At 29.9% G+C, this 71,428-nt stretch overlaps 7 protein-coding genes and 1 non-coding gene across 11 annotated transcripts; 4 read left to right on the top strand and 4 right to left on the bottom strand.

Moving 5' to 3' along the window:
- Positions 1–12,728: 12,728 nt before the first annotated feature.
- LOC118029244 (F-box protein 7) lies at positions 12,729–16,273 on the top strand. The gene is made up of 11 exons (XM_035033077.2): positions 12,729–13,063; positions 13,348–13,434; positions 13,506–13,618; positions 13,947–14,063; positions 14,150–14,246; positions 14,556–14,629; positions 14,851–14,904; positions 15,020–15,118; positions 15,259–15,317; positions 15,693–15,885; positions 16,034–16,273. Exons 1-11 carry the CDS (start codon positions 13,054–13,056, stop codon positions 16,091–16,093), a joined length of 963 nt encoding a protein of 320 aa, XP_034888968.1. The 5' UTR covers positions 12,729–13,053; the 3' UTR covers positions 16,094–16,273.
- Positions 16,274–17,363: 1,090 nt separating this feature from the next.
- LOC118029245 (acetyltransferase At1g77540) lies at positions 17,364–18,468 on the bottom strand. Its single transcript, XM_035033079.2, has 2 exons — positions 18,042–18,468; positions 17,364–17,572 (listed from the first exon to the last, which is right to left on the bottom strand). Exons 1-2 carry the CDS (start codon positions 18,312–18,314, stop codon positions 17,504–17,506), a joined length of 342 nt encoding a protein of 113 aa, XP_034888970.1. The 5' UTR covers positions 18,315–18,468; the 3' UTR covers positions 17,364–17,503.
- A 12,445-nt stretch (positions 18,469–30,913) lies between these two features.
- On the top strand, positions 30,914–33,936 carry LOC118029243 (BTB/POZ domain-containing protein At1g21780). Its single transcript, XM_035033076.2, has 4 exons — positions 30,914–31,183; positions 31,265–31,413; positions 32,690–32,805; positions 33,151–33,936. Exons 1-4 carry the CDS (start codon positions 31,071–31,073, stop codon positions 33,754–33,756), a joined length of 984 nt encoding a protein of 327 aa, XP_034888967.1. The 5' UTR covers positions 30,914–31,070; the 3' UTR covers positions 33,757–33,936.
- A 3,928-nt stretch (positions 33,937–37,864) lies between these two features.
- LOC118029242 (chlorophyllide a oxygenase, chloroplastic) lies at positions 37,865–42,026 on the bottom strand. Its single transcript, XM_035033075.2, has 9 exons — positions 41,869–42,026; positions 41,051–41,287; positions 40,857–40,961; positions 40,346–40,621; positions 39,980–40,127; positions 39,689–39,873; positions 39,454–39,566; positions 38,660–38,954; positions 37,865–38,507 (listed from the first exon to the last, which is right to left on the bottom strand). Exons 1-9 carry the CDS (start codon positions 41,944–41,946, stop codon positions 38,337–38,339), a joined length of 1,608 nt encoding a protein of 535 aa, XP_034888966.1. The 5' UTR covers positions 41,947–42,026; the 3' UTR covers positions 37,865–38,336.
- A 7,854-nt stretch (positions 42,027–49,880) lies between these two features.
- Positions 49,881–51,986, top strand: LOC118029240 (uncharacterized). Its single transcript, XM_035033074.2, has 3 exons — positions 49,881–50,387; positions 51,034–51,311; positions 51,441–51,986. Exons 1-3 carry the CDS (start codon positions 50,132–50,134, stop codon positions 51,750–51,752), a joined length of 846 nt encoding a protein of 281 aa, XP_034888965.1. The 5' UTR covers positions 49,881–50,131; the 3' UTR covers positions 51,753–51,986.
- A 53-nt stretch (positions 51,987–52,039) lies between these two features.
- Positions 52,040–52,111, bottom strand: TRNAQ-UUG (transfer RNA glutamine (anticodon UUG)). The gene has a single exon. It is a non-coding gene; the product is annotated as a tRNA-Gln (tRNA).
- Positions 52,112–52,598: 487 nt separating this feature from the next.
- LOC118029239 (filament-like plant protein) lies at positions 52,599–56,678 on the bottom strand. Of its 4 annotated transcripts, none has more exons than XM_073409206.1 (5): positions 56,388–56,678; positions 55,560–55,699; positions 54,806–55,001; positions 53,186–54,567; positions 52,599–53,057 (listed from the first exon to the last, which is right to left on the bottom strand). In XM_073409206.1, the coding sequence occupies exons 2-5, from the start codon at positions 55,668–55,670 to the stop codon at positions 52,836–52,838; spliced, it is 1,911 nt and encodes a 636-aa protein (XP_073265307.1). In that variant the 5' UTR covers positions 55,671–55,699; positions 56,388–56,678; the 3' UTR covers positions 52,599–52,835. The 4 variants fall into 4 exon arrangements, with proteins under 4 accessions (XP_073265307.1, XP_034888964.1, XP_073265308.1 ...); XM_035033073.2 differs by having other exon boundaries at positions 54,806–54,998; positions 56,388–56,676; XM_073409207.1 differs by having other exon boundaries at positions 55,560–56,678.
- Positions 56,679–68,161: 11,483 nt separating this feature from the next.
- LOC118029289 (uncharacterized protein At4g08330, chloroplastic) lies at positions 68,162–69,967 on the top strand. The gene is made up of 2 exons (XM_035033145.2): positions 68,162–68,556; positions 69,446–69,967. Exons 1-2 carry the CDS (start codon positions 68,459–68,461, stop codon positions 69,837–69,839), a joined length of 492 nt encoding a protein of 163 aa, XP_034889036.1. The 5' UTR covers positions 68,162–68,458; the 3' UTR covers positions 69,840–69,967.
- Positions 69,968–71,428: the final 1,461 nt, after the last annotated feature.

Raw genomic sequence — 71,428 nt, 5'->3', positions numbered from 1 at the left:
AATATTTTTTAACTTGAAAAAAATTAATATTTTATTATTATTATTATTTTCAATATAAAAAATTATATATATATATATATATATATATTATTTTAATAAATTTTCAAGTAAAAAATTATTTTGAAAAGGTTTTTCACTACAATATCGAACACACACTATAAGATCCTTGATATCAACAAAGATATGTGTTGAACAATATATTATATTAAATCTTTATTGATTTTTCATGAGATATTAAATGTTTTTGATTGATTGTTTTTTATAATCTTGTTGCTCTTTGGATGAATTCTCTAATAGTTTATTTGAAACAAAATTACATGTTGAATTGAATTCAATTCATAAGCAAATTTGAATTCAATTAATAATCTATTATAATTTTTATATTTGGAACAAAATACTGAATGACATTGAATTCAATTATATTTTTTGAAATACATGTGAAAATTAATTAAATTAGTAATCTTAACTATTTTTTCTTTAATTTAAAAATCATTTTTGTTATAGAAATCACTAGAAAGCCGACACCGTGTTACATGCCAAACCAAACTTTTTTTTAATGTGTAAGTAAAATGTTTAGGCAATAGTATCCTCTTTAAATAAGTAAGAAAAACTCGAGAGTCGGGTTAAACCTCAATTAATTTTATAATATAATTACTAAAAAGGAAACAACAACAACAACAACAACAACAACAACAACAATAAAAAATTAGATTGGGTCAAACAGGGTTTACACGGGAAACCCGTGATTGTATGTGAGATCGGAATAATCTCATAGAAGAATAGAATCATAAAAAATCAATTGTAAGAGAAGACCTGAAGAAAAAGATCTAAGCTAACTCCGTTCAATCTTTCAAACCTGTGACTCGAAAGATTAACAAAATCCCAATAAATAAAATGTTGAGGAACGAAATCAAAAAATAAAGTTCCAATAAAAAAGGATTAAAAAAAAATAGCAATCAAAAGAATAAATACTAAATTAGAAATAAAAATAATATGAACAAAGATATTGAGATATGGAATTGAAAAGGTAATTCAATTAAGATAATAATATAAAATATCGGGGGATATAATTGAAAAGAAAATTTAATTAAAAGAATAATTTTTTTAAAAGCTTAACAATTAAAAGAATAAGAATTAAATCTGAAAGGTAAAAAAATCATAAAATGGTTAAAATGAAAGAAAATTTCAATTCTATGGATCATTTAAAATAAAAGAAAAGGCAATAAAGAAAATAGAAAACAAATCTGAAAGAAAGAAAAATCAAATGGCTGCTTTGAAACTATCCAAATGAAGGCTCTGAAATTGAGGATGAGAGAGGAAGCAAAAAATAAAATGACCGCTGACGCTAAATCTAAAATCTTTTTTGCCACATGCGCTGACAAAGAATAGAGAAAATGCCATTGTGAAAACTCGAGTTTGGTTGTTGAACGATTCATGGCATATCGTCAAAATAGTGCAACAGCATTGACACATACTTACATGAATTTTGCACATAATCGACTTTATATATATGTGTGTGCGCGCACGCGCATAAATACTAAAGTGCTTATGATCAGACTTGGTAATTACAAAATAAAAAAAAAAGATTAAAAAAAAAAAAAAAACCTTGACCAAGAGCAAAGAAAGTTTCAATACAAGCATTCTAGTTAGTTTAGTGTGAACTTAAAATGAAAAAAAGCAGGAGTGTCCCTTCCAATCAATCCATTATTTTTTAATTAAAAAACATATAAGTTATTTTACTGTGCAATTAAAAAAAAACCAGTATACCCTTGTTTCCAAGGTTATTCATGTTTTGTTAATAAGGAAAAATTATGATTTCATAGTTTCAGTCCACAGTGATTATGAGCCTAAAGCAATATTAAAAATTACTACAATAAATCTATTATATCTTTTAGTTTCTTTTAATTTTCTTTACAAGAACCCTTATATTTATTTAAAATGACATAAATATAGAATTTTTAAAGAAGATATAAATAAGCCTATCATGTATTATTAATTATTTATTAGATATTTTTTGAGAAAAAAATAAAATATATATATTAAAAAAACTTTTTGATGAAAATCTTTTCATTGAATGTTAAAAAACAATTCTTGAATTTTTCTTAAATTAAATTTAAATTTAAATAAATATCATTATCAAATAGACAAGTGTCAAAACTATCATAATCTTGACAATGTTAATAATTTAAAAAAAAATATCATAATTTGTAATTCTAATTATTCAATAAATCAATTAGTTTTAAGTAAAAATAAATCAATTTTTTACAAAAACGTTTTTCCAACCACAAAAAAGGATTGAATAGTGTGTTTGGCGATGAAGCTAGGTGTGTTTTTGCTAAAATTATTATTTTTACTTTAAATTAATATTTTTTAGTATTTTAAATTGTTTTGATGTAATAATATCAAAAATAAATTTTAAAAAATTATATTTAATATATTTTTAAATAAAATACATTTTAAAAAATAAATCAATATCTCGGTATCATATCCAACGATAAAACAGTACCAAAATATATAACAAACGTGTTATTCTTCCAGGTAATGGGAATATAGTGCTGGAGCTCTTGAAAGAAGAAACCAGAATATTTCTCTCGATATGCTAACATTTAAATATTATACATGTTCTTCTGCAAATCCAACGATTCCCCTCTAATTTGATAAAATTTTCTTCCGCAACTATAACTCATGTTTCTTTAAACGTTACTGTAACACTACCCTTTACTTTGTATTTACTGCTGGTTTTTGAAGACAAAGAGAAAAGAAAAAGGTGACTATTTTTAAGATATTATTTTCATAATTAAATTTTTAAAAACATTACTGTAATAAATCTGATGTTCTCTCGTCTAATTTGTTTTTGCATGTTTTTTTTTATATAAATTTAATTTCATTTTATATTCAAATTAATACCAAAAAAATTCAAACATAGAAAATAATTGAACATTGTAAATAAAATAGATTTAACAATGTATCAATTCAAATTCAATTAAGAGAGTTTCAAAAAGTCTATAAAAACTACAATCAAATAATTATGTCTAGTTTCTAAAAGAGAATTACAATGTATGTTTCCAATAAATTATCCTCTAAATTGTTAGAATTAATTCTTATGGTTTGGACTTGTGAGAAAACATTAATTATTTCATATGATTTAGCATATATCTATTAACATAGAACAAATGAAATTTTTTTCAAGTAAAAAGCAAATTAACATATATCTATTTCAAAAAATGCACAAAATTATTATAAAGTATAGAACTCGAAGTTGTATTGAAAATATGTGATGAGACTTGTCAAAAGATTATGAATACCTTTTTCTTTGTTAGTTCACTGTCTTAAATTGCATATCCCATTCGAATACACATGTTAAATTGGCCTAGAAAATCGAATTCTAACCATAGTTGAACAATTAATCTAATCTTAATTTTAAAGGAAAAACTAAGTACTAATAACCTCCGCTAAGTAGGAGCATAATGCTCAATTAGTCAGTTATTATAGAAGCTTATAAATCAAGATAGTGTTTGGAAACATTGTTAAAACCGTATTTTTTTATAAAAATTTTTTAAATTATATTTTTAATATTTTCAAATCATTTTAATATGCTAATATCAAAAATAATTTTTTTAAAATAAAAATATATATTATTTTGATATATTTTCAAATAAAATATATTTTAAACAATAACTATTATTACACTCTTAAACACCCCATGGCAACCAAATGCCACCACACTCAATTGAATGATGGAGGATATTTGTCTATCCAATCGTTTGTTCAAAATTAATTTAAGAACTAGTTAATAATTCTTTTTTATATATTTTATTAATATTTATTTTTCATAAACAAATAATAAGATAAATGATGTTAATAATTATATAAAATTATTTAATTAAAAATAACAATTAAAATAATATATACATAATTAGTAATTCCTAAATTATATAAAAGAAAAATATTGAAATATAATGAAATATTGACATACAACAAAAATATTAAACACTCTATTTTACTAATTATATACATTAAAATATTGACATATTACATAAATGAATATTTAATTTTGCTAATTGGATATATATTATAGTAATTAATTTGTATTATAAAAGAGTTCTTTCCCCGTTAAAAGATTTGTTTAACTATAATACTTATATAACTCATTTGATTTTCACTTAATAATTCAAATATAAAGAAAAAAAAAGAGTGGTTTAACAGGTATCAACTCAGAGGAACCAAGTTTTTCTCTTAAACATTTTCAACTTTTAAGATAAGATATTTCATGTCTCGAGACTATCGCTTGGTTATAGTCTTGAATTTTTTTTTTTTTTTTTTTTAAGTGATGATAAAGACAAAAAAAAACAAAACATAAAAGATAGTGACTTATCTTTGTATCTTATTTAGTTATAATAGACAAGACATAAAAAAATTTGAAAAAAAAAATCTATTTTACTTTTACTATGTTTTATTGTCAAACTTCATATTTAAAAATATAATTAAACATTATTATTATTTTTAGTTTAGTTTATATTGAATTTTGAAATTAATAATACTATAATAACTTTAATTATAAAACTAAGACTGACTTAATGGATTGATGCTTTTGACTCATGACTTGAATCTTGTCTTAGATCGACTTTCTAATTAAGTTTTAAAACTATAATAATAGTTATTTTTATTTATATATTGACTCGAGTCAACCTGTGTTGATCCTCCCAACCTGTGACATTGAACTTTCCCCGATTAACCTCCCGAGTTGGGAAACTATGATAAAACCTTGGCCTTATCTTGGGTTGAGCTCAAGTCGGGTTTTAAAACTATAATAATAGTCATTTTTATCATTACATTGATCTGAGTTAACATTTAACCCCACTAGTGACTCAAGCCTTTCCCGGGTTGACCCTCAAATTGAGTTTTAAGACTACGACAATAATTATTTTTATTTTTATACTAACTCGAGTCATAATGACTTGTGACTTGGGCTTTGTCTCAAATCGACCCCCGAATTTGATTTTAAAATTATGTTAATAATCATTTTTACTCTTACATGTCTTAATTGAATAATTTTGAAATTAAAATTTTTTTTTTACAAGAATATTTTAAAAATAAAAAATATTAAATATTATCTCTGAAAATTTATCCTTGCTATATCTCATGTTTTCAAAATACATAAATCAGATTAGATATATTTTTTTATCTCTATTGTCTTCGTTCCAAGACAATAATAGATCACTATGCAATTTCATTTTTTTTTTCGTTTACAATCTTTTGAAATCATCTCTTTCCATGTGCATTACTATTATCGTTTGCATGATTAGATATCTATGCTTATTCAAGTTGATGATTTAGACCTTTGATCCGATCCACTTATTGAATTACAATGTCTAATCTTCTTTAAAGTTGAAGAAACCCAATTCAAGAATCAAGAAATTGCCTCCATGTTAAAGAATCATGGAATGAAAGTAGGCCACTGTTGTTTGTGATTTTACCTCGACGACTTTTTCTCCAATTCTTGAATTACAATGTCTAATCTTCTTTAAAGTTGAAGAAACGCAATTCAAGAATCAAGAAATTGCCTCCACGTTAAAGAATCATGGAATGAAAGTAGGCCATTATTGCTTTGTGATCTTACCTCGACGACTTTCCCCCCCAAAATATCTCTATAATTGCCTGCCACTCTACACTCTACACTCTACACTCAACGAGTAGAGGGATGTCCATTTCATAAACGTTAATGATTTCTTCTTCTTCTTCACCACGTCAATAATTTCGGACTCTCTGACATCCAACTGGCGGAAGGAGTGTTCGCCGAAGGACCAGGCAAAGAAATTAGAGCTATCCAACCGTGGAAAATGCACCGGCGTATTTTCTCCACCGCATCTTCCAGTTTTTCTCTTTTCTTGCCCTTTTTGTTTTTTTTTTTTTTTTGCCTCAATTGATCCTCCAAGATGCTGTGTTCAAGGCTAAGGTATCGGTGCTTTTCAAATGAAGAAAAATCAGTGAAAAGAACTGTTGATGCAACAAGAGGATTTGAAGGTAGGATTGTCTTCTTTCAATTTATATCGTTGACAAAATGTTACCACGGGATCTCGACTTGGACTTTTTCTCTCTCTTTTATAATGGATGCTATTATCGCCGTAGTACATGAATTATATGTATATCTTAAATTGTGGCAACTACCCGTCAATAAACCTTGATCCTTCTCGAGATTAAAACAAAAAATCAAATTATTGGGAACCTTAATATCAGCTTAAAAGGAAAAAAAGAAAAAAAAAAAGACGTGACTTTAAAAGGCCCACAGGATATTGGGCTTCGGTGGGAACAGTGTTTCTCCTCTTTTTCATTCTGCTTTGCTCGATGACTTGAAACTTGAAGGAGGCCGTAGGATCTTAGGCTCGATATTTCCAAATTGAAGATCCACGCGGTGTTCGAGGAATATTGAGAATAATCATGTGAGGTTTTTTGAATGAATTTTGTGTGGTTCATCTTTGAGGTTGGTGTTCGAAAAAAGAAAAAGAAGGGGTCCGAGGCTGAAAAGGTATAAACTAGGCAATAAATCCACACAACCTTATGGATAAGATTTTAAATTATTACTTAATAGAAAAAAAATGTCTATATTATGAATGTGTTTGTTGATATTATTAAAAAAAATGATAAATGTAACAAGATGAATTAAGAAATAGATTGTTAATGAGGAAATTCTTGTGAATATGATGACTAATAATTGATGTAAATCATGATTATTATATGGTCATGGAACTCACAATGAAGATCATAATTTCCTTCAAGAAAATTCAAATAATTCAGGTTTGGATTGAATCTTGACCTATAATTAACATATAACTAAGAGCTATATGCATTGGATGATTGCAAATGACACTACAAGATCAATTATATCTTGATAAAGTCAAATTTACTCTTTATCTTAACAAAGAATAAAAACTTTTCTCATGCAAAAATGAATTTTATTAATGTCTAAAGGTTGTCTAAAATTATAGAAAAAGAAAACATAATATAATTCTAAGATAATAACCCTAGAAATTTATTTTGGGCTACAAACTAATAAACCTTAACTAAAACTCAACTAAGCCCAAGCTTAATGCCTAAAACAAGCCTTAAACATTGATTTTGGGCCAAAAATAATTCAATATAAATAAAAAACCTTATAACTAAATTATAATTATCCCAAATAATAATTAAAATAATAAATAAACCTTAAGAAATATTTAGATTAATACATGTTATCAAAACAACTCCAAAATTATATCTCCTTGCATTAGATCCTTTGAAGCCAAATCTAAAACTTGTAGATAAAAGAATGTTCTTTTGTGTCATCCATTAATCCTCTTTTCTTGCTTAAAATATGTTATCTTGAATGCTAAAGTTTCTTTCATTATTTAGCCAAAAGTATGCTCTCCAAAATAGAAAGGAAAGTGACATAAATATCTCCTTCACGTAGCTTTCCATAATCTTCCGTTTGAATAAGAAAATCCTACAATATAAAGAAAAAATAACAAAAGAATCTTAAACCTCCTTGCCACCACATATATTCCATAATGGATATGAAATTCTTGCAAACTATGAATAATATTTGTTGCTATAAATGTTTCATTGTTTGACATGAAATTCTTGTGGAATAGGTAAGCCAATAGTTGCCACACATGCTTCCGAAGTCATTAAGGAATCCTTGTATTAAGTAGAATCCATAATATACCAGAAAACAATGTTTTTTCAATTTTCATACATTCTTAGCAGATTTCAGTCCTGACTTCAAATATATTGTTGTTCCTTGTCTGTGTGAATTAACAGGCCTACTATATATCTCTAAAAAGATATGAATGTCTACTTTCCAAGCCAATTGAAATATTAGCATAATTCATTTTGTAGTTTTGGATATAGTCCGAACAATAGATGAAGGCCAGATAGACAAATTTTAAGATTCATCTAATAACTTGGATGTCCTGATATAATCCATTTCCAATCTCAGATTAACTTGAGATTTGAATCCAATATAGAATAGCATGTATAAAAACTTCTGTAAAAATATCAGCAGATCCAACAGTCGAGTTGAAAGTTATATTTGATAGTGTAAAACTAAATAATAGAAAATTTTCCTCTAAAATTTGAATATGACCTTACTTGAATTATATCAATAATTCAATACATATAAGGAAAAAAAAAAAAAGAGTTCATCATTTGTTGAAGAGACTATATTAAATTGAAATTTTGATATAGATTAGATGTGTTTATAGGTGTTGTATTTGTTCGTATAGTTTGTTAAATATTAATAACCATGATGATACATAAATTTGTTATAATTTTTGTGATCCTATGTGTTTTTAGATATCTTTCCTCAAACATCTCAATACTTCAAAAAATATTATGGAGCTATCTAGGTAATGTCCGATGAATGTTTTATAATCAAATTATAGTATGTAATTAAGATTGAATTCTATAGGATTTACAAGATGTATATTAGACATGTTGTGTATCTAGTTCTTAGATATTTGAAACATGAAAATGACCTTACAGATAACACACACACACACACACGTGATATTTAAAAAGGTAAAAATTGCTTTAAAAGTTCATGACGTTATAGGCAGCCTCCTCTACTCTAATAAAGCGTTATAGTCAGCCACCTCTACTTCCAATCCACTCAAAACTTTTGTTTCAGCTTCTTCTTTTTTTGGCTCAAATGCATGCTCTTATTTGTCACCTTGGAACCAAGCCCTCCGTGTTTTATCAATTTATCTTTCTTGACATGTTCTAACATATAATTCATTTCCCTGTAGGATAAGTGGCTATCCACCCTTCACAGATTTGGACACCAATATGCAAGGATATGGCATCTATTGACAGAGCTTGCAATTTAGAATCTCTACACCAAGTTCCTTGTCCTTTCGGCTTTCTTTTTGACAATCGATGAATGTTTCGAGGTTGATGCATGATTAATGACACTTGTCAAACACCTCTAATAATATTTTGTATGTCTCCACCCTTTTTTTATTATTATTTTTAGTTATTGTAAGTATCCCAGTCAAATTGTGTATCTTTCAATTAATTTCATGAATTTTAAAATTAATAATCATGTAATCTTTCAATAATTTTAAAATTTATAAAACTTAAATTGATAATCTCTAACGAGTAAAATCCAAAATCTGACCAACTTTACTTTACATTTTAAGAGATTTTATTGTTTTTTTTTTATTATATTTTAGTGTTATTTTTTGTGCTGCAACGATTATACAATGATGATTCACCCAAAAAAAATCTTTCCTTTTTCCTCCATTAAATAGCCCCTACTATCGAAGTCGTTTTGCATCTGTTGAGATTGTTGGTGGGCTACTTAACTAGTATAAAAATAAAACATCAATAAAGCTTTAAGGAGAGAGAATAAAAAAAATGAACCGAAAACTTTTGATCAAGATTTTTTTCAATATATTTAGGTTTTATCATTTTTATTTAAATTAATTAAAAATTCATATTATAAGCTTCAAATTAAGAGGTGCAGTGAACATTTTTTTTTTTTAATCCCTTTGAATTATTGTATCCATGCTAGATCAATCCTTTTCAAAGCCCTTCCAATTATTTGAAATTTTATGATAATACAATAGTTGAATTATATATCATTTTTATCCTTATTATTTTTTTTTAAATTCATTTCAACCAATATTAAGTTTCAATAATAATATTTTAATTTAATAAATTTAATATAAAATATATTTTGATCTAATAAAAAAAAATCGTAAGCGAGCATCATCCACAAATATATGATTTGGTATTGTTTTTGTTTAAAAACAACAAGAACAACGTGAATAAAAATAATCATATCAATTATCATAATGTCTCAATAAAATCGCTGTATAAAATAGTAATATGATAAATTATTATTTATATACAAATAATCAGATTATTAGAATTGTACTAACCTTAGATATTATGATCATTCCTAAATAATATATTTGAAAGGAATTCAACTTTGTATTTGCAACGACTAATGACTTTGACTTCGATGATAAATAAATCTATTATAAAATAAATCAAAGATGATGTGTTGATATAACTTAAAAATATAATATTAATAAGTTAATTATAAATTCAAAAAAAAAAATAATGATAATCAAACCCTGGGCAAGCTTTTTTAATAGTTATTTTTTATACTTATACATTAACTTTTTTTTTTTTTACAATACATTTACGTACGTATTATTTTTTTATTTCATCATACATCAATATAAAATCAAAATTATAAACTCAGTCACAATGTATACATATCTATAACATATATTACTCTTTTTTTATATTTTTTCCCAAATTAAGAGAATTAGCTGTTCCTTTTTGGGGATTCAAGTTAGATATTTTTAATTAAGAAAATAGAAAATACAGAACTTAAATGACATCTAAAATAAATCTTTTATGTAACTTTTCACCTAAAAAGCCTCCATTAATTAACTATAAACTAAAAAAAAAAAGGGAGGTTTTATTGTAGCTCTCCTCACAAAATACTATTTATTAAAATAACATTTTGCTTTGCTTTGCTTTTTTTTTTTAATCAATTTTTTTTTTTATCTAATTTCATTCATTAATATTAGATTTTTTTCTATTTATTTATTATACTTTTATGACACGGATCTCATGTTTGATGCATTAATCTGATTTGACAGTTTACCATGTTAGCTCAGATATTTTTTCTTAATTTTTTTTAATTGCGTCATTTAATATTGATTTATTTGAGGATTAAACTTCATAATTTATTTTATACAACTCCTTACAAAGCACAAGTCAATGGAATGCTGCTTTGCTTTGCTTTGCTTCTTTTTTTTTCTTCTTCTTCTTTTTTTTCAATCAATGTTTTTTTATTTAATTTCATCATTTAATATCAAATTTTTTTCTATTTAGTTATCACACCCTCATGACACGGATCTCGGGTTTTACAGATTAACCTGGTTTGGCGAGTTAACTCGGTTGACTCAAATTTGTTTTCTTTAACTTAATTATTTTTTCCAATTTCATCCTTTAATATTAATTTGATTGAGAATTAAATTTCATGATTTTATTTTGTTTGCTTTTCATTAGGTAATCCTGGTCTCATGACTCGAGAATGATGCTTAACGGGTTAACCTGAGTTTACTCATGTTATTTTTTATGTCTTTTATTTAATTGATTTTTTTTTATGTTTATCATTCAACATTGAGTCGATTGGGAATTAAGTTTCATAATCTATTTGTTTTTTGTTTTTTTATGAGAATATCTTGATCTCACGATTAAGGTCACATGTTTTAGCATTTTAACTCTGATTAAATTAGTCTCGTGATCCGAGTCATAAGTCCTTCAACATTTGACTTATATTTTATTGGGTTTTCCCCGTATTATGACCTGGATCATATGTTTGGTGGATTAACCCAATTAACTCATTTTTTTCTTTTTTAATTGATTTTTTTTTCAATTTCATCAATTAATATTGTGTTTAATTAGAAATTAAGTTTCATGATTTGTTTCAGTTTGTTTTTTAGTAGGTTATCCTAGTCTCATAACCTGATAATTGTGCTTAATGGTTAGCTCGGGTTGACTTGATTTATTTTTTGTCATTTTTTAATTAAGATTTTTACAAATTTTATCGTTTAATATTAGGTCCATCAAGAATGATTGAGAATTGAGTTTTATAATTTGTTTTGACTTTCTCTTTATGAGGTTATTTCAATCTCAAGACCAAAATTGTGAATTTGACAAGTTAATCTGGATTAAATCATGTCTTTTTTTATTTTATTATAAGATTATCCCGGTTTAATGACTCAGGTCATGAGTTTAGTGAATTAACTCAAGCTTCTTTTTTTTTTTTAATTGTTTTTTTAATCTCATCCTTCAATATTGGACTGTTAGGGATTAGACTTTTATAATTTGTTTTGATTTGCTTTTCATGGGGCTATCTCGGTTTTATGACTCGGATTGCAAGTTTGACATGTTAACTCAGGTCATCTTTTTAGGTTATTTTTTTATTGAATTTTTTTCATCCTTCAACATTGGGTTAATTGAGAATTAAGTTTCATAATTTAGTTTATTTTACTTTCTATAGAGCTATTCATAGTTTCATAATCCCGGTCATGAATTCAACACGTTAACCAATATCAATCTAATATTTTGTTATTTTAATATTAAGAAAAGATATCATTTTAAAATTTTGTTTAGTCATATATTGTTCTTACTAGTTGTATGTGTTGTTTTTTTAACTTGTAAAGTCAATCGGGTTACATCGGATAAACCTTTATTCAATTTAATTTTTTTTTTCTAGGAAAAAATTATTAGCAATATTTGAATAACTTTTTATGTTTAAGAAAAATTTTACTTGACTCATAACATAGCACGAGTCAACCTTCTAGTTTGTTATTAAAAATTTTATATTTAGATATATATTATAATTTTGAATCTTTAATAATTGTACGGATATTTAAGAAAAAAATTTCCGCAATCTTTTTTCTTTTTTACGATTGACTTTCCATTTTACAATTGACTTTCCATTTTACCAAGCATCGCATTCCATTGAATTGACCGCGTTTGGTAACTCGTTTTGTGGCCATTATCGCATCTCACGCTTTTTTGTGGTCATTGTTCAAAACGGCAAATCTTAGTATCGTCTTACTTCCCTCTAGGAAACGGTGCTGGGGTGTTGCTGTATATAGGGTAGGTAGTTAGTGTTTAAATAGTTGTTTTTTAAAGCATTTGTTTTAATTAAAAATATATTAAAAAAAAATTTAATTATATAAAAATTAATTTCAAAAATATATATTTCAAAAAAGCTTTTTAAACATGAAAATAAACACCCTCGTATGAAAATTACCAAACGCTGACTGTTGAAATTGATGACGGATTGGCCTCGTCTTTCTTTATGATTCGGTAGAGGCTTTATACAGCAAAACCCCAGCACCATTTCCTAGAGTTTTTTTTATAAAAAAAAATTATTTGTCGTTCTTCATTTTCCCGATAAAACCCAGAAGAAAAGAGAAAGAAGCTTCTATCTATATCTATATTCATCGTCAGAAAAGAAGAAGAGTCATCTCAACACACATGACTTCAGGTAATCTAATTCTGCTCTTAATTTTTAATTTTCCCTGTCCAATTTCATTATTTGACCGTCCATCATTTGTTCTATAGTAATGGAAATTATAAAATTTTGAACTATGGGTGGATTTTGGCTGTTTAAGGTCCCAGATTATGGGAAATTTATAATTCAAGCTTTTCTTAATTAATTAATTGACTAAATTTTTATGATCAGCTAAATAGAGCAAAAGAAGAAATTCTACTAACATTCGATTGCATATTTTTGATAATTTGAATAAAATGTGCTTTGGGATTTGGCAGATTTTGTACTACAAGTTCCTGATGAGCTGGAGACAGCTCTGCAGTTGAAGACGGTGCAGTACTTGGTTGCACAGAGACCATGGCTTGGTAATGCCCAGTTCCCTTCTCTAATGTTTTTAACTGCTTTGTGTGAATTCTTTTGAAGGTTTGTGTTGCAGATCTTTATGGAGTTAATGTTCGACCTGTTGCACCATATGGAAGTGCTAGTAGAATGGTAAGTGTTGATCCAGCGTTGATACACCGTTGCTTGCCTGACGAGCTGCTCTTTGAGGTATTGCACACCAAGATCAAACAAATTATTATGTTTGACAAGTTTTCTTTTGGTTTATTTGCTTGATTGACATGTGTGTGTGTTCAGTGATTTTCATGAATAGTATTGGATAGGGTACTTGGTAGAATTTGATAATCTGCTATGGCTCACAACATTTAGAATTGATGATTAACTTCTTATTGAAAATGAAACATGACGCAGGAAATATTACTTGGTAGAATACCATTTCTTTCACTGCCCTGGCTAATGCCAATATCAAGAACTTGTGTTTGCATGCATTGTAAAAAAGGGGATTCTGTAACTGAGCCAATTTTTTATTCTTGTGCAGGTATTTTCACGTATGGCTCCATATGATTTGGGAAGGGCAGCTTCTGTTTGTCGAAAATGGAGATACACTCTTCGTAACCCCATATTTTGGCGCAATGCTTGCTTAAAGGCATGGCAGGTAGTTAGATATTCATAATATTTCCTGTGATCTCTTGTGTTATTGTGTCCAAGTTTAATGTGTGCTTCTCCTTCATCCTGATTTAGCTGTCTGGAATGGTTGAGAATTATAAAATTTTGCAATCAAAGTATGAGAGCTCGTGGAGGAAAATGTGGCTTTTGAGGCCAAGGATTCGTACTGATGGTAAGAGGAGTTTATTGTTAACTTTCTTGTTCTAAGTTTTAGATTAATATGCATCTTATTTTAGTTTCTGGAAAATTAGGAAGTTCATTAGTGATATAATCTACTATATACTATAGTCAGTGATCTTATTTGGAAAAGGAGAAAGAAGGATGGATTTGGAGTATGATAAGAAGTTTTGAGTAAATTGTTTTGCTGTTTTAGGAAACTTATCCAAACTTCTGCTTTTTTTCTCGACTGTTGTTAACTATTTTTCTTTACCCTGGGAGCTTGCAAAATAACCCCCAAATGTATTTTTCTTTTACATGTCAGGTCTCTATGTCAGTAGGAACACCTATATTCGTGCTGGTGTGCGAGAGTGGACCGTCACCAATCCAGTTCACTTGGTATGCTGGTGCTTGTTTGGATAATACACTTCTAGTCTATTTGTGATCAGTAAATGAATACAGTTCCAACGCATGAAACTCAGTTGCATGTATAAACATGAAAATATTTAAGCAGTGGTGCTGAGAGGAATATTTCAGAAAGGGAAATAAAAGATGCTTCTGTACATATTTTTTTCTTCTCTTAATCACTGTTGTGTTAATTTTTTCCTTTCCTATTGTAGGTTTGCTATTACCGGTACATGAGATTTTTTCCTTCTGGCAGGTTCCTTTACAAAGTAACAATCTTGCAATTAATTCAAGTGCATTTATTTCAATGCATATATCAAATGGGATTATTGCTTTTCTATCTTTGATGATAACCATTTTGTCTTGTTGTTTTTCATTGTCTAGACTTCTGGTCAAACAGTAAAAGATGTTGTGAAATGCATGAATTTTCGTGCTTCTAAAACTGATGTTTTTATTGGCCGTCACACGCTTACAGATGACAAGGTATGGTCCTCTATGAGATTGCAAACAATTTTGTTTGTCTTATTCTTTTACTTTATTTAGTTTTTCATTAATCTCTGATTTTAGACAGATATACTATTTGCAATGCTATCCCGTCTCATAAAGAAACTGGTTTATTGCAGGTTGAAGCTGCTTTCATGTACCCTGGCTTGCGTCCCACCATGTGGAGAGCCTGCTTGAGGTATTGGACATTCTAGCCTTAATATGTTGCACATTCGAAGTTTGTTCTGATTTAATGAATGGAAAAGATAAGTAGATGTATTTGTGTGTTGATCTGGCTTATATGTGACAATTTTATTTTATTTTTATTATTATTATATATCTTTTTTTTATTTGATTCTTTTAACTTTAGACTTTAAGGATGCATACAAACGGAGCGGTAATGTGTTGGTAAAGTCACTGACAAATAACTTAAACTTCATGTTCATGCTATTATGAAAAATGGAAATTTATAAATAGATCTGGCAAGACCACAACAAACCATTTTTTTTTTTTTTTTTTTTTTTGGGGGGGGGGGATTCAATTGTGAGCCATTCTGTTAATTACTTCGTTGCAGGTTGAGAGGAACAACATTAGGTGCTAACAATAGGATGGATATACTCTCACTTTCTACAAGTAAAGTCAACAGTGATGGTGTAATTGAGCCTGAGGAGGACATTCTTGGACGAGTTGAGTGGCAGGAGGATGATATTTCACGGGTATCTCACAGTAGGGGTCTTGCTCCTTTCACATTTGTTTCATTTGAAGAGGTATGCATTGTGTTCAATATGTTGCTGTTTGCCTAATGTATGGAGCATTAAAAGCTCAAGTAGCCAACTTCTGTCCTAGTTTTTATGTTGGACTGCTTCTTCTTTTTTCTTTTTCTTTTTTTCACATTTGACCTTGTGTGCTGTATAGGTGGAAACATCAGTCTTGAACCTGCCTGTGGAAAAGATGGATTATTATGTACCTGGGTAGCATCTGGATCTATATCATTTGTAAATATGTAAAGATGCCGAAAAGATATGTTTGTACCATATGGTGTTTCTTGCCCTCTGTGTCCATTTGATGCACTAGAATTGTATTTATCAGCTGAAATGCTGTGCTGTGTACCAAATGTTGTACTTTGTTTTGATAATGGATTCCTGATTAGAAGCAGCGCACAGACGTTTGACAGTTATTTTTTTTCAGTTTCTTAGAAATGGTGAAAATTGTTAGAAAATGGGACGTGAACGTGTCAAGAAAAACAAGTGGGTTGCAGTCAAATCTTTTTCAGGAAAGTTTTCTAAGATGCATGAACTAGTAATTATTACTGAGCCAGGAGCCCAAATGGCATGCAGGATATTTTATCTTTGATCATCGCTGGACCTTTTTAATTTTTGAAGTAGATGACCCTTGTTATGAAGTAGCTGCTCATTACATTCTTGGCATGCATTTCCCACGCCATTGGTTAGATCAATGCGTGCACAAACTATATCGTAAAAAATAGATTCAGTGTGTTCCAGTACTTTTGCCGTTCATTTATGTGATTTGGTTGGTTATGTCGCTCGATGAAAATTCTATAGCATTTTCAGCATGCGGTGCGAGTCGCATGCTGAATGTGGGAGTCGTTCTTTGAGTTGAATTTGCGGATTTTATTGGAGGTCACTCTGCTGCCAAAGCATGCACATTCTTTTTTTTTAATTATTTGTAACCCGGGGTGTCCGGGCCAGTTTGCATACACCACAATTAATCCCCAGAGCCTACTGAACATCCTGCAAGCCTAGCAAACTTGTAAGGTACCATGAGGTGACAGGTGTGTACAATAATATTCGAACTCATGTGCGATGGAAGAGAACAAGTCTATTCCACTGCTGGACCAAAACCTCAGGTGCAAAGCATGCCCATTCTTGATCATGCTGTCTGCTGGGATTGGACCAAAGGGCTAAATGATGCTGTACTCAGGTGCAAAGCATGCCCATTCTTGATCATGCTGTCTGCTGGGATTGGACCAAAGGGCTAAATGATGCTGTAATGTCGAGAGTATTTTGAACAGACGTGCATTTTGGCATTCTTGAATGTCATGAGAATTTGGGAAACAATGGAGTTTCAGATTTCCCGATCGTTTCTTTACACTATTTGGCAGTTGCCTTGAACGAGCACCAACGATGATCACAAGTAGCAAATCAGGGACGAGTTTACTTTCGATAGTGGAAATTAGAGTAGAGAACACGAGGAATGCTGTGAGAATAATTAAATGCCCAGAAGAAAAAACGAAGAAGTGATTCTTATTATGCTGATGGGAGATTCCTGAACATAACACAGAACACCTTATGAAAACAGTTTACTTAGGATATCGCTAGCTGGGGTACATAAACAGTTCGAGAAACGCAGGCAAACGGCTGCAAGCTACATGCTGGATTTGAGTTCTTCAGACACAAGTGGATTCCATGACGGGTTCCGTGGAAGAAAAGTGTCCTGCCAAGGCAAGGGGCAAGAAACAAAGCCTCGTAAGTCGGATGCCTCCACAAAACAGTAACGGGGCTTTGCTTGTGGTTCTAATAAAAATTGTAGCTAATCAGACCAGTAGGATGCGAATCAGTAGTCAAGAACTAGGTTTACAGTTGAATCGTAGTCAAAATGGATTGAATTGCAGAAATTCTCATGCCTTAAATTCAGAGGATACAAAGCAGTTAATGTCAATTTAATTACTCGTATCTTCCTGCATTTGTCAATGAAAACACAAAGGCGACCGGAGGCATATAGAAAAATATTACAAAAAAGATAAATCCATACCCTAAAGATTAATAAACCCACCAAACATACAGATCATACCACAATAACAAGACCCGAAAGGCAAAAGGGCCAAAAAAGTATCAAAGACTGCAGGAAAAAAAAAGGAGGAAGAAAACCCAGAAAGAGAAACTAATAGGATAATTGAACTTACAGAGACATAAGAACAAGTGGGGATGATAGACATGGAGTGGGACTTGGCGTGATCGAAAACTGCAACACAGAGGTGAGAAGCTATGCTCAATCCCCTTTTGGAACGTGGCACAAAGGTGTGCAATATGTCCATCACTTTCCCATCATTTACGAGGACATATTCTATGTATGCCTCCTTGTCTTCGGTTTCAAACCTGCGCTGCTTCTCGTTCCACACAATTATGGGTCCTTCAGTCGCCGACGCTGCCGTCGCCGATGCCGATGCCGATGCCATCTCTTCTCTGGTGTCTGATTTCGTGTGTTATGTCGTTTTTATGTGCCTGTGTTTTTGGCGGTCCTGGTCAAGTCGTCTGCGCGGTTCATTGACTCTGGATGGCAAGACTCGGTTGTGAAGATAATTTATTGGCCAGTCAATTGGAGCCGTCCATCATCATCTGGTAAATTATAAGGCTTTAATAAACAGATCAATCCTCACAAGTAGCCAAATTGCAAGCATATAATTCGCATTTTAAAATGATGGAACTCTCCATCTGGTCAAAGTCTAAACCCCCCACGATATGGAGTTCATCCCGAAACAAGCTAGCTGTTTATGATTTTGAAGGGGTAAAAAAAAAAAAAGAGTTTTCCCTACGTTTTTTTTGTTGTAACTAATTTAAACTGATCTTTTAAAAGTTCGGGCTGGTAGTATTAAAAATAAAATAAAAATCATCGTAAAACATCATACATAAAATAAATTATTTCATATTTGTTTTTAATGATAAAAAATATCTTTTGTGCTTAATATAAAAGTTTTGTATAAACTAATACATGTATATTTGTTTTTAAGGATTAAAAACTATAATGATCCAAGACATTGATTTAGAATCAGACCGGTTATAAAACTTGATCAATATTTTTAAAATATAAGGACCGAAGCCAAAAAATAATGGATGATAAATTAAATTATGATCCATTTATATTTTAAAATGACTCAAAAACCATTACACATATTCAAAAGCCTTTGTGAGTTCACGAGAGTGTAACCTAAACCTAGACATAACAATAAAGAAAAGCACATTGGAAGAAGACTAATCACTTGTACTTTCAAAAGTAGACTTTTGATTTTCATATGAAAACCATAAAATTTTTAACTTATTTTAGGAAAAGATGCTTATAAAAAATGTGATATTCACGAGTTGATTATTTAATAAAAATAAAATTTTTTATTAGCATTAAAAAAAAACAGTAAGGTTTTGACTTCTCAAAAACAACATCCTTATAAGAAATGTGTCATTATCCAGTTGATTCTTTTTAAAAAAAAAATATTATTTATTTTTAAAAAAAACAACAAGATCTTGATTTCTCAATGATGGAATCCATATGAGGAATGTACCATTCTCGGATCATTTATTTAAAACAAAACAACTTTTTTATAAAACAACAAAGTTTCAACTTCTCATGGATGAGATCCTTGAATGTACCATCCTTGGATCTTTTCTTTGATAAAAAAAATATTTTTTTATTTATATTTTTTTAAGACAATAAAGTTTTGACTTCTTCAAGGACATGTTTCTTGTGAAGATTGTATCATTCTCAGATCGATTATTTGATAAAAAACAAAACAATGCATAATGAAAAAAAATATCAAAAAGTATTATTCGACATGAATTTCACAACATTCTTGCATAGAAAATCAACCATATACAAGAAAACATAAACAAACAAAAAAAAACAAATATATCATCCACACATGAAAACACAATACATGTCAAATATACATCCACACATCAAGACTATAATGCAAAGTAAATATACATCACCCACAATTATACATTACAGATTACCTAAAATAAACAGATCAACACATTGGAGTTTTGAGATTGACCTGAAGAAGAAGCAATGGCAAAAAAATGGAAATGGGTAGTGGTTGTGCATTCTCGGTTTTTTTTAAAAAAAAATTCAGTTTAGTTACTTTTTTTGATAAAAACCGAACCGAATTTGCTCACCCCTAGGACAGATGCTGGGTAGTGGAGGGCATATGTGTCTCATGTGTGGTGTTTGAACCTATAAAATCAATAACAAACTACTAGTTCTTGGGTATAAAATTAATGTGAATATTGCTAGATTGTTTTAAGTGTGGATTTGGGCATATTTAAAGGCAATATTTATAATGGTTGTAGGTAATTTTAGGGTCTAATTAAAGATTGTTTGAAGAGAAAAGGTTATGATGAGTTTATTTGAGATAGAGGTGAGTATAAGAGTTATGACGTTGTTCTATTTAGTGGTGGTGATAAATGACTTATAATAAGGATGCGTAAGTCTATATGATAGTGGTTATATAAGGAACTGGTGAGCTATGTTGTTGTGATTTTCAGGTTTATGGAGTTGTTGTGGAGATAGGTTCATGATGGTGCTATCTTGAAAGACATGAGGGTGCTGTTAAAAATGGTCTTGTAGGTGCAATTAAAAGAGAAGGGATAAGATAAAGGGGTGGTTATTTTGGGTTTAAGAAGGAGTCTGTTAGTTATTGATATTTTGGAGGCTAGGACTTTGTCTTTTTGTTAGGTTGTTAGGTTTCTTTTTATCTTGATATGTTTTTTGATATTTTGTTTTCTATTTTATTACATGGTCAGATTTCTCTCCATGTTTGCCTGTGTGTATCTCTCCTGCTTTATTTTTTGATGAGCTAACATATCTTTATTTATATTGTTAAATCTTATTAGGAAAATAACATATCAATTAATATGAGGATTTTTTTTTTCTCTAATGAAAATCTTAAAATTATGGTAATTTTCATTATTTTTTTAAATGTACATGATTGATTCTTTCCAAATAACTTCCATTTTTTTTCTTTATGACAATCTTGGTTTTTTGCTAGAAAAAACAATCAAAATATTCATTTATTAGAACAAGCTAAATTTCTTCATTTCCACTTCAATCATAATCTAATATTCTTAATGAACTCGAAATCTCTTCATTTTATTCTTAATCACAATCAATTATTCTCATTAAGCTCAACTACCATTTTTATTTTTCCTCCTTTATTATATTATTGGAATCCCTATAATTTTGGTATTTTTTTTCTTATCTATCATTTTCAGTCCCCAACCCTTTTATCATTTTTATTTTTATTTATTTTTTGACAAAACATTGGAAAATCAGCGAGTCAAAATTGAGGTAGGACAATTGCTTCCTCTTTATAATATTGAGGGTATACAAATATTTAAAGATTTACTATCCCTGGACTTTGTATAGTAAGTTTCTAAAGAAAGAAAAATAACGCTGGAAATAAGGTTTTTTTTGGAAAAAAAACAAATAACATAAATAAACAATCTCATTGAGTGAGTCTCATCGAGTGACGAGTATTTTAAAAACAAAATGAATAAAATAAAACAATTCTCATTAAAAGTTGACTACCCTCAACATAAATCAAACACACAAATAGTATTATCGACAGGTGACTAAATAAATAAATAAATAAAGTCTCATCGAGAGGTGACTACCCTTATAATAAATTAAATAAAAAAAATAGTTTCATCAAGAGGTGATTATCCTCAAAAAAAATGAATAAAACAAAGCAATTATCATTAAGAGATGATTACTCTAAAAATAAATAAAATAGATAAATAGTTTATTCGAGAGGCAACTACCCTCAACATAGAATTTAAATGGATTAAAATTGTAAGATGGTCATCCTCAACATGAAATTTAAAATGGGTCAAAATTATTAGATTACCAATCTCAATATAAAATTTAAAATAATTCACTCCAGATATATGAACTTTGTTTCGTTATCTTAGGCTTTGACCTTAATTCATTCATCTAATTCTCATGATATTAGATTCATTTATTTGCTCATTCTTGGCTTCTAAGTAGGGCATCTAGTTCTAAACCATTTTATTTTAAATATATTTTTGTCTCTTATTCCCAATTCTAATATCCATTAGCAAATTTCTATTGTAAGACCTTATATGCCCTTGAATTGCCTTCAAATTTATCTTTCATATTTCAATTTTATTTTTTCCACTCCTACTTTTAGTCTTTTAATACCTTGTTGTAACTTCCTTAAATAAAATTCTTTGTTAAGCATTTATTTTATCCGCATGCTTAATTTGTTTTTAAACTATTCATTTTGCCTACCAAGCTGAAAACTCATTCCATTTTTTCTACTTTTTTTTTGTTTTGTCAAGTTTGTGCAATTAATATCAATATCAATCATGTAATGGATGTAGTGGACCAAGGAATATAGGTTTTTGAAAATAAAATTGTAAAGTAAAAAGTCACTATAGTAGTCGTGTCAAAGAAATAGGATGAACATGGAAAAATAAAAACTTTGAATAAAATTAGCTAAATTTATACTTTTATTTATTGTATTTCATTAGGAAAGTAAATCTTTAAACATAACACTCTTCACAAGATCTGAATTTATAGGCTTTGACAATTTCTACCATTTATATATGATATAATGAGGGTTCTTTTTTAAAATGCTTTCTTGACTATATAAAGTCTCTTATAATTAAATGCTCATTTACTTCAATCTTTCCCAAGAATTAACAAAACCTGTTTCAATATCAAATCTCCTTCATGAAAATCTCATGGGTATACTTTTTAACTTAGACTCTAACTATTCTCTTCTGATACAGCTACTTATGTCAGATTCTAGCTAGCCTCTTTTCAATAATCAAGTTCAATTTCTCGTATTGGACTTTAGTCCATTCTGACTCTTCTAACTCTACTTTTTTTAATATCATTATAGAAGTTATCTTTACTTTAAAGGGTATCACTACCTCCATCATATGTACTAAAGAGTAAAGGATTGCTTTTATAGATGTTCTTGTAACAATTTGATAACAATGCAATGTGTATAGAAGCATTTATGCTAACTTTTATAGATGATGACTATTTTCAACATAATATTCTTTGTGTTCTTATTCATTACCTCTACTATCCTATTCATTTTAGGTCTAAGATGATTGATCTTTCATTGTTGGTTTAAATCCTGAATCATATTTTCATTGAAATTCTTAGTGTTTTCTGTTATTATTGTCTTTGGTAAATCATAACAATAGACAATGTCTTTCTCAATAAACTTTGGACCACTTTCTAAGTAATACAGGCATATAAATTCACTTCAATTCATTTTTTAAAATAGTCAATTGTTACTAAGATGAACTAATATTTGTTACTAGCCTTCGAATTTATTGGGAAAATCACATTAATTGTTTGTATTGTAAATGGCCAATGTGTTGTTATATGATGAAGAGTAATTAGCAATGAATTTATTGTATTAGCATAATCATTGCAATGTTTCTCCATTATGGTCTAAAAATATCCATTTTTTTTGTATTTTTCATGTCATTATGTGCATGTTGATATATGTAACATAAACATCTTAATAGACTTCCATAAAATGCTCTCATATATAGAATCTCTCCATCTAAGAAATAATAAATTGACAATATCTTTAAAGTTTTTCTATCCATTTTATTCATATTAGATGAATATTCATGATTTATAATGAACCATCTGATATCATGGTACCAAGGTTTTCCATTTATTTTCTCCTCGACTTAACATCAATAAGTAAGGTCTTTATCTTAATACATAGAGGTTGTAATTCTTTATCGTAGTTGATTTGAGTTATTGATGCTAATATAGCGGATGCATCTGCAAATCAATTCTTATCTCTACTCCGATAAGTGAACTTAACCTTTTCAAATTTATTGACTATCTTGACAAGGTACTCCCGGTACAAATTGAACCTTTTCATTTTTTTATTCTCCTTTCACTTGGCAAATTATCAATAGAAAATTGCCATATACATCAAGTTTTTTAACATTTTTTTTCAAAATAGCCTCAAGACTATGGATACTTGCCTTGTATTTTGTTATGTTGTTAATGCATTAAAACTGTAATTTGATTACCACTGGATACTATTCCTCATTTGGTGAACTGAGTATAACACCCACATCATTGTTAGATATATTTACTATTGTATTAAAATACAAGGTTCACATATCCTCATCTAACTTTTTCTTATTCTTCTTTTGTTAACAACAACAATCTTTAGAGGAAAGAAGGAATAACACAATTTAAGTAACACTAAGAGATCCGTTAAAGGTTCCAATTGGTGTAGTGACAAGAATTAGAACTAAGTGGTTCAAAGAGACTTTTAATGAACTTCTTCAAAACACATGGGCTAAGGTGGACTTCAAGACATATAAGGGCTAAGTGGTTCAAATTTGTTAGCTATATTGACTTCTCCTTTTTTTTTAACAGCCACAATCTCTTCATTCAGGAATTCATACCACAAAGGATCATAATCATCAACTATACTATCTACCAAATGATCTATTATAACACTTTTTTTTCACTAGCTTTATAGTCATATAAATGGTGTCATATTTCACCAATATGACTTTCCACAATGCAATTATGCTAGACAAGTAAGGCTTTTAAAAGAGATACTTGATTACATTAATTTTGGATATCAACCAAGTTCAATAATAAACTGTTATTGGTCAACGTGATAATTCTTGAAAAATTGGCAAGTCATTTACTACTTGAGTAAGTAGTAATGGTCAAATACATGATTAATGGTCTTCTTGAAACTAGCGGGTCCAAAAATGATGGATTATGTAGATATTATTTTATCTTATGAAAATATCTTTGATAATATTCATTCTATACTCTAGGCTTTTTCTGCAAAGCAAGTGAATATTTCCTTCTTTGTTTTAGGCTCTAGTATAACTTGTATTGCTTTGAGTTTATTGATGTCAACTTCAATGCCTTCATTTCATACTATGAACCTTGACAATTTTCCTCATTTTACTTTAAATGTGCACTTTGACATATTCAATTTGATCATATATTTCCTCAACTTCTCAAAGAGTTTTCTTAGTATTTAGATATGACATTTCTTTTCATTTGACTTGGAAATCATGTCATTCACATACACTTTGATTTCTTTATATATCATATCATAAAAAAATATTCATCATTACTCGTTTCTATGTTGCTCATGCTTTTTAGTCCAAAGAGCATGACTTTGTAACAAAAGATTTCCCAATACATGATGGAAATGTTGTTGTTGTTGTTGTTGTTGTTGTTGTTGTTATTGTTATTATTGTTATTATTCTCCACCATACTAATTTGATTATAACTAAAAATTCCATCTATAAAGGAATATTTAAATTATTGACTACATTATTCACAAGTATATCGATATATCAATATGGGGTAAAAAGAAATTATCTTTAGGACTTACTTTATTTAAGTCTCTAAAATTTACGCACACTTTGACTTTTCCCTTTTTCTTCGGAACTTCCACAATATTTGATACCTATTAATGATATTCAACCATTTCTAAAAATCTAGTTTTCCATTGCTTACACATGATATTATGAAGAAACCTTATTCTTCTTGGCTTTAATTTTACTAATGTATAATTCAAAATTAAAAGTAGCAAGTGTAACACAATAACTGTCTAGCCTTAGTATATTTGTATATGACCATGGAAACACATTTGTTTATTCTTTTAACAAGGAATCATGCTACTTTTCTCGTCTTTAGGAATCAAAGTTCCAACCTTTAACTATGTTTCATTCACTTTGGTTCCACATTCATCAATTTCAACATGTTTTGACTTGATTTTATAAGCCATTCATATTGTTCAATTAACTTGGTAGACTTATGCATGTCTTTCTCACCCTATTCTCTTATCTATTGCAATTAAAGTTTCACTAAAATTAGACCAAATACTTTCAAAGTAATTATTTTGTATTTTAAGACAGCTGTCATTTTGAATATTAATGTAAAACAAGTAATGCAAAAAAAAGATGGATAAAAAAAAAACAAAACAAAACGAGATCCATAAAGAAAGGAATTGCATGACCTCATATTGATGTTAAATGGATAAAATAAATTTCACAAATGAAAAATTTATTTTCCAGCATCATAAGTTGTAAGTATTGAAAATATAAAAACAAAGTAATGAAAATTACTTAGACTAAAAAACAATAGGGATTTCTTCGATGAACCAATTATTGAGCTTTTCAACTTTTAATATTTCCTGTATATATTTGCTTAATGCTCAACTTGAGAGAATCAATGTCTTGGTACTTAAGCCTAACTAGGCCATTTCCACGTGTTATAAGTGTGCTTGAGCCTAAACTAGGCCTAAGCTTTTAGACTAGGTATTGTTAATTAAGTGAGCGAATGATGAATCATCATTTCGCTTAACTTTAAAAAAAAAAAAAAAAACTTGACATGTTTTTTACAATTATTTTTCATCCATCTTTAGTTGGAAAAATTAAGGTCGACTATTTAAACTCCTAAAACTCAACTCTTAGCCAATAAATTCATTATTTATCCTAGAAAGACTCTCCTAAAATTGAAATATAACTAGATAAAAAACACATTATGTCTTGCATGTTTAAAGGCAACACCACATTAATTGAATTCTAAACTATGGCCATAAAAAAGCTAGAAAAAGCAAGAAAAACTAGTTTTTGTGGTTGAGTTTTGTGCATAATTGGGTTATACTTAATATCAACCTCAACCTTAATCACAAAAACAAACACTCTAAGATTGATATTTTTTTTATGGTCGTAATATGGTTGGATGAACTTTTTCTCTCTCTTCTTCAACACACATGGACTTAAACATAAAAAAAAAAAAAAAAAGTTTAAGGTTAAAACATAAAAACCTAAAAGAACATGAACTAAATTTGGAAAATAAAAACTTCAAGGATCAAGTTGAAGTTTTTTGCACCTTTGAACAATAAAAATAAAAAAAGGATTTTTTTTTTTGTGTTTTTATTTTGTTTCTTGTTGTTTCAAGTTTTTTTTTACCTATAACATAATATTTTGTAAAATCAACATTTAATTTAATGTTGAAATATCTTATGACTCCTCAAATACGCAAGAGTATGTCAAATTAAAATACTTTTTAAAATATAAAACCATGTCAACATAACATGAAATGATAAAATTAAAAAAAAATAAAATAAAGTTCAATAATCTTGTATTATATAATTTTTTCAATGATTGAAAAAAGTAGAGAGGATCATTGTGGATTGCCCAATGGAATCCACAATGAAACATTGAGGAAATGCATAGTGGACACTATAGTAAATGCCTGCAAGTTATAAAAAAAACACTTTTCTAAATATATTTTTATTGTTTTTGTTTGAAAATAAAAATAGATATTTGTAAGTAAGGCCATGAATAAAATTATGGAGAAAAAATATATTTTTTTATAGTCAAAATTGTCTTCTATCATTCATGATTTGTTTTTACAATAACATGTTTTTTTTAGCAACATGGTTTATCAAATAATAATTAATGGAAATTAAAAAAAAAATCCATAATAATTCTAATAACTTTATTTTCTCATTCATATTTATTTTTTTGTTTTGATGAATTTTTTTTTTATTAGAATGGCTATTTTTAAATAGATAATCATGAAAGGAAATTTCAATAAAAAGTAAAACAAATCATGAATCCATCATTGAATAAATATAAAATAATAAATATGAGAAAATTATATAAAAAATTGGATAAAAATACAAAAAAAAAACAGATATTATATTCTTATTGAATATTAATATGATTTTAAAAAAAACTTTGTATAATAGGTTAATATATGATTAATCATAAAGTAATTGTTAATTTCACCATTAAAATTTTAATGTTCTTGAAAATATTGGCATAATTAGATTATTGTTTAAGTATCATTTTAATAATTTTATTCTAAAATTTGTAGAGAGAGAGAGCATGCTAAGGGTTGTTTAACAAATAGGTTAGGCAAGCTCGACTTTTATTTTAAAATAGACAAACAATACATCATTTGATAAGTCATCTTCTAGTGCAGATTTTAGTCACATCTTTGATGGTTATAACATTGGGTTCCAACTTTTTAAGCATCAAAAACTAATTTTTAAACTTGTATTTTCATGTAAACACATGTAAAACATTATAAGAACCCTCTTAAACTCCTGTTTAACATAAAAAAAATTCTTTAATCAATTCAAAAACTCAAAATTAAATTAAATAAAAAACATTTTCGAGTCCTGATCTATTTTTTTTCAGCAAGAGAAAGAATCCAAATCACATTCATATAACTCTCTTTTTCGAGATGAATTCATTAATACAAATATTAGTTTTTTTGTAGCTAAAATATGCTCATCTAACCTTTTTCTTTCTCTTATTTTTCACCAATTTTCTTTCCCATCTCAGTACTTAGGGACTAAATGATAAAAAATAAAGTTTAAGATGAAATCATAAAAAACTGTAACTATAAGGACCAAATAATGCAAAATCTAAAATTTTAGGGACTAAACTTAAGTTTCTCGTGCCTTTTTAAAATCAGGATCTGTTTATACACACACACACACACACTTGTTCTTTGAGTTTTTTAAACCATAATCTAAGAGTTTATTTTGCAAAATTAATCTTTAATTTAACGTCATATCTGAGAGTATACAAAGTAAAAAGATATTGACACATAAAACATTCTAATATAATTTGAGAAGATGGTTTCGGAAAGAAATAATGTTGGCTGACCGAGATGGAAAAAAAAAAAGTATTGTTGAAATGAAAAGTGATTGACAATGTTATTTGAAAGAGTTCTTTTAGTTAAAGAAAGGGAGTGCGAGTGACAGTCTACCTCACCGTCCTCGGCGCACGTCAATCTGAGACTTCTTTATAAAATGTCGGCCATAGTTTTGTGAAAAAAATATTTCGGCGGAAATCGAAAGATACCTGATTTGATTTAGAAATGTAGCTTTGATTGATTAGCCTGTTGCAGCCATTGGTCATCTATTACCTTTCTCGCATGATATTTTGTTGGCAGCTTCTTTTTTTTTTTTTTTTTTGGGTGTATTTTTGCTGCCAAAGTGAAAACTTAAAATTCTCAGTTTGGTATTTTTTATTTAATTTTTTTTTATCGATTTGTTTTTTTATCTTTTAACAAAAATACTAAAAGATGTGAAAGAAACGATATAACAAGTACTGTGGACACACATTTAATTCATTATACATTGCTATATTAAATGACTATTGTGTCCTTCAAAGAGAAAATAATGAAGGCTGTGGTGAGGGGATGTTATGATGTTTTCAGATGACTTATTAGTTATTAATGATTTGTTAGGAGATATATATGTTTTGTTTTTTACACAAAAATTACCTTAGTACCTTTTAGGGCAGTTTTTCTAAGTTATTAAGTGAAGGTATTTGGATGTTTTTAATTTTTAAAATATAATAAAAAATTATATTTATCCTTAAAAAAAAAAAAAAACTTTTATCGTGTTATTGAAAGAACCAATATATCAACTTCCTTCTAATGTGGTGTATATTGTCGTAGGTACTATAGTTTTCCCTTTGTCCTATTTATTTTTCTATTTCAGTTTTTATTTTTTTTATTTTTAAATTTTGTTTCTTAACTCTTTTATGAAAATTTTATTTGTTTTCAATTTATTCCTTAAATTCTAATTTTTCATGTTTTTTTTTTCAATTCAATTCTTATTTTTTTATATTTTATTTTTTGTTCTTGGTTTTTTATAAAAGTTTCATTGGTTTTTAATTTGATCATTTAATCCAAGTTTATGGTGTATTGTTTTTTTTCAATTTAGTACTCTTTATTTTGATTTTTTATTCTTTTTGTTAAAGTTATTTTTCTTTTTAATTTATCTCACCAATAAAAAATTTTGGGTTACCGTCTAATTTATTTTTTATTTTGGTTTCTAACCTCATTCTTTTACTTGCTATTTTTTTTTTATCATAGATCTTTTTGTTAATTGATTTTTTTTCTCGGCTTCATCTTTTAGTGTTTGATTTACTTGAGATTGGTCTTCATATGTTTCTTCATATATGGTGCTTCTGACCTAATAATTCATGTCACGGGTTTGAATAATTAACAGAAGTTGACACTTTTTTTAGTTTATTTTCTTTTCTGATTTTATCATTCGACATTGTTTTTTTTTTTTTAAAAAAAAAAAACTAGCTTTGTGGTTTTCTTGAATTTCTTTTCTATTTGATTATTCCAATCTCATGATCTGGATCATGAGTTTTACGGGTTAACCAAGATTGACTCGCCGCTTATTATCTAGATTACATGTCTATACTAAAGTGATTTTTTTTGTTCTTTTTTTTTTTAATCTATTTTCATGCTTTGAAGGTTTTTTTTTTTTCCAAAAGTATTGTGATGACTTTTTTTTTCTATTTATAAATATAAATAATTCTTGATTTTATTTAATTAGATGCTTGCATAAACTTTTTGATTTATATTTAGAATTGTTTTATATTAAAAATCACATGGAAAAGTTTGTGTATCTATTTTTTTTTTTGTTAAAAAAATATACGATCCGCAATGAAACGCGTGTTGAATATCTAGTTTAAAATAAAAAAAAACATTATTAAAAAATATCTAGTAATAAAAGAAAATAAATTTGATGTTTAATAAATTCTAATTTTTACTGTTCAAAGAACACTTACTATTCAACTATCTTTTCATGATATACTTTCAATCCTTCTTAACTTGGGCAAGATTAAGGCTCATTATACAAACTATTAGAACTTAAATTAAAAAAAAAAAAAAGAATAAAATCATTTGGTATTTCTAACTTCAAATTCATAAAGACGGATCCGAATTTTTTAAAAAATATATATTTTATAATTTTACAATTAAATATTTTTAAAAAATCAATTTATAATTTTAAACGGGATCCGTATTCATCTTCAACTTGCTCAGTTGGCATCCGAATCATCATCTTAAGCTTCCAAATATATATATAAGAAAATAAGAAAAATGAGAAAAAGAAAAAAAGAAAAAAGAAAAAAGAAAAAAGAAAAAAGAAAAAAGAAGGGAAAATCCTTTATAGGTTAGCATACACGTCCCCGAATGGCAAAGGTCTTCCGTAAAAGCGAAAAAAAGGTGTCGTCTAAAAAAGCTTAAACAGCAAGTCTATTCTACCTATCTACTGTCGTCTCTCTTTCAAAGCAGAAATCCCACTCACAGTAACGTCCACGCAGAAAAAGGAACTAAGAGCGAAATGGCGGATTCAAAGGTAGAGACCATCTCCCGACTAGCCCAGTGGAGGATTGACAACTTTGGCCCTTGCTCTTACAAAAAATCCGATCCTTTCAAGGTCGGAATCTGGAACTGGTGAGTCTATTAATTTATAGTATCTACAAACACGCGCAGATTTTATTTATGGCTTTAGTTGATTTGTTTTTCTTTTGCAAGGTACTTGTCAATAGAGAAGAATCGGTACCTGTGCATTCGTTTATTTCCAGAGCCGTCTCGAGCTTCCAAAGAACAGCCTCCTATCGCTAGATTTGTTCTCCGCGTCTCAAATGCTAGTGCTAATAATCGCAGGCCCCTTATCTCTCCAGGTATGCTCTCGTATCTCTCTCCCTCTCTCTATCCTTTTCTTTTCTTTATTTCATCACATCTTTGTGTTTGAGTTTCTTATCTTGTGTAAGCATATGAAAAAAAACTAGAGTATCTCTTGGTTGTGTAATATTGGTATGACGAGTATGGAACTGTTTGCAAAAGCTTCTTTTTTTAAAATTGGTTTTGATTCCTTAGCAAACTTCCACTGTATTCTGCAAAGTGTATTGAGGGAGGTTCATGGAGTATACTTCGTGCATATTCATCATATTCTGTTTTACTCAATAATCTTCTGAAAATGGGTCTGTTATTTCAATTGGGTCCATGTTGTATAAGGTTTTTCCATTTCCAGGCGAAGGGTCTAAATTTTTCCTCTTTTTTTTTTTTTTTTTTTGGGGGGGGGGTTTTCTTTCCATCTTTATCACGATGAAATCACACAAGTGTTGACTGTTTGCAAAAGCTTCTTTTTTTAAAATTGGTTTTGATTCCTTAGCAAACTTCCACTGTATTCTGCAAAGTGTATTGAGGGAGGTTCATGGAGTATACTTCGTGCATATTCATCATATTCTGTTTTACTCAATAATCTTCTGAAAATGGGTCTGTTATTTCAATTGGGTCCATGTTGTATAAGGTTTTTCCATTTCCAGGCGAAGGGTCTAAATTTTTCCTCTTTTTTTTTTTTTTTTTTGGGGGGGGGTTTTCTTTCCATCTTTATCACGATGAAATCACACAAGTGTTGACTGTTTTATTTTTCTTTGATTATTATCATTCTCTTACCACCATGGGTTCGTTACCAGAAGTCTTGCTTGTATGCTCGTCCTTATATACAGAGGAAGTTGGAATCTCCTCATCGATATACTGATGCGGGTAATGATAAACTTATCTGTCCAAGGCCTAACCATCTCATCAAGAGAGGTCTAATTGAACATGAACAAAATTGAAATTAGAAAATGTGATAACCATGAGCCCATCGCCAAGTGCTTATTGGCATCACTCTAGCTAATTGGATGCAATTTATGTGGTTTGGATTCTCTTTTATTCACCAATGTGGATTACGGAGAGATAGTGCCAGGCAGATTCTACATGCTTTCTCAATCTGAAAACAACTTTCCTGTAATAAACGAATTTTTCACACCTGCTTTTGCACAATGATGTGAAAGTGCATCCTGATGGAGATTAGTAAACTTTTTTTCATTTTGGAAAGCACCTAGTTGTTGATATGAGTGAAGTATTTATAATAAAAAGATTCTTGTGACACTGAATTGTTTCATGCTGCAGTTCATGAGAGATTGCTCCGGACTTGTGAGGACTTTGTCTGGTCTGTTGATTCTACCTTTCATGGTCGCTTCATCATTGATGTTGAGTTTCTAGATCTCAAAATCTACCCTCTGAATGTGAGCTCCTCTAGACTATGTTTATGGAGAAGCCAAGATGTTGATTGTGGAATAATGTTTTTAGTTTAAAACAAGTAACAGTGGATGGTTTTCTTTTGATTTTTCATCTAGAACCAAAGCCAGACTGTAGGGGACAATTGTAGTCATGATTGATTTTCCCTTCAAGCACAACCTAGGGAAGAACCTTAGACAAAAACACATTTCAACGTACATAATTTATCGCAAGCACATGTTGATGAGATCTTGCATGTGGATATTTCTTAATAGTGTGGTTATTGTTGAGCCACTGTCATATTTCTTCTACCTAAGGTTTAAACATCTATTTTTTTCCTGTCAACAACTCAGGGTGGGGAACCCAGTTCCACATGGCCAAGTGATGGAATGATGCAGTCTGTTTCAACTCAAGGCACACTTCAATGTCTCTCTCGCATGCTGGATGAGGCCATCCATGCTGACGTTACCATCCATACTGCTGAGGGAACTCTCAGTGCTCACAAGGCAATTCTTTCTGCAAGTTCGCCTGTTTTCCAGAGCATGTTCCATCACAACCTCAAGGAAAAAGAGTCCTCCACAATCTTCATAGAAGATATGACACTGGAATCTTGCATGACTCTCTTGAGTTACTTGTATGGAACCATCAAGCAAGAGGATTTTTGGAAGCACCGGGTATCACTGCTGGGGGCAGCAAACAAATATGATATTGCAGCCCTCAAGGATGCTTGTGAAGAAAGCCTCTTGGAAGATATTAATACCATGAATGTCCTTGAGAGGCTGCAAGAGGCCTGGCTTTACCAGTTGAACAAGTTGAAGAAAGGATGCATGATTTACTTGTTTGACTTTGGAAAAATATATGATGTTAGAGATGAGATCAGCAACTTTTTAAGGCAGGCCGACAGGGAGTTGATGGTAGAAATGTTTCAAGAGGTTATTTCGGTTTGGAAACCTGTGTAAGTTTACCTCAGCCCTTACTGCTAGATAGTTGTGCATAAAGCCTTGCTAAAATGTCATGAGTTAAGCTATGAGAACATGTAAAACCCTGTTAGGATATGTATATATAGTTACTGAACAAAAATATATGAATAGTATTGCTTGTAACTACGGGCAAATGGCTGTTATTTGTCTCTTCCTCTATCTAGCTTCCACTTCACAAAACCCTTAAAAGACTTGTATTCTTTATTTTAATTTACCCTTAAAAGACTGTTAGGATATGTATATAGTTACTGAACAAAAATATATGAATATTATTGGATATTTCACTAATACTACAAAATTTTTAATCAATGATTTACAATACATTTAACACATATATCAAATCAAAACAACATAGAATAAAACAAGCAGAGTTTAGCCATTAACTAAAGACATCTCTCTAGCGAAGCCATCATTATGTCGTAGGGGACATCCCAACAAACCTTGGGTGTGGAAATGGATAAGGTAAAAAAAAATAAAAGTGAGTTATTTATGTAATTTTAGAATTGTATTCTACGTAACTGATTACACCAAAAAAAAAAAAAAAAAAGAGAAGATAATAATCACTCTAATATATCTTACCTTAAATAAACTGCACTACATTTGTTTTAATATGAATTGGATTGATTATATGTTATGATATATGTTTGCCTAACCCAAGATATGCGTACTTATTATTTAAAGTAACAACTAATTAATTCTAAAACAATGGTTTGGGTATGGGTTGATAACAAGACTTAATTTTTACTTTGAAAATATGAACATTGAACCTAAAATAATGGTGATGATCAATTTAACTTAGAACTATTCATTTTGATTATGTCTAAAATGGACCCAAACGCTATTATCTACTCTCAATGAGTTTTTATGGGGTCACGTTGACCCTAGTTCAAATCCACTCATAATTATAAAGGAAATATATTTGGAAACTTAAAACCATTTAAAATAACATTCATGAATATTAAAAAATATAAATGCACAATCATTAAATAATGTTTACAAATCAAAGTTTAAAATAATATTTATAGATTATTTATTACATATTATTTATAAGAAAAAAAAAATAAATGTTTTCATCATGAATGTGACTCTTGCTAATAGTACCATGGTTGATTGAATTGTCAAAGAAGTAGATTGGAAGTGTATTGTCAGGGGCACCCCTCCCCACAAGTCCATATTCAAATATACAACAAAAAAAAGCTAATATTGTTTTGAAAATAAAGTCATGTATTTACCACTTCCGTTATCTTTCAACTTGCGAGTGATAGGAACTTATCATCCCTAGTTTGATTCTTAAATAAAGAAAATGGTAAATAGATAAAATTAGACAAATAATGTTGCCAAAATCTGCAAAACTCAAACTTCCACAAGCCCCTTCAGTTATTGTTGTAGTCGGTTGTTACCTTCATTGTCCGCTTCAAAATCCTTTTCTTCTTTCCTTGTTTTTTAGGTGATTTGTCATTAATAGAGGTTTTTTTTAGCCATGAGAGAGGCTAGCTTATCATGGGTCACGATGAGAGAAGAAATTGACATTATAAGAATAAAAAGGTTGGTTGTTGGCCTATAGAAATGAGAGAGATGAAAGAGATGGGTTTTTGAGTGATTAGAAGTGTGGTATTAGTTGATTTTTAAAGTTTTTTTATTTTAAAATATATTAAATAATATTTTTTTTATTTTTTAAAAATAATTTTTGATATTAGCACATCAAAATCACCTGAAAACATCAAAAACATATTAATTTTAAAAAATAAAAAATAAATTTTTTTTAAAAAACTATTATTACCATCTTAAATACTATCTAAATATTGAAAATATTTAAAAAAATTTAAAATACAAAAATAAATAGGATAATTAATAAAAATAAAATGCTGTGGCGTGGTGTTCGGTGGCTTAGGTTTTAGTAGTAGTGTTGTTGGGTTTTGTGAAATGACTGTCAATGGCGTGTGTGGTAAGGGCTCTTGAGGGAGAGGGTTGTTGTTCTTCAGAGATAAAGGCTAGAGAGGGATGAAAGGGGAAGGAGAGTGGCAGACAAGGTTTGTTCACAGTAAATGAGAGAATTTTTTTCATTTGATCCCTGTCTTTTGGATTTTCAGGATTAGTGCCCCTTTCTTTCTTTTTCTTTCTCTTTTAAGTCTTTCTTTTTCTTTTCTTTCTTCTTTTTTTCTTTTTTAATGTGTGCCCCTAACTTTTAGATAAAATTTAAAAAATATATATAAGGGTACATAGCTTACAAGAGGGGTCATAATTTTTACGACCTACTTTAGTCCCTCTATTTCTTTTCTTTGCTATTTCACTCCCTTTTCTTCCTCTTTTTTTATTTATTATGTTTTTTCAATTTTTTTGTCCTTGATTTTTATTTCTTTCAATTCTCTCTCTCCTTCCTTTTTCACTCACCAACTTTTACTTTTTCATTTTTCCTAACTCATTTTTTTTTTCTCACTTTTTTTTTATTATTATTTCTTCTCTTTTATTTTCATCAATTTTTATTTGCTTGATTTTTTTACCTTTTGCTTTGCTCATCATTTTTTTTTTCTCTTTTCTCTTCTCTTTTTATATTTCTAAAAGCTCGACACAAAATAAAATACGCAAAAGTATTTGTAATGTTTAAAAATTTAACTAAATTACATTAAAATAAATATTTTTTAGAAAAAAGTTGTAACGTTGTGAAGAGTGAAAAGTGGACAAAAGAAATGGATTTGGAGATAGAAGCTATCGAGAGAAATAATATATGTGGGAGTTGATAGAACTACCTGCTGGAGGAAAGAAGATTTGGGTTGTATAAAAAGCTCAATAAGAATGGAGAGGAGTGGATAAATACAACTCTTGGGTGGTATAAAAAGGATATACTCAAAAATATAAAGTGGATATTAGGCAAAAGTATTTGCATCTGTAGCTCGGTTAGATATAGTTCAAATGATGATTTCACTTGCAATCTGAAAAGGTGGAAAAATTATCAGTTAAACGGGAAGTCGACTTTCTTTCATGGTGAATTAAGTGAAGAAGTATTTATTGAACAACCTCCTCATTATGAACATAGGGGTAATGGGCAGGTGTACAAAGTGAAATAGACTTTATATGAATTTAAAACAAGTTTTTAAGCCTAGTACAACCCCTGGAGTCTTATTTTATGAAAGAAATCATAAGAAGCGCCCCGTGAACATACTTTGTTCATCAAGATAGTTGGTGGAGGTAAGATCTCAATTGTTTGTCTCTATATCTATGATATCATATTTACTGGAAATGATGAACTTATGTTTACCAAGTTTAAGCAATCTATGATGGTTGAGTTAGATACGACTAATCTTAGAAAAATGAGATATTTTATTAGCATCACAAATATCGAATGGAATCTTTGTTAATTAGAACAAGTATACAAAAAAGGTGCTGGAGAGGTTTAGACAGATGCAATCCAATCCATAATCCTATTGTCCATGGATTCAAGCTTATGAAGATGAAGATGGGGTAAAAAAAGATAATACTCTTTTTAAGCTGATGATGAGGAGTCTTATATACTTGACTGCCACTAGACCTGATGTTATATTTATAGTGAGTCTCATTAGCATATACAAGGAATGTCTTGCTAAACTTCATTTACAAATAGCAAAGAGAGTGTTGAGGTATTTGAAAGGTATAATTTATTTTGAGTTGTTCTATTCAAAGAGAGGAAATGATAAATTGATTGTTTATATAGATAATGTTTATGCGAGATATTTAAGCTTGGGATAATTGACATGGTCCTTAAAGAAATAACCTATGGTCGGTCACCTTTTCCACCAATGAAGCGGAGTTCATTGTTGCAGCTTCATGTATCTATCAAGCAATATGGTCAAGAAGGATATTACATTGACCGTGTTATTAAGCCCGAGTTTAGGTTCTGTTCTTATTGTGGTTCTTCTCCATACGAAAATTGTGAGTTCAGAATCTTGCTTTTACAAATCATTTTTATTTGTGGACTGAAAGTTGTTAGCTATAATTTGTCTTGATAGTTCAATGCTGGTTTGATTTTGTTTTATGTTGCAACAAAGAAGTAATTTGCAGAATTGAAGGTGCTTGATGATTTCGGAGAAAGAGAAAGGAAGGAAATGACAGGAAAAAAAAAACTTCAGTTGGATATAATAATAATAACAGTAATGTTATATGGTACATACAAACAGAGATTTACATCTCGCAAATGTAAGAGATCATCAAACACTGGTGTTTTTTCTAGGGTTTGGATACAAATCTTGATGATGACTTCATTGGCTGGAAGAGAATCCAAAAGAAAAAAAGAAAAAAGAAAAAGATTTTACTGTACACAAAATCAATAATGGGAGTGTACAGTTTCTCATGGTTTTACAAGGGCTCTTTGTGCTGAACAGATCACCATCATCACTTCTCTGCCTCAGATCAATCAACAGTTTCCGCAGAGTTTCTTATGACTCTTCTTTGAGAGACTAAAAGCCAAACCACACGTTACAGTCCGCCGGAGATCAGTTTTATTTGCAAGCGAATGCTAGACTGGTCAGATGGACAAGGGTGTCAATTACCGGAGTAGTTAATTCCATTCCAGAGTCTGTTTATCTTTACGTTGATTTTTCGAAGGGTAATTGCTTTGCTCCTTCTTCAACAGCATCTCTCCACAATCTATATCTTACTCCAAGTTTATCGTAGGATACTGGCCAATTCCACACATTGGCACCGTTGATCATTCGCTCTTGCTGGCCGAGGACAAGGCGTAGATCCTCATTCAACACCTGTTCCATACAAGTCAGAATACTCCCATCTACATGACCGCTCAGAGTTTCAGGTGGTGCCATGGTGGTGGCTTTTGAGTTCAAAGCTCAACCTAATGATCAAGACGGTAAAAATAAACATAATATAAGACCTGAATGACGGAAAAGTGTACCTGTTCAGCAAAATGTCTCCATAGGTAATGCATGAAAGGAACATGCTTCAGCACGGGAGCAAAATCGAGTGACATTCTGTATAGTAACCTAGTCTTGTGTCTCGAGGAAGGCAAGCAAACATGAAGTTGGTGGAGGTGAGTTGCACACTCTCTGGTGCTTTGTCCCTCTAGTTTTCCAGGCTTTGAGATCCCAATGGTCGATAGCACCATGCAAGGTGGTCGAAATTCCATATCTATGGGATATGGGTCCCAATACCCTTGGAGGCCAGATGCAGGCGTTAAAAATTTCACCAAGCTGAGAGTTTAGATCACAAACAAAACAAAAGGATTTCAAGTCACTTTTCCTTATCCTGACATAAAGTTATCATCACAAGCACCATTAAATTGATTTCTAACACCAATCAGAGATATAGGGCGGATTGATCACATGTTAATGACTTGAAATTTGCAATCTGGATGGAAGCGCATTCAGTTACACATTGTTTTTCATGTCATTTGAAAGGGAATAACAGATCCACCATGTGGAATCATTGAAAAAACTGAAATTTTCCTCTCTTAGTGTCTATTTGGAATTGCAGATCAAACAAAAGTTAGTCAAAGTTAAAAAAAAAAAATTTACTTAAAATTAATTTTTTTTATGTTTTCATATTGTTTTGATATATATTTCTAAACAAAAAATAATTTAAAAAACAACTGCTACCACACTCTCAAACTAGGATTTAATGGTGAAATCTTTTAACCATATTCAAAGATGTAATGTTCCAGCTCAACAGTAAAAAGTTACATGAACAAACCTGGGAACGCTCCACCCCTTGGCAAAGGTTGACGTGTGAGTAAACGGGGCATGCGCAAGATCTAAAAGGTTATCCAGAAGTAGGCCATGTTCCACGGGAAGTTCCATCACAATCTATCATATGCAAGGCATAAAATACATGAGATGACATGCTTGCTAATAAATCATGCAAGCGTAATTCGCAATCTTTCATCTTTTACAGAAGGTAAAAGTATCTAGATGAATCCAAATCATACCTCAGCATGGACTTGAAAACCTGGAGGAGGTTGTAATGAAGGAAGGGTTGCTGCAGGAGGGTCGCTACCAGGCCAAACCAAGATCATACCTTCTTGCTCAAAACATGGCAATGATTTTATCTTCACATTAAGTAATCGTGTGGAAGGCATTTTCTCACATTTTCCATCTGTTGAGTATTCCCACCCTGATATTTTTTTATCACCAAATTTTCAGTACTCAGTGATCTATTCTTTCTTTCCCTGCTTAATCACAAGCAAACATTCAAACCATTTACTATAATTCTCACTGACCATGGTAAGGACATCGGACTCGACCCTCATTCACTGAACCAAGGTCAAGTGGACATGCTCTGTGTGCACAGGTGTTCCGGATACATCCTGGTTTCCCATCCATGCCACGAAAGAGAACCCATGGTTCCTCAAAACAATCAATTGGAATCTGAAACAGAGAGTGGTGAAGGAACTCATAAGAAGACATTCACAAGCTATTGAAATCACAACGCTTCACAGGGGCGGCTCCTTCACTCCCCTTTCAAAGTAAAATGTTAGCAGAACTGTAGCAATAAAAATGCTGTTATTTGCAATGTCTGTCGAGTTTCTTTCCATGATGGTATTTCACATATACATTATGAATCACGATTGAAAAGAGTAGTTTACCATGGTACCATCCTTCAGATCAGTGGAGAAAGCAACAGGATACCAGAAATTCTTCAGGTGAGGATGGTAAGGTTGAACTGGACCTGACACTTTCAAGTTTTTCCGGGGTGACTTGTTTTTTACACTATCTGGAGATTGAGTTGAAGTGCTGGGAGAAGGGGATGGTTGGTCAGAATCTGCTGGGTTCCTGTCTTGGAACAGCCTATCATTGACCAATTCTTCCATGTAAGCTAGTTTATCTAAGGCAGTAGAAACCCTTGCTTCAGATATATGAACCTGTTATTATTCATGGGTCAGGCATCACAACTTTTATGGAATTGCAAACCTCTACAGCATCTAAAAAGAATTTGATGGTAAAAATTGAAGAGTTTGCTTAATAGCATTGGATGAATGTATGTATCGCTTGATCTGTGAAGTGGATCCTGATCTAATGAATGTATGCAACCAATTAGTGCTTATTTGCGTCTCAACAGGTATGCATTTTCCATTAATAGAGGGTAGTTTTCCAAACCTGTCTGTGAGCTTGGGATAACTCATCTTGCAACTCCGCAAGCTCCTTCTTCATGGTGCCAATAGACTTGTAATCACGAGCTAAGGGATTTAGAACTTCCACAACCTGCAACCATATTTCTCAAGGTGAGACTTGAAAGTCACCTTATTAAGACATTCTTCTCGGTTTAAATTAAGTAACGAATTTCAACAGACCTTTTCATGAAGGATCATGATAGTAAGTAGATCTTGCCGAGCTCGCCAATCACAGTACTGAATATCATATCTTGCCACTTCAAGTGCTTGATAAGCATCCAAGAACTTCCCTTTAAACTGTGGCATCTTAGACCTCGGATCCTCAACATCAAAGAGCGGACCCCATGTACTCTTCTTATCTAACAACCCACCTTCCTCCCCTAATACTGCAAACACCCTAAACCCTCCTCTAACGCCCTGAAAATCCACACACCGATCACAATTGAAGCCATAAAAGTTTACCATAATCTTAGCAGGAAACTATGATCACTATCTAACATAGAACTAAACGAATAAAATATAAGAGAATAAACACGAGTGGCATCGGTCAGCAACTGTGAGGGTACGGAGATGACTATCATCACTATCTAAACTGAACAAGCCAAGTAAATTTTCCTTCAGATTACTATATACTAAGATCAATTTAACAAGACAAAAAAATTCACATCTTTTGAAGGTAAGCACCAGTAACATTGCTAATTCAATTAACTAAATCAATTTTCCTCTAAATGTAGTAGACCAGAGCCCCTGTAACGACAGCAGATAACCTACCAAGAATTCCTATTTCTTAGTGTAATCATATTTTGTATAAAGTTGAGAAAATATCATGATAAGATTTTAGGAAATGAACCAAAAGCCATTTTTTTAATATCCACAACAGAAAAATATAGTTAAAGAAGAAAGATATAACAAATATCTCATGTTAAGTATGCCTTCAAATAAAGCTAGCAAGAACCCAGATAAGCGTACAAGCAGGTAAATAGAGGAGAAAACATTACCTTTTTACAGTTGAGCTTAGATGATCTACATAGAGAAATGGGCACAGAGAGAGCTGCAGCAGTAGCGAAGGCGGTCATGGCGTTTGAAACTTTGCAGACAAAGCTGCAAATAAGTGAGATCAAAAAAAAGAAAATCCATCTTTAGAGGGAGAGATTTATTTGTTGATAAGAGGTTGGTGTTTCGCGCGATCTCCGCTGGCCTCCCATGGGTTGCCATGTGGACAGACGTGGACTATGCAGTCTACCACGTGGCAACTCCTTCTTCCACATGCTCGCTCTTGTCTGAGAGGAGGAGTTTTGGCTCTTGCAATTGTTGGGCTTTCTGCTTTCATATCTTGCCAGCTAGGATTCTCTAGATATCTTTCTCTATCTCTTTGTGTTTTTCTATTTTGTTTTTTTTATTCTGCTACTATTTGTTTATTTTATTTATATTTCTTTCTTTTCTTTTGTTGATTTTGAAAGTTTTGTAGGTGGGATTAACCTGCAAGTTAGAGCTATGCTTCTGCTAAATGTGATGTGATGTGAATAAAAACCATATCCTCCAATTATCTTTGGTGTTTGCTATTAGATTTGTTGCCTGTAATCCTTCGTATTTGTTTTTGACACAAAAAAATAAGTAGTGTAAAGAATTTGATATTCTAGTCATTAGTTTAATTAATAATTTAACTAATATAAAAAATATAATAATAATAAATAAACTAAAAACAAAAACAAAAAAATAAACATAATCTTATATGAATTATCAAACAATTCAATATTTAAGGGTGAAAATATAAAATAAATAATTAAAAAAAATATAAAAAAACCCTGTAAACTAAATAAACTCGCAAACTTCACAACCAAGGATATAAAACTACAGTAATCTTATAGAAAAAAAAAAAAGTTTGAAAGATGAAATTGAAATAAATAAATTTAAAAAATGATAAAAAAAAAAACAAAAATCAATTCGTCTTAACCTTTAAAACCAAGATTTTGGTCATAAACCCAATGCTAACCTAATATAAAAAAATTATAAAAAATAACAATTCTAAACTAAAAAAAGGATTAAAAATAAGCAAACATTAGCTTAAAAAAAAAAAACAAGCAAAGCCAGACGAACTTCCCAAATCTGGTCTAATCTCTAATATTTGCAACTCGTGAAATCATGGACTTGAGTTCAATCAAGAAGCTAAAATTAAATGATGAACTCATGAAAAAAAATTTAATAAAAAAATTTTCAAAATAAAAAAAAAGATAGTAACAAAAAGAATGAGGATAAAACTTAATTGAAAAAAAAATCCAAAGATGAAATTGAAAAAAAAAACAATTAAAAAAATGATTCCAAATAAAAAATAGCAATAAAAAAAATAAAAATCAAATTTAAAATATTAAAAACTCATAGGGGTGAAATTGAGAAAAAAATTGATAGATTATTTCTAGATTAAAAATGGTAGGGGCTAAAATTGAAAAACATTTGTAATTTTATAGGTTATTTAAAATTAAAAAAAAATTGTAATCAAAAGGACATAGACCAATTAAAAAGAAAAAATAAATTGTAGGATCTGGTTTAGATTTTTAAAGGAGTTAACATTGAATTCGTGGTGGGGAGAGAGAGAGAGAGGGTAAAAAAAAAATGGGCATCAACATTAAACCCAAGGTGCTTTTGGGGGCACATGTCAACCTATTGCATTAGGAGTGTCGACACTTTTCAAACATTGTCATTTAAGGCAGTGTTTGGTAGCTGAACAACCTCTTACTCGCTATTTAAAAAGCACGAGAATCATCCACTCCACGGACGCACCAATATTTTTATTTGTTAATATTTAATACATGTTCAATTACAATAATGCCCATAAGTAATCTTCAAATTAACAAAAAAAAAAATACATTGTAAAAGAACAAAAAAGTCATTGAGAGAGAGTTATGTTGATTTTGTCTTTAAAAGAAATAAAGTATTTTTACTATTTCAAAAAAAAATTAAAAAGACCACAATGCTCCGTATTGAAAGGCATTATATTTTTTTTTTTATTGTAATGTTAAATAAGTAATTTTACTATGCAAATAATAATAATAATAATAATAATTAATCTACACCTGCATTAAATTGCTAAAGACAATTATATCATGTTGAAAAGATCATTTTACCCTCAATATCTAGATCATGTGTTTTTTTTGGTCTAGGGATAATTTTGTTATTTTACTATTCCAATGGATAGTGTTTTGTTCTTTGGGATACAATAATTTTCCTTCTCTCTTAAGGTTTTTTTTTTATTATTATTTTGTAATCAGAAAGGGTGAGTAGAAAAAAAAATTAATAATGTCATTTAATATATTTATATAAATATATAAATATTCCTAAAACATGAAATTAATTTTATATACATTTAAACTCATATTATAAGAGATTTCATCCAAATTGTGTAGGGATTATGATGAAGTCGTGGAAAAACTTCACAGAAAAATATTGATTTTTCCTAGCTAATGAGTTATAGGTCTGAGTTGTGTTCATAAAACAAGTTTCTCGTGGAAAGAGAGATACTCTGATAATTAAGTTAGTATTTGATTTTTTTCTCAAACCACAAGCATATAAAAATTCAAGAAGATAAGAAATGGTGTTTTTTTTTTTTTTTTTGTAGAGGAGATGCATATTCTCTACCTCGTGTTATCTATATAATGGAGAAGTGTAGAATAAGTGTTCAGAACCTATTTTCTCTCTCAAAACCTGAAAAATATCTAACAAATATCTTAGAAAATATATTATTCATGAATAGTATGGATAGTGATAAATAGTACCATGCAAATAGTATTATTCATTAATAATAAAACAAGATGAGATAGGCCAAGTCAGACCAAACTAAAAAGAAAAAGAGAAAGGAAGAAGAGAGAGAGAGAGTAAAGAGAGCTACCTTATAGCTCGAATGAGTTGAAAATGTACTATATTTGTAATGAATAACCTCATTACCTTTTCTCTCTCTTACTAAAAATAATGAGGAAAGAGAGAGGAATAAATAGAGAAAGAGGTGAACCTTGGTCTGACCTAACCGAGCTAAAAGAAAAATGAAAAATAAAAAAGAGAGAGAGAGTAAAGAGAGCTACTTTATAGCTCGGATAAGTTGAAAAAATAATCTATTTATAATGAATAGCCTCACTATTTTTTCTTTCTCATTTTGAAAATAATAGGAAAAGAGAGAGAAAAAAAAAGAGAGAGATAGATGAAGCTTGGTCTGACCGAGTCTGAGAACTCGAGACTCAATTTGAATGAGTTTCATATAATAAATGTTATTTATAAATAATAAATAAGATTATACTGAGATAAGAAAAAGACAATAGTCCAAGAAAATTATAAAAAAAAAAAAAAAAAAAAGATTAGTTGGGCCACTACCTTACCAAGTCTCGTGGGGCTTGATTGGCTGGATTGGATCGAGGCCAATCTAAGAAATTCAGCAATAGTATTGATTATTCAACCTACTACTCGATTCCACCGTCAAAAATTTTACACTGTTAACTAATGGTTTTGAAGGGTTTTTTTTTTTTTTAACTGTGAGCTGTTGAACTTATATAACTCTTCAATTTTCTTTCTTACTAATATATATATATAATGCATGCTCTCAATTTTTATTATAATTGAAAAAAAATACACTTTCATTAACATGTATCATGAGATATTGTAATTTTTTTCTTTATTACCTTAAACGTTTCTAATTTGATATCTCTTTGACTCCTTGTGATTGGGTCGGACCGATTATTAGATGTTCCAAAGTTTTTGAGTCCAAATAAATAAAAGTTCAAGGACAATCAACATGATTGGTGAACTTATAAACTAACTGCTGATCTCCTTTCCATATATAAATTAATGATATCTGCAAGTAAATCGAAAAAAATAAATAAAAAATAAAGTAAAGATTAAAACTCCGAAATATATTTAGCTGTAAAGAGAATTTATTTGGAGTAACTTTTTACATCCCCGCTTGCAAGTTTAATACTCTTTATTATTATTATTTTTTAAGTGGGAGATTCAATAATAGTAGGCTGCATTTCGTTTGGAAATTTAAATCTGAACTTCGAGTAGAAATTACATGTCCTACTCCGTATAATATCCTCTTGAAGATATGTTTCATTGTTTTTTCTAGCTATTTAGTATTAACACTAGATTTATGTGCTCTGCTATGTCACGCGGGCTGAAATAAATTTGTTTTATCGGTTAAAAAATATATAAAAATAATGAAAATATGTTTTAAAAAAAATAAAAAAAAAAGACTTGAAATATAAACCAAACTGATATATTTTAAATAGATAATTAAAGAAAACACAACTATCGTAAATGAAACAATTTAGATAAAAAAAATATTATGGGAGCCTACAAAAAAAGAAAACTGTTGTCAAAACAAAAGGACTCGGATGTATGATTTCAGCCTTATCAAATATGTACAAACAAAACATTAAAAAAAAAAAACTAAGCCAACCAAACTTTGTGAATGAAATAACTCAATTAAAGGTGAAGCAAGAAACATTATGAAACCCAACTCTAAAATAATCTAACATTGAAGAACAAATCACAGAAAATATTAGATCTAAAAAAAAAAACTTCAGAAAAACTAAAGTCAATCGCTAAACCTGTTATATAAATGATGGGATCATGATAAATAAATAGGAAGGAAATTGAAAAAGGTCACCAAGCCCAATATAAAAAAAACCTCATACTTGAAGGATTGAACTAAAAAGAAAATTAATTTTCAACCAATATAATATTGAATGATAATATTGAAAAAAAATATCAATTTAAAAAATTTATCAAAGTAAATTAAAAAAAAAATAACAAATAAAAAAACCCAAGATAACCTCAATAATTTTGAAAATTCATAAAAAATCATAAAGAAAGCAGATAAAAAAAAGAACGGAGCCTAAACATTAATAATATAAATATTAAAGGATGAAATTGAAAAAAAAAAAAACACATGAGCTTGGAAGGGGGGGACAAACAAACGCAGGTGAACCCTCTTAAACTTATGCTAATATCTTAAACTTGCAACACATGAAATCATAGATCTAGACTAAATAGAAAATCTCAATCTCTAACCAATTTAATATTGAAAGATGGAATCAGAAAAAAAATATTAATTAAAAAAATTAATTGAAGAAAATTCAGCAAAAAAATGAGAAATAAAAGGATCCAAAATAACCAGTCATTTTAAAGATCAGTGAGAAATTCAACAGAAAACAAATAAATAAAATTAACAACTCTTAATCTTGAATTAAATAAATGTTGAAGGATGAAAGTTAAAAACATGACCTTAAAGAAACGAGAAAAAAAGATACTTGAAGAAAATTCAACAAAGAATAGGAAAATAAACAATTCAAGATACAAATAAAATTTTCAAATCTCCAATTGGATATTTTATTAAGGATTAAAAAAAAAAAACATGAGCTCAAATAAAGAGGGGGAGGGACCAAGCAAACCTAGGTTAACTTCTGAAACTCACAACCCGTTAAATTATAGACTCGAGGCCAATTAAGAATTTTAGTTTCCAACCAATTTAATGTTAAATGATGAAATTATAAAGAAATATAAAAAAAAAAATAGGGGTTAAATTTAATAGAAAATAAAACTTAAAAAAGATGAAATTGAAAAACAAAATCAATTTACAACATTATCTCAAATAAAACAAATAACAATAAAAAGAATGGTGACCGAATTTGAAAGATGAAAAAAATTAAATAAGGATGAAACTAAAAAAGAATTTAGATTTTATACATTATTCCAAATAAAATAAATAGTAATAAAAAGAATAAGGACTAAATATGAAAATAAATAAATTAAAGAGCTGCTTTAAAATTTTTAAGGTGCATGTGAAAAAATTAAGGAGGAGAGAAAAAGAAAAGATTGTTGACATCAAACTAGAGGCTCGCTAACAATACCCGTTGCCAAATATATAAGAGGGCACCAAGATTATTCAAACATCACCATGAAATATAGTGTTTGGTCAATGGGTGACCCTGTATGCACCGTTCGAAGGGCATTAGGGTCACCCACTTATTGCACATGTTAGTAGTTTTTTTTTTTTTACATATTTAAAATTTATTAAAATACAAAAATACTCGTATGTCACCTTGATATTAACCAAAAAAATCATAATGAAAGGCAAAAACCCTAGAAGATAGTTAAGTAAATTTTGGATTTAGAGGTAATTAAGTCACTTTACTACACCAAAAAATTAAAAAGACTAAAAAGCCCTTGAATAGAAGTTTATTTTTTAGGGTAACTAAGTAATTTTACTCTATCAAAAAACAAAGAAGACCAATTTATCCTTATGTGATTTGAAAATGGTAATTGTATCATAGTAAAATAATCTTCTTGCCCTTACTCTATAGTTTAAAGGTCTTTAATGCCTATGATTTGGAAAGAATAAATTTCATATGCAACAACATTGTCTTTTGTTAGGGATCATCAATATGATTTAAGAACATTGATTTTTGTTAGTCCAAACCTGTAAAGGGTTTCATTTAGGGATTGGGTCTCACGGACTTGAGAGTCAAGTTTTTTCCAACAATAATATAGCAAAAAGTTTTTTAGATCCAAACTAACACAGTTAAAATAGTAGTATAGATCTCACCTACGCAACTTGAGATATGCAGATACCGTACATGTGTCTCACATTAAAAATTCTTTTGTTAAGATTTGACCATTTCTTTTTCATTCTTCTCTACTTAAAATGCATTTGGCCCCTCAATTTTTAATTTTTTTAACCGTAATTATTATTAGTATTATTATTTTATCTATTTTTTTAAAAAATAACTTATTTTTATTTAAGATGGGGAAAATAAATATTTATTTTTATTTTTTAGTAGATTATTCCATTATTTTTTAGTAGATTATTCCATTATTTTTTAGCAAAATTTGTTTACTTTCTTAATAATGGAACTAAAGTTAACTAAATAATAAAATTGAGGGATCCAATGAAGCAGGTAAAGAAAAAGAAAAGGAAATGGGTTGGCACAATAAACCAAGAAGGAGAGAGAAAATAAAAAGAAAAAGAAGAGAAAGAATAAGACATTAGAGACATATCAAAGCTTTAATGACGATACATTTAGTATTATTGAAAATATCTTGATAAGATGAATTCATATACATCAAAGAAAGATAATAGGACTTCTGTTGCATTGGTCTAATAGTTTTTTTTGGGCAAAAAATAAATATACAAGCTTTTCAAATGTGTTTTTTTTTTTTTAATTCTAGTTATAAATTAAAAAGTTCATGTATGTTTTTAATTAAATACATTGAAAACCATTTGTTCCAATAAATACAAAAACAAAATGTTAACACATTTATTCAACTTGCCTTGTTGCGGGTTGAATAATAATTTTTTTTTTTCTAACACAAGAATTAATATGTAGGTGTTATTAGTGTGTCTTTTGATATCGAGTAAAAAATATAATCATGAATGAACAAAGACGATGCTTACATATAATAAAATATAGTAAAGATTATATGCGTTGATAAAAATATATATATAAGATCTCAAGTTAATTTTTAATGTGGCAGAAGAATGGAACAATGTTGTAATTGTTACAGTGAAACACTATTTTCTTAGTCTTTGTATAATAATTTTTTTAAAAAAAATATAAATAAAAAAAATTAAGAAATAAATTACAAAAGAATAAAGATAAGAACAAAAAGAAAGGTATAAATACACAAAGTGTAGAGTAATAAATATTCAAAATATAAAAAATAAAAAAATAATATTTTTTTAAAAAACCTAAGTGTAAAAAAAAAGAAGGAAAACTAAAAAAATATTAAAAAAAATAAAGATAAGAATAGAAATGGTGATAAATAGGTCAAATGTAAAATAATTAAATACAAAGTAAAAGAGAAAAAATATAAAGAAAACGTTTTCTAAAAAAAATAAAAAATTATAATTTTACCACCATTACACAAAATATTTTTAAAATAAATGATAAAATTTATAATTATACCTTTTCTATGTAAAAATACTATTTCATTTTATTATATATATAATAATAAGTTTTCCAAATTTACTAGCTTGGAAAAAGTTTTTCCTCTGTGTGCTATTGCTGGGGGAAAAACAAAAACCTCGAACTCCAAAGAATAGCGGATCATATAAGCAATCTCCAGTATCCTCCTTTCCCTTCCCATTTCCCAACGAACAAGAATAAATGAACTCCTCACTGCCATGTGTAAAGATGTAACCTCCGAAAATATTTGTCTTTCCCTTTATCTCTCGCTGTCTACACCACACAGACCGAATTATGATAGTGTCTTGAAATTATGGCAAGAACGACTAGTCAGAATCAGAACGAAAAGAACAAGGTAGGCGCCTTCTTTTTAGCTACTTTAATTCTGTGGTTCGTCTCAGTTTTGTTCGAGATATTCTTCAACAAGCGCACGGAGCTGCTTTGGATTGTTGCTGGAGCTTGCCTTTTCCAGATAGCCAATTGGGTCATTCGATCTTTTGTCTCCCGTGACCCTCTCTTTGTTAATACCTCCGTTTCTCTCCTCCACTCCACCATCATCTCCGTTTCAGGTTCTTAAAATTTTTTATTTTCAATTGGTGTTTCTGATACTTCACTGGGAGCCATTTATTTTCTCGATGTTCGTGTATTGTTATGGTTTGTTGGGTTTCTTAATATAGAAATGTTCGCACTATTAATATTACTACCGGGCTGGGCATCAGCATGGTCACGGTTGCTTTTGTTGTTAACAGGGGCATCAAGTTTTAAGCAACCTTTTGCTAACAATTGTCCTAAGGAGAAATCTTGATTTTTCGTTTTTGGACAGATTGAGAATGGCCATTGATTTTTTTGCTTAAGCAAACAAGTGCGGCCGACATGGCCTGTTATTGAGTTAGAAACATAGGAAGTGTGGTATTCAGAGGGAAAAAAGATACTGTGAGTATAGATAGTACAATCTTCGGGGTATGTTTGAAAGGCTGTTCAGTGGGGTGATTCTTTTGATGAAAAGCTTATGACCTTCTGACTGATACAAACATATTTAAAAGAGGAGAAAGGTATACCTAGATTTTACAAATCGATGAAGCTTCAGATGCTCACCTAATTTGATGCCTGTAAACTTTATGTTGCAGTAGCATACTTGCATTCCTTCCATGTGATGTGCTTCCTTCCGTCTTACCTGTCATTATTAATTCCGATCCTTGTCTGCTTGCTTTGTAGTGGTTTCCGTCTTGGTAAATCAGTGCTTAAAAAATGGTTCCGATGGGATGTTTGAGCATTCACAACTCGTTGGAGGCACATGGGAGTGGGCGTACGCTGCTCTGTGCTTCTCATGTGGTTATTTTGCATATGATCAGCTGGATATGCTGTTTTACCGATTATACAGTGGTTTGATCCCCTCCATCCTGGTTCACCACATGATACTTCTCGTTTGCTTTACTCTAGCTCTGTATCGAAATGTCACAATCAACTACCTTATTCTCACTCTGGTTTGTGAGGTATGTTGCTTTATGTTTCTGAGAACTCGTTCTTGTTTAAATGTAACTGTTTACCCTTGAGGCCTTCATGCAAGCTCAATGCGGGGTGTTGTTATATAGTGCTGACAGTGAACTTCTCTTATCACACAGCTGCATTCAATCTTTCTTCATGTGAGGAAAGTGCGGCGGATGGCTGGCATTCGCAATGCTAAGAGCACAATTGTAAGGATAGAATGGGTTCTTAATTGGCTCACTTTCATTTTTGCAAGATCCCTGACTCACATCCTCATCACCATCAAGCTGGTTGCTGATGCTCCCAAGTTTGAAAAGGGTGTGGAGTTGCCACTTGCTCTGTTTGGGATGGCCGGAATGAATATAATCAATGTTGGTCTCGGCATTGATCTGTTTAATGCCTTCAAAAGAGAGAAATCCTCAGAAAACAGCAATCACCATGATGAATGACTGGCAGAATGGAGGGCAGAGGGAATGCCTGGGTTGTATCTTGTTTCTCCTTCAAATTTTCTCAATTTGTGTGAATTGACTGTGCATTGGATTGTTGTTAGCTCACTGTAAAATTATGCACCCCCACCACAAGTGGAAGTGATTTGTTTTCCACCATTTGTCGAAACCACATGGTAATGTTGATACAGATATTGCTATCAAAAGAAATCTCAAATGTCGTGATATATTCTTCCACTCTCTGGAACTTCATATAAAATGTGGCCGGCGCAGGAATTTGGGAAAAGAAAAGGTCCTACCGGGAGTCGAACCCAGGTCGCTGGATTCAAAGTCCAGAGTGCTAACCACTACACCATAGAACCCTATACGGCGACCTCTGTGTATATATTATACCTCTACTAAAGAGTATCTGTTTTCTTTCCTCCCCCCTCCTCCCCACTACTTTACGAGCAGACACCCTCCTCACTTGCTGGAACAAACCCGCTCCAGGTTTCTTTAGCCATTCATTTCTCCTCTAATTTTATTGCCAACCCAAAAATGACTTCTTTAGGAGGTGGAACCATCCAGCAATTGATGCCATGGATTCAAATTACCATTCTTGAAGCTATATAACAAGAGCATTTTCGTTGTATTGTATGAATTCAAAATCCAAGAAATCTTAATGTAAAACTTTGCTTGGATGAAATATTATGACTCTCATTAATGGTGTGTTTTTGGAGTATTTTTGTTGTATTGTATATGAAATCTGATTAATTTAGCTTCGGTTATTAAAAGTATGTATTTTTTACTTTAAAATATATTAAAATAATATTTTTTAAAATTTAAAAAATTAAATTTTTTCAAAAAAACTGAATTATAACCTAAATAGCATTAAACCAATTCCTCATTTTACAAGCAACTAATCATCTATGTACCTTTTTTTTTCACTTTTCAACTAAACCCTTGCTCAAATTTTGCAAAACCATTTCGATTCTGCTCGGAACTGACGTGATTCAATGACACAGCAGATGAAGCTGGAGAACATACACATGGGGGTAGGTTTTCTTCCTTTCTATTTACTGAAGGACCAGAACACACTGGCAATTCTCATAGAACTGGAATCTCTCTTAGGTGAAAACGTTTCATTGGAGTGTCACTTCCAAGGTTCTCCATTACCTTAGGAATTGCTGATCCTCCAGCAGAGAACTCCGGTATGCTTGCAGTGTCTATCAAGAAGTCCTCTAGAGTTGCTAGAGATTTCAGCTGCTTCCCTAGAGAAGCTATTGTTTTCTGGCATTCAGCATGTTTCTTTGCAGCGACATCTAGGTCCTGCTACAGGCAAGTCTTACGATCAGTGTTTTGGGGGCAAAAAAAGAGTATATCTGCAATTTTGATAACTGCATAATAGAGGTTGATGAAAAAATAAACACGTAATGCAGGTGATATTGCTTATTGACCTGCTTTATTTGTTGTTCAACACTTGAGCTTACAGTTTGCTGGAGCTCTTCTTCCTGTTTCTTTCTTGAGAGATTTTCCTCGAGTTCCTGATACTTGACTGCAATTTCCGTCGACAAAACCCTCTCCTTTTCAATCTCTCCTTCTAATGAGTTAACTTTTGCAGACATGGTCCGAGCCTCCACTTCCATGCTAACAAGTCGAGATTCAATTTGCTGCTTTGATTCATTTGCCATTGATAGCTCTTCTTGCAACTCCACCAACTTCTGTTGGACCTCCCTCAGCTGAAGTTGTGATGCTTCATTCTTGTCCTGACTTTCTGTTAGAGCCATTTCCAACTCATCCCTCTCTGCTTTAATCTCTTCTAACTTCTCTTCCAATACAAACGTTTCCCCTTCCATCTTCCTTAATTTCTCTTCCAATACAAACTTTTCTTCTTCCATCTTCTGTAACTTCTCTTCCAATTCAGCGCTTCGTTTTATTATGAATTCCCGCTCAGCTCTCAACGAGCTTTCAGCATCAATTGATTGTTTGGCAGCATCTTCTGCACTAGAATTACCAGTTCCAGCTTCATTCTCAGGCAAAGCAGCAAGTCGTTCCATTTCAAGAAAATCATCCATGAGATCAATTTCGACGGGTGAGGCTGGGAGATTTCGATTAATAGATTTTTCATTCTTGAATTGATCAAGCTCTGAAATTAGTGCAGATGTCCATGGGTCTGAGCAAATTTGTTCAGACTTGTATGGCCCTGAGCAGCTAACTTTGCGAGCATCCAGCACCACAGCATTAAGTTTCTCCCCACTGTCTGATTGACTGTCAGTGAAAGACTCAACATAAACTGAGGATGCAGCAGAAGTCCTGTGATCATTAACAGAGGATGATTTACAAGCCATGGCTTTTAGCCTCCGGCACTCAGCTTCAAGTCTGGCCACCTTCTTTATGCTCTCCAGATGTTGTTTGCTGGCTGTTTCAGCTGCTTGGGTACTCAAGTCCCTTTCAACTGTTCTGGCTTCTAACTCTTCTGACTGGGAAAGGAGCTCGAGTTTCAGGGTAGCATTCTCTTGCTCCAAATATTCAAGCTTCAGGCAGAGTTCGTCAACTATCAGAGCATGAGATTCAGACCTGGCAGCAGCTTCTTTTGTCTTGAGTTCGATAAACTGGTTCTCAAGTTCAGATTTAATGGATTCCCACTCGAGACTTTTCTGCACCACAGCTTCATGAAGCTTTTCTTCCTGCTCTTCTCTTGCTTGTCTCAGCTGCCTAACACAATCTTTAAGGGCCCCATCAAAGTGGCTCACCCGCTCTTCCAATGCAGATTTCTGCTGATTTGCAACTTCAATTTGTTTCTTGAGAGCCATTACTTCATTTTCAGCCTTTTCCCAGCCTATAATTTTTTTGAGGAAGCACATCAGCAGATGATAAAGCAAGAGTAGCCATGCTTGGTTCCAAAAAGTTTGTCACTGAGAAATTTGACTTTAAATGAGCTCCTATATATGGATGGCATTGTGGAAAGAACTCCTTTAAATTGAAAAGGAACATACATATATCGTAGATCTTGCAATTAGTACTGGACCCTTAATGTTAAGGGAAGTCTTAAAAGAATAGAGATTCTATTTATATACCTGCAACAGCTTCTTCAGCAACTTTCGCATGCTGCTTTACTAAGTCATCTTTTGCACTAACATTGACAAGAGCGGCTGATAACTTCTCTGTCAAACTCTTAATGCTATCGTTGACATCTTCATCCCTAGTTACAGGTTTTGATGTCACTTCAGGTGATTGAGCGCTGTCAGTATTAGATGCCTTTGAGGGATCCTGCTTCAGTGATGAGAAGGTGGGTGAAACCAACAATGCAAACAAGAAAATTTTGAAGTCTATGAGATAATAGAAAAGCCAACTCATGGAGAATAACTGAGTAACTCAACTACAATTTTCCACTGAAGTGAAAAATTCAACAGCCCTTGATTTGATACTTGAAAACAGAGGAAGCAACATTTTGAGTTTTCTGCTCATTAGAAAAGTCCAATTAGTGATGTGAAGGAGGGTCCTAACAAGATTTCATCTCTCTTCCTCAAAAATACTCTAGGAGGAGGGGTTAGTTGATGTGATGTACCTTCAAATAGGAGCAGTTTAGACACTCGTACTACTGGAATTAGATTGAAACAGCAAATAGATTGAAAACCTCATGGACTTTCAAAGAAAACTGAAACCTTGCGAGAGAGTCAAATGATTCGCTAAGAATAAAGGAAAACTCTCTTGTGAACTAAGGTATGAACAATGGTGTTAGTGACCTTATGTGGAGAATGGTGATGCAGTTAGATACTTAAGTAGAACATATTAATAATATAAATGGAGGAGGGCTGTTCAGCTACCTACCTGATCATCAGAGAATCTCTCAGAATGTGAAGTTATTGATCCCGAACTGTCAGTTTCACCAGAACTCCTCTCAGAAGACTTCCTCTTCCACAACCATTTCCTCTTCTCCATCGCAAAATATTGCCGTCAGATGTATTTATCTGCATTTAAATGTACACTTTCGCATCAAATTTCCGAAGATGTGCGTCTGTGTCAGTACATGAGTTGCAGGAAATTTACAGACAGCAAAAACTGGATAAACAAGGCAAATTCAATTGCAAATTGTGGATAGCAGTATAAAAAGTGCAGGAAAAACCACTTTGATAAGCAGAAATGAACAGCTTCTGCTACAAATCTCAAACATCAAGCAAAAAGTCGACTTGTTTTCTCATTTTAGCATCTTTGATTTGAATCCACCCAATAACCATACAACCCCATCAACGACACCAAAAGATTACGCCTCTAAGGACTCCAATGGCACACACAGACAAATTGACCAAGAATCATGGATGGAGAAGTTAAGAAAGAGGAATTGGTAAGAACAAATAACAATGATATCACCAAAGACCCCGTACTTGAATCACAAAATGGGAACAACCCACCTGACAAGGACAATTTGAATCTTCCCAAAACAAAAACATGAACCAGTATCAATAAAACAGTAACTACTAACCAAAAAAGGGAGGGAAAAAAAAACACCCAGATCAAAAAATCCCAACCGACCCATCAAATCTCAAGACCCAAAAACACAGTTGAAAAATCCAAAGACTTAAAAACCAAAATCACGGTACGAAAAATAATATATAATTATAGTAGAGTTGGAAGGAAACAAAGATGGAGATCAAATACCTTGAACAGGAGACGAAAACAAAATCCAGAGATGAGATGGGAAGGCAAGCCAGAGTTATAAATGGTTCAAGATTTAAGATTTGCAAGGATTAATAAATAAAAAGGAAAGAAAACAAATAATATAGCTCTGCAAAAATCTGTGGAATGTCAGTCAGAAGATATAAATATCAAGATACTACACAGCAACTAAACAACAACATTAATCAGATAAAATGAGGGCTTCTATTTCTTGTTTTGTAGCTTTACTTACTTTCTTTTTTTCTTCGAATAATTAAAAAGAAAAGGTATCAGAAGTGCAAGTGCATGTGCATGTGCGAGAGAATGAGACCCTCAATAAAAACCACTTTATCAGCTTTTGTGGTACGGACAATTATAAATTAATTTGTTTGTATTATATATGAGTTTGAGATGAGACTTGAGAGTTTCCACTTATTCCCGCCCATTGCGCCATAGAATAGAGGGATTGACTCGCTGTCTATAAAGCTAGTCTTGTCAGCCACACCATTTATCATGCTCTTATATTTTACTTATATTACGATGGTGGGATTTACAAAAAAAAATAAATTAATTTGGTTCTTAAACTTTTATTTTACACAATTAAACTTAAATTAGAATCCAATTACATGTTTTTTTTTATGTGAAGATTGAGTTGAAAAACAAATGACTGAAATACAATACACGGATAACATAAATGACATGTTTGAATTTGTTGATGAAATATATTTTTAATTTGTTGATGAAGTATATTTTTATCACCCGTATTTTTTTCCTATAAGATAACTAGTCTTTTACATTTTTCAAATATTTATTTTGGAACAAAAGTTCAATTCTATTATTGTTTTAGCTCTTATTGGGTGAGAGAAGAGAAAGGCTATTGATAGAAGCCAGCCTAGAGCGAGAGAGTCATTGTTTCAACAATTTCGACCATCAAAATATTATATTTTTTTCCCAAATGATTCTATATGATGAGACAAGTTTGAATATTTTTTTTATTTTGAAAATACCTAAAAAATTAAACCTTATATAGGGAAGAAATTGGATTATAGGCTGATTCTTGGTTTTGGAACCCCCCTGTTTTTAGAGGTTAAGTATGGATTGAACAAGGTTATGATGGTGGTTTCTAAGTGTTTGGGGTTGAAAATTGATTATTAGAGGACAAATACCAGACACCTTGATTTTTCAGCCACCACAATGGCAGAAATCTGGATATGCCAATTGCCAGGCATGTTGTCTCTCTCTCTCTCTGTTTTTTTTTTTTCAAATTGAATTGGGATGAACGACTTGTCCGCTACATTATCTTACAAAAAAAGACCCAGATGACTGGACTTAACATTGCACGCCTGCACATGGGCCTTTTAGTCTTAGGCCAGGCGTTAGGCCTAACCTCATTATTTATTTATTTTTCTTTTTTTATTTAGAACTTTTTTTATATGTTTTTTAAAATAATTTTTAAATTTATATTTTATTTATTTTTGATTTATTTTACTTATTTATCTTCTTTTAAATAGTGATTAGTTTTTAATTATATTGGATTTGTTTAATTTTTTAAGAGACTGGTATTATTTATTTGTAGTTTTTTTTTAACATTTTATATATATTAAATTTATTTATAGAAATGAAAAATATTTATTTATTATAATATCTTTAATATGCAGTTTTGCATAGTAGTATAGAGTTGATGTTTAATTTTGTTATCGTCTAATTTTTTATTATATAATTAAATAAAAAAAGTTTTTCAAAAAACAAATTATAATCCCAATAGAGTTAATAACTTGGTTCATTGGTTTGGCGTGCTAGCCTATGTAACTCAGTTTATAGGTTTAGCAAGTTCACCCACTAGCCAAATATGCTTTTATTTTTTTTTTGTTGCTGGTCCTTTATTTTTCAAAATAATTTGTTCTTGATTTTATTTTTAATATTAAATTGGTTGAGAAATAAACAGCGAATATAATTAAAAAAAATATTTTAAAAAAAAAATGTTATTAAACTCAATGGAATCAATGACATAAGTCGTTTGGGGACTTAGATTGAGCCAAATTATCATTGTCTCAATAATTGTTTTTTTTTTTTTAAAATATCATCTTGAATTTTTTTTAAAAAAGCTAAGTTATATTTTTACTGATCATCAATATTGTATTTGGACCTATGAAATCAATCAATTTAATTTGGGTTAGCTCTCCCGTGATTTAGTTAAAAACTCAAGTTAGGTGAAAAGCTAGATTACAAGGTTTTAAGAAAACTAGTCTGACCAGCGACGGAGCGTGAGCTAATTGACTAGTTTGATTGATGCTTTGTTGTTGCAGGTTGAATTTGTTTTTCAATTTTTTTTTTTGAAGATATAGGTTTATTTTACATGCTGTTTTATAGAAAAAACAAAAAAAAAGTTGAAAAAAAAAAATAGAAAAAAAATATTCTATATAAAAAAGACAAAAAAATTGAGATAATTGAAGTTAATTTGTCAAACCCGTGAATTGGGTCATAAATCCCATTAAATTTAACATTTTTTTTTTTTTTCTAAAATCACTTTTTATTTAATTATATGTTAATATCAAACACCAATTATCTTAAGAAATAAAATAGGTGTGATGTGTGAGACTGAAATAAAAAATAGCCCTAATTTCATAAAATCTTGGTAGCAAAACGAAGTAGTTTTTAAACTTAAATAAAAATAGACATTTAATAAAAAATGAAACGATTAAATTCTTTATATTTTTTTTAATTTTAAGAAATTAAAAATACATCAAATTAAAAAAAATAAAAAAGGAAACAAGCCATACACTAAAATAAATAATATTTTATAAAGAAAATAATAAAAGATTGTTAAAAACATTTAAATCTTTTTTTAAAATAGCTAACAAAAAAAATTAAAGGATAAAACTTGAAGGACAAAAACTATATATATATATATATATATATATATATATATATATAAATCAATGGCACAAATAAAAAAGCCCAAGCATGCTTGGACTTGAAAAAAGCTTAGACTTACAAACTTGAGTTTAATAAAACTTTTTTTTGGGTGAATAACTTATTTTTTTATAAAAAAAAATAAATAAGTAACACATCACCTATTTCTCTCTAGATTTCGACCATTATGGTTTTGTTTTTCTCTAAAAACTTATTTTTTGACTCAAAATATCTAAAAAATAAACTAGACACTTTGATAAACTCATTCATGACCTAAAAAAAAGTCAAAAAACCCGAAAGTAACCCAAATAAAAAATCTTTTTGAGCTCATATTTTTTTTTTTTTGGTAATTTGAAGGTGAAAAACACCTTAGTTGAACTTTCCTCTCCAAATAAAAGTTGTTAACACTAAGAGTGACTGTTTTGGTGGCCAAAATTAGTGTCAGACAATAATTTTCTTTTTTTAATGTTAGAATCTAGCGACATTCTCTCGTCTCTCTTGGTCTAAGACTTGAAAAAAAAAGTTTTGGGTCAAAATTGATTGTTTCGAAAATTTCAAAAGTTAGAGGTGCCTGATTTTTATAATTCAAAAAGTACGAGTATTAAATTGAAGATTTCATCAAATAGCTTGAAAACACCACCCATCTTATTTGTGATTTTCACTTTGGTCCTCTGTCTCTTTTTTTTTTTCACTTCCTTAATAATTTTAGCTAAGGTAGCCTTTAATTAGGTACTTAAAGTGCAAAACTAAAAAAGAAATGGGATGAAGAAAAAAATCATGGGCAAAGTGAATCCACAATATTTTTTCCATGTTTTTTAGAGTATTTTTAATTTTTTGTTTCTTTAATTTTTTTTTTTGTAAAATAAGTTTGCAAAAATACCTCTGACTCTCTCAATTTTGAATTCTGACTCCTTTTCTAGCTAGTTTTGCTCCTGTGTTTGCAGTTTTTTTCTTTATACACACACACACACGCGAGCAGGTGTTTGTGATTTATTCTTCTATGTTCGTGCTCAAGTGTTTGTGATAACACTTCCCTCGTCTCCCTAATTCCCATCCATCCCACTTGAGGAAAAATAGTTTTCATTCAACATTTGAAGTATTGTGCAATTCTTTATATATAAAAGTAATTGTACTTATAAATTTGACTCGATTAATTATCTTTATTGTTTTTATTATATAGCAGTTAACTCTCTTTGTGGGTCCAAGTTAATATTATTGAAAAAATTTCCATTTTCTTAATAATTTTTTTTACTTTATGATTTTTTTTACTACAATATTTATACTCATAAAATTTAATAAATCTAAGTACTTTCATAAATTTTATTTGCGAATAAATTAATTATTTCCAATACAATTATACCATGTGTTAAAAATGATTTTTATACTTTCAATATTTTTTTTATCCATCAATAAATTGAAAAACATAAAAAAAAGCAAACATAAAAAACTAGATAATTAATTAATTTTTCTTTTTCATTAGTCAGAGTTTAATTTTAGGTAACGAAGAATCCTTAACTAATGAGTAACATAGATACAAAATCACATAATTAATTAATTATTTAGTTAGTTATATTAGTTATATCCAAATTCAGGTAAGCGTATTTTTGTTTTTTCAAAAATACCTTGTGTTATACAATGATATAATAAAAAAATTATTCAAAATTGATTGATCTCCAAAGTTGAGAAGGCCCAGACGAATATACTGTACTTTTCACTTGGGAGGGCCCAGAGAGTTTTTCACCAGGGCCCATTCAACAATCAATCCTTCACGGAATAATTGTGAATAATTATGTGCTTTTATTTTGGCTTGTTTCCGTGTCCAATAGGAATATCAAGCAACTCTATTATGGCTGCCGGCTGTCGAGAACAATTGGACGAACGCTTAACCCTTTGATGCGAATAATAAAGGAAGTAAAAGAAACCTCGTAAATATGATACTAACTAGGTTACTTTCGGCTACACTTTAGGTTGGATTGAATAAAGAAATTAAATGGAAAAAAATAATATCTTATTTGTGAATAATTTTTTGGTGTTGTCATGAAACTTAGTTAAAAAATTAAATTGTTACATTTCACATCGCGGTGATTTAAAACATAATAATCTGACATATTCTTGTAGGAAAAATATATTGTTTAAAGAGACGCCATCTAATATTATGGTCACTAAAAACCTTAATTGGTTAACAAAGATTCTACGGTACGAAACTGGTTACATAAAAGAAAAGATATTATTACTTTTTAAGCATCTTACCTAAAACAAACACATTACTGATTTTATCTTAAATTGCTAAGAGTTTGTTATGTTGTTTTATTGATGACCTGCATATAATATTCATAACTTTAGCGTCAGTGAATATTCAACTACAAATACTTCCAACTCTAGCATTGATAAGTATTACATGAAGAAAATATATGATATTCATGATTTTAACGTTAATAAATATTGTGGTTTAAAATTATTCTAGCGTCAATATTTCTAACTATAACAGTAGTGAATATGGAGAATATTTCTCATTTTAACACTAGTTAATACAAATATTTTTTATTAGACTAAAAGTTGTTTTAAATTATAATGCTAATACCCCTCGCATTAGGGAATATTAAGTGTATTCTCAATTGTGGCATTAGGGCTTAAATTTGCTTATTAATATTGAATGATGATAAAATATTTATTATAAATTTTTCATATAATTTTTTCAAATTTACTATTTTTTAGATTTTTTCATATAGGTTCTTAAAAATGAAAAATTCATGATGTTTTTATTTTTCTTATTTGATGATTATAATAAGTTTTAACTTAAAACACAATGCTTTGCACAAAAAAACAAATGCATGAATAAAAAAATGAGGTTTTTGATTAAAAATATGCCCTTTTTTTTTTTTAATCTTTTAAGTTCAAATCGTTATAGTTTTTCTCAATATTTTCTTTGAATGCTACTTTTTATTTAATGCTACTAATACAAAAACCATTTTTTTTTGTCAAAACAAAAGATATTATATTAATCATAAAAAGGCAATTTTGACAAAAACAAAAAAAACATTTCTCCTCAATCTTATTCATTGTTTTTTCTTGAATGTCTAATTTTATTGTTGTACAATTAAATAAAAAAAATTCTAAAAAAAAACTCACATCATTGCATTGATAACTAAATGCCATGCTCGTGCGATGCCGTGGGCTTGTAGTATGCTTGTGTGTTGTCGTGAGTTTGTGGAAAAAAAAATTATATGGAGAAAAACTGTTGTAATCCATAATGTTTTCAAGAAAAAAACTACAAAGATAAATTCTTAACCAGCTTAATATTTAAAAAATAAAATGAAAAAAGAAAAATTTGGAAAAAATCATAACAAAAAAAATCATGTAGGGGAACACTGTAGCAATCCACAGTAGTTTTTTTAAAAAAACTACAAAGCTATTTTTTCCAAAATGAACAAACTACAACCAGCTCAATATGAAAAAAATAAAATCGACAAAAACGAAAGGAAAAAAAAACATTCAAGAAATACTGTAGCAATCTATAGTGTTTCATGAGAAAATCTACAGTTGTAATTCTCAACTAGCTTAATATTAAAAATAATAAAATCGATAAAGATAATTTTTAAAAAAATCATAAAAAAAAAAAAAATAATAATGTGGGGAACACTGTAGCAATCCACAATGTTTTAAGAAAAAAAACTACGAAGCTAAATTCTCAACCAACTCAATATAAAAAAAAATTAAATAGACAAAGATAATTCTGGAAAAAAAAACAAAAAAAAATCATAAAAAAAAACCATGTGGGGAAACACTATAGCAATCCACGATATTTTAAAGAAAAAACTCAGCTCCATATTAAAAAAATAAAATCAACAAAAAACAATTCTAAAAAAAAAACACAAAAAAAAAACAAAAAAAAAGAAGAAGAAGACAATTTTGAAAAAAAAAAAGCAAAAAAAAAGAAGAAGAAAAAAAATGGAATAAAAAAACATGTGGGGAAAGTTAAAACTAAATTCTCAATTAGTTTAATATTTAAAAAAAATTGACAAAGATAATTTTGAAAAAAAAACATCTAGAAAAACACTATAGCAAAACAAAACCATGTAGGGAAATATTGTAACAATTCACAGTGTTTTTTTTTTTTTTTTTTTTTTATAAAAAAACTACGAAGCAAAATTCTCAACAGTTTGATATGAAAAAAAAATCGATAAAGATTATTTTAAAAAAAAAATTCATAAAAAAATGTTAACTATTGAGGTTTAAAGGTACACTACCAACCATGATGGATATTTAAACCTTTCCTTAGCAAACCAATGTTTCCAATTCTCCTTCCTCATCGAATCTTCTCTTTTCTTTCTATTTCTCCAACCATATCTCTCTCTTCCTTTCTCCCTAATTTTTCAGCCTCCACGTATGTCTCTCCTCTCTCCAATCTTTCCTTTTCACCCCTCACACCATCTCTCAAGAGAGAAGAATAAGAAATTAAGAGAAAAAAAAAAGATGAATTTCTAGGAAAGTGAATTCCTGGAAAATGAATTCCGGGAAAGTATTTTTTCAATGTTTGGTAGTGTTATGGAAAATGAACTGGAAAACACTTTCCAGTATTTGGTTGTATTATAGAAAATGAACTGGAAAATAATTTATTAATGAATTAATTTTTTTAAAAAAATTTATCTAATATATATAAAATATTTAATCACTTACAATAAAAAAAATAAAATCTAAAATGTATAATGATGATTTTTTTTTATTATATCCTATATTCATACATAGCTTATTTTATAAAATATAACTATATATATCATATCATATTATAGAGAAATAAGCTTGTGAAATATTTTTTACTATTCCATTAAAACCATTTATAATTCCATTACGTATGAAATACATCCGATAAAAACTATAGTTTTAATAATATTTTAGCATGTAATAACATTGGATAAAATATTAAGGTATAAAATTAACTCTAAACTAGTTTTTTTTTTTTAAATGTTAAAAAAATAGCACACTTAAAAAAAAAAAAAGTTCCCGCAGGTAAGTGAACAGTGCAAGAGAACTGCACTGTTCACTATTTTTGAGTGAACAGTGTACGCAATACACTATTTATGTTAATTGCACTGTTTATTGAACAGTGCAATTAACATGAATAGTTACAAAAAAGCATGAAATGGCCCACCTCTGGCCACTGTTTTTATGAAAGGAAACAAACGGAAAGTGTTTTCCTTTATTTCAGAAAGGAAAACACTTTCCTCTCACAACGTTGTAATTTTTTCATTGATTGAATTCATTTTCCTTTGACTATTTTTCCTTGTTGTCGCCAAACATTGGAAAAGCAGGAAAGAGGAATTCACTTTCCTGCAATCAAACACGGCCGAAGACTATAGGCCTCTCTCTCCCCTTTCCTTCACAATTGCACGCCAGTTTTTAAAGGAAAAAAGGGTGAGTTTTTGGCTAAATTCCAATCTTACCTTTACCTTTTGATTATATGTTATTTTACCCGAACTTTAGCAATATCACCACGAGGCCTTTAAGAACACCTATCAACCCAAGGTATAATGTTCTGTTAAGAGGTTACTTGTATATTTTTAGCATGATGCAATGATTGAATTGAGAGTTATGATTGATAATATAAAATTAAATAGTAAATAATTTTCACACCAAAATCTAAATTTATGAGTTATTTCATCTACTAAAATCATCAATATTTTCAAAATAATTAATTAGGGACTTACATCGATATTTATAATAAATTTATTTTTCAGATTTCATCTCTTTACAAGTTAAAACTATGCAATCATACACATGTTTATATAGGTGATTACAATTATTCGCGTGTAAAACAATATAATTATTTTTTTAAAATTTCAAATTATTTTCTTAAATATTTTCATCTCAAATATATAAAAATAAATATCTATATTAATCACTAATTTATCAACTTTTCAAGCTACGGGTTCACACCATACCCTTTATATTTACAAGGTTATATTTTTCAGATTAAAACCCATTTATAATACTGAGTTTAAGCTGACCACGTCAAGTTTCATTAAACCTTATCCTATAACATCTATCGTCGGTACCGTCATCGCCAAATGTTTATGGACGTTTGTTGTTTTTGAATCTTTAGATATTAGCTTCTATCACGATATAAATAGGCTCGACTTTTCTCTATTCCTTTGCCCACAGAGCCATAACTCTTGTCGAGTGAAGCACGAGAAGAAAATAAAAGAAAAATCGTGAGTCTCTTATATCATTTCAATTTACCTAGCCAACGGGGGGCTGACGCTGGTCGGTTCTATACTTAATTAAGACGAAGGGCATTGATTTTTATGTCCGGCCATGCACGCGACGGGTGGATAAGCATAAAACTTGTCGGTGTGATTTGCACATTGACTGCCGCCGTCTAATGAAATCGCGGGATTAATGCATGGATACTTTGAATTTTTTTTTTTTATTATTATTGTAAGTTTTTGAAATAATTTAGGTGTATGTTAATTAATAATATGAGTTTAAAATTAATGATCATATAAATCTTCAATAATTCTAAAAAGATTTAAATTAATGATTATTAAAATAAACATAATATTTAATTAATTAAATTACCCCTCAATTTTTATTTTTATTTTTTAGCTCTGGTCTTTCTTCAATGCAGCTGGAGATACGTTATGAATATTCAAAGAGTTACCCTTACATTCCAAATTTCCCCTAAAATAGCTACATGATTTCCCAAAATTACTGCACCGTTTTCGAAATAGACGTTAAATATAGCTTAACTAAATGCTGGGATATTGAATAATGGATCAGAAATAGATCTAATAAATAAATAAATAGCTAGTTAAATAATCACAAGTACTGGATTTGATTATATGGCTTGCCATGGAAGGCAACGGACGTAGAAGGACCAAATAGAGTACTTCCTATTTCGTAGATTTACTTGGGATTGCTCTTCATGCAATCTTACAAGTAGTTGACTCCTCACATCACTTAAGACGTACACGCAATGCTTTTTAGCTCGAAACTAAAAATTAGAAGTTACATTATACATTATAAAAACATTGGTTCATTGAATCTGCATTTTTAGCGTGAAAAATCATGTTTTGGTACTTTGATTTTTTATATTTGGTCTATGTAGTTTCTGTTTGTGTTTCAGTCATAAATCTCGATTTTCTTACATTTAAGTTTATGTGAGTTAGTAGAAGAGTGAGAAAGTCCTAAAAGAAAGAGAGGAAAAAGAAAGCTTGGGGTAAAACATATTCTAGCAAAATAAAAAAAAAAAAATAAAAAATAAAAATTAATGTTCATGAAATTGTCTTGGGGATAAGAGTTTGATATAGATTGTTTTGACATTCTATTATATTAAAAAAATACATCAAAATCTGAGATTTTAATTTCTATTTGATTTGATTTTATATTTTTAGACTAATTAGAGGGTATTTTGAAATTGAAAATATATTGAACTTAATTAAAATCATTCAAATTTTTTTATAAAGTGCTTTTAGTTTTTACTTAAAAAATCATGCAAATAATATTAAAAAAAATGCTTAATTAAAACAAAAAAAAAATGTAAAAAAGTGAATTCTTGCTAAAAACACTCTTTTTTCTTCATAATTTCAATTATTATCATTTTTATGAATATATATTTTAATTGTCATAAAATTAAATTTAATAAAGTGCCATGCCACATCATTGGGTACTACTAGTATATTACTGTAAAAAAAAAAAAAAAAAAAAAAAGAAGGAAGGTGAATGATACTATAAATTTAGCTCTTAAAAGCTTGTTTGTCTACACGACAATGGTTAAGTTTTGAAAAAACCATAAAAAATATCTATTTGGTTAAAGTGATAACCAGTGTTTTTAAAACATGAAACCAATAAAAAAAAAACATAAAAACACAATTTAAAGAAAAGTAAGATGCACCTGCTTTGTTGACACTGTTTACTTTTGTTAATTCACTCTGTACTGTTCATTTCACAAAAGTGTGCAGAGCGAATTAATTCATCTTGCATATCGTTAACGCATAACAGTGTAGTGATTTTATTAACTTGCACTGTTCATGTGAATAGTAAAAAAATTAATTTTTTAAAAATGTGTTTTATTAAAAAAAATTGGCATTTAACATTATTCAATAACACTATATAAATTAGAGGGAGATCGCATCATAACGTAATATTTTGTAAAATTTGATCGTAATCCCAATTTTATTCCTAATGATATTTTATTTGATTTTGTTGTACGATAAAAAAAACCATGGAAACTATAGTCCTTGTTGGATGAATTTCGTACGTGATGAAATTATAGATAGTTTAGTGGAACAATATTTTTTTTTTTATATAAAGTATTATTTATTTCATGATATAATAACAGTAATTAAATCTATAATATTTAAATTAAAAACCATCAATATTAATATCTATTAAATTTCAACCATAATTTTAATCAAATATATATAAATATTAAATCAATCTCAACCAAAAATATTTTTTATAAAATAAAATTTTTAAATTATAATCACAAATATTATTATAATACCAAATATATAAGAGGTAGTTATATAATGGACAAACAAACAACCAACCTCTATTATAATAATAATTACCTCCCCTTAACTACTCAAATTTGGACACGTGTAATCTACACCACTACGTACAATAATAATGCAATTTATCATGTAAGAGTACTGCGGTGGCTAATAATGTAATTTATTTAGTTATTAATTTCAGAACATATAAAAATTAGTTGAAATATAAACTGTGTAAAAAAAATACATGAATAAAAAAAATGTAATTTAAAGTTGTTTAATAATAGTATTTGACACTTTAATTACTCTCATTAATTATGTAAATTACTTAATAAACCCTTTAGTTTTGCGTTTTAAAACCTAGTCGTCGTCTTCAAGAAAGAAAAGGACAGCCGAGGAAGCACCAATCCCATCACCTTTTCATTGTTTTGATTCCTCTCCCAGCAGCCTCTTCTTCTTTGCAAAAATACTCTCACTTCTCTCTTTTGAAGTTACTTCTTGTCTTGAACTTGGTTAGTTTAATAAGTCACACGTTTCAGGCTGGACACGTTTCTTACAAACCAATTACATGTAAAGAGTACTGCTTTGATCACCATTAACTCAGTAAATATTCTGTCACCGATCGTTTGAGTCTCAATCACGATCACAGCCGTTGATCAAGGAGGAGAAATGGAAAAATCTACGGCTTTCAGGGAAGCTTACCTCAACGGGAATCACCATCATTCCTTTTCTTCTTCCTCTGCTTCTCATAGACATGTTAGCTACAGGTTCTTTCTCTTCCTCTATATATGGATCCTTTTTGCACGGGGTTCTTTTTTTGGAATTGAAATATTGTGTTTATGACAGGGGCATTTTTTCTTTTTTTGTTGTTGATTCAAATTAGCTGACTGTCCTGTGCTCTCTGTTTTATATTGGAAATTCACCGTATTCCATTCACGTTCAAATTGAGGCCCTGTAGGACATCTGATTTACTATGCTTGGCTTCTCCATGATAGAACCCAGGTTTCTTTTCAAGGTGAAAAGAGAAACCTGGGTTCTTAATAAGCTTGTGAGAATTGATCTAAATGGATGTAAAATATGAGGCTAGGTTGATATTTGAAGTCAAATTCCTAAGCTTGAGAACAAAAACTCGTCGTCTTCTTTAAGTTTTGAACAATGTCTTGGGTGTCAATACTGATATAGAACTTAAACATAATTCTTTAACGGGTAGCAGGACAAGTGTTATGACCAATCAAATCAGGTAAACACCTCTGGTTTTACGAAAAAGCGCATTTAAATTTCCCCTTATAGGAAGAAGTTCTTTTCTACATCCCCGCATTCATTATAAAAGCTGTTAGTTCTGCCTCTTATGCGCAAGATTTTCATTGTGCATAAGGCCATTACAGAAATGGTCCTATTAAGGCGATGAGATGAGTTGTTGATCCTCTATTGCCCTTTTTATTGAAACTGATGGAAGAAATGACTAGAGAGAGAGAGGATAGGATAGGATATAAATTTAGTTTTAGTCACATTAACATATAAGACAGTATCCATCCGCAGACATGTTATGTGCTTTCTAAAAATTCTTTATTGGATCATTGTGGATATGGTTGTTTCTGCATTGGTTGTGTTTTTCTAAGGATATATAGAAAATCAAATGGAGAAACTTTGGTGCAGCTGCGGTATCTGTGGGTATGAGTTGAACTTGAGCTCCTCCAATCGCAACACGTCAACTATTGGCTCTAAATATGGGAAATCCATAAAGCGAGGGAAAATCTCTTTCTTCTTCATCGATGAGAGTAGATTTACTCAGGTTGATGAATTCCAATGCTTTCCCTTCTTTTCAAAAAACTCCCTTGGTTTGTTCCGCCAGAGAACTGCACTTCTTTGCCGCAAGTGTGGTAATCACATTGGAATTGCTTATGCTGATGAAGGAGCTTATCCACTTGTAGCAGACGGATCCGACTCTTCCTCAGTCAGTGAAGTTTTCAAACGTCGAAAATATGATGTTAAAATCCGTGCCTTGCAGCCTTCTTCTGGCGAGCAGTTTAGCATTCCACTTTACAGCTGATGTATTGGAGCAAGCGTCTTCATGTTTTATGTTAATCAAATGATATCAATTATACGTCAAAAACTATGCCAGAAGTTTTCCAGTGACACTTTCATGTATATGCGTTTGAGTCCTCCTTTAATTTTGTTCTTTGTGTGTATTACTGTCATATATTAGATGGTGACATGTACAGAGCACTGTTCATGAGCATTAAAGAGGGCAGAGTAGAGTTTTGAGTGGGCCAAAGTCCACAACCAATCCAGATTTGACACTAGAATAGTAGTATGATGTAAAGAATCAAGTTAAATGCATGAGTTTGGAGGTGTTGGGTGTTTTGAAATATATATATACAGTAAAGATTATAAATTTAAATTTTTTTTGAGGAGTTTTAAGGATCTTGTTAAATAAAATTTGGGTTGTTTAGAGTTTATAGAATATTACCAGAAGATCAAATGTTTGTTTTGGCTTTGAATAATTGTTTCAATACTAGATTACTAGGTTATTGTAACCTACAAGCTATTTAAATATCCAACCTTTAATAGTAATTTATATAAATTATTAATGAAAAATCTTTTAAATTCTTTTAAAAAGGAGATATTGCTATACCTTTAAGTGCTAGCTGTTTCCTTATTTATTTTTTGTTTTAGTTGTTTATGTAGTGTATTTTACTCATAGAAAATAAGACGCATAATTTTCTATTTATAAAAAAACCTAAAAATTTTATAAATGATAAAATATCAATTTATCCCTAGAATAATATCGCATATATTATTTTATAACAATTTTAAAAATTCATTCAATCAAGTCTCTACTTGATTTTTCTAACTCTATAATTGTAATTTCCTGTATAATTTACATTTTAGTCATCAATTTCTAAAATTTATTTACAATCAAGTCACACTCGATTAATCATCCATTTTTAATTTATAGCCAATGATTTTTATGTGTGTGACCAATCAGGTTCTTTAATAAGTCAACTCAACTATAAATCACAATCCTAAATAAAATAAGATTAAATAAATTAATTTATTATCTATTTAACAATTGAATAATTTATATTTGAAGATTAAGTATAATATCTAACAACCTGTCATGATCCCCCAAATATTAGGAAGGTCATAACAAATCTTTCAATAATTATTATCCATTCATCAATAATGTTTTGATTAAAACATTATAGCATGAAATATGTCTACTCTGTCAAATTATATTTGTTCTTAACACCATAGTCATTGATTCTAAATCTTATAGCATGAAATAAGATTCGAAACTCTTTTCAAATCTCATTCTATATTGTACAAGGATTTACAATTAATACTATTTAAGAACAAACAAAACACTTTTCCTAGTTCACCTAAGATGATGAATCTTCTCTTGACTACTCAAATACCTTTAAATAGTTCTTACTCAATATTTGCTTATTTGTTACCTTTGATTAGAACAACATGTAGCAAGATCAAAGCATAACATTCTTAATATAAGATGACTTAATGATTTCAAGTTCAAGGATCACTTACACAACTTTAATATGAGCCTTTCCATCGACACAAATAATCTTTCTATATGATATTCTCATTCTAGTTAGTTTAATGTGCATGTTATCTGATGAA

Source organism: Populus alba, chromosome 5 (genome assembly GCF_005239225.2).
Source record: "Populus alba chromosome 5, ASM523922v2, whole genome shotgun sequence".
In the NCBI taxonomy this organism is placed as follows: Eukaryota; Viridiplantae; Streptophyta; class Magnoliopsida; order Malpighiales; family Salicaceae; genus Populus; species Populus alba.
Note: the sequence above shows the minus strand (reverse complement) of the source record. Positions and strands in the feature narration are given on the sequence as shown.

Coding starts and splice junctions, on each gene's coding strand:
- LOC118029244 (XM_035033077.2), top strand. Junction 13,435..13,505: donor TGCACAGAGACCATGGCTTG/GTAATGCCCAGT, acceptor TTTGTGTTGCAG/ATCTTTATGGAGTTAATGTT. Junction 14,247..14,555: donor GCCAAGGATTCGTACTGATG/GTAAGAGGAGTT, acceptor TTTACATGTCAG/GTCTCTATGTCAGTAGGAAC.
- LOC118029245 (XM_035033079.2), bottom strand. CDS start 18,314: ATGGCATCGGCATCGGCATCGGCGACGGCAGCGTCGGCGACTGAAGGA. Junction 17,573..18,041: donor CCACTTGTTCTTATGTCTCT/GTAAGTTCAATT, acceptor TTGCCTTGGCAG/GACACTTTTCTTCCACGGAA.
- LOC118029243 (XM_035033076.2), top strand. CDS start 31,071: ATGGCGGATTCAAAGGTAGAGACCATCTCCCGACTAGCCCAGTGGAGG. Junction 31,414..32,689: donor CAGGCCCCTTATCTCTCCAG/GTATGCTCTCGT, acceptor TTCATGCTGCAG/TTCATGAGAGATTGCTCCGG. Junction 32,806..33,150: donor TCAAAATCTACCCTCTGAAT/GTGAGCTCCTCT, acceptor TCAACAACTCAG/GGTGGGGAACCCAGTTCCAC.
- LOC118029242 (XM_035033075.2), bottom strand. CDS start 41,946: ATGACCGCCTTCGCTACTGCTGCAGCTCTCTCTGTGCCCATTTCTCTA. Junction 39,874..39,979: donor AGTCCGATGTCCTTACCATG/GTCAGTGAGAAT, acceptor AAAAAATATCAG/GGTGGGAATACTCAACAGAT. Junction 38,508..38,659: donor GGAGACATTTTGCTGAACAG/GTACACTTTTCC, acceptor TGTATGGAACAG/GTGTTGAATGAGGATCTACG.
- LOC118029240 (XM_035033074.2), top strand. CDS start 50,132: ATGGCAAGAACGACTAGTCAGAATCAGAACGAAAAGAACAAGGTAGGC. Junction 50,388..51,033: donor CACCATCATCTCCGTTTCAG/GTTCTTAAAATT, acceptor CTTGCTTTGTAG/TGGTTTCCGTCTTGGTAAAT. Junction 51,312..51,440: donor TTCTCACTCTGGTTTGTGAG/GTATGTTGCTTT, acceptor CTTATCACACAG/CTGCATTCAATCTTTCTTCA.
- LOC118029239 (XM_073409207.1), bottom strand. CDS start 55,670: ATGGAGAAGAGGAAATGGTTGTGGAAGAGGAAGTCTTCTGAGAGGAGT. Junction 54,568..54,805: donor TGCTGAAGAAGCTGTTGCAG/GTATATAAATAG, acceptor AAAAAATTATAG/GCTGGGAAAAGGCTGAAAAT. Junction 53,058..53,185: donor TTGAACAACAAATAAAGCAG/GTCAATAAGCAA, acceptor TGCCTGTAGCAG/GACCTAGATGTCGCTGCAAA.
- LOC118029289 (XM_035033145.2), top strand. CDS start 68,459: ATGGAAAAATCTACGGCTTTCAGGGAAGCTTACCTCAACGGGAATCAC. Junction 68,557..69,445: donor CATAGACATGTTAGCTACAG/GTTCTTTCTCTT, acceptor ACTTTGGTGCAG/CTGCGGTATCTGTGGGTATG.